This window comes from Sinohyriopsis cumingii, chromosome 18, assembly GCF_028554795.1.
Source record: "Sinohyriopsis cumingii isolate HCF-2022 chromosome 18, ASM2855479v2, whole genome shotgun sequence".
NCBI classification, from domain to species: domain Eukaryota; kingdom Metazoa; phylum Mollusca; class Bivalvia; order Unionida; family Unionidae; genus Sinohyriopsis; species Sinohyriopsis cumingii.
Window position 1 is genome coordinate 94737890 of NC_142978.1, and position 72089 is coordinate 94809978.

The window sequence follows — 72089 nt, forward strand, 5'->3', positions numbered from 1 at the left end:
TTGGATGGTATTTTTATATCATACATCGATGAATGTGATGAATTCTTTTGCGACTGTCGGAAAGACCATCGGAGGTAATCGTAGTGAAACTTTCCAGATTAGTAAGTTGTTAATTCTAATACTCATTAACGTTTCATCCATCAATGAAATACCTACACTTTTATATTGTGATGTTATTCCGGCCACGGTTTTATAGAATAATAAAAAATGGCTAGATTAGACTGAAGCTATTAGTGGTGACACGTCATATATTTGTTGTGATGTCAATACTGTTATTATTACGAAATAAATCCGATTGGTAATAAAGGACTGATTTTTAAATTTTTACACGTTCGTAAATTTTAGGTTCCTATTCGGTTTACAATGTAATTTAGATCGAACTTTATCTGCACCCATCTCAGAATGACACATACTTGACAGGACGACCTCAGAGCAATGAAATTACTTCAACTGAAACGTCATTTATTTATTTATTTTACAATGATAGAAAAACAAACTCAAGGTTGATTACAATGATTACAATGATTGAAAAACAAGTTCAAGGTTGGTTTAGGTGATGCTTCGATTTTCGTATACGTTTTTGGGGAAGGAAACTTGGTGACCCCGAGGTAACCTTTAACTTTTATTGGTTGAACACACACTTTAGCATAAGCCTCGAGCTTTCAGGACACACGGTACTAATTGTACGGAAGAACTGTGAACCAGTCTAGAAATGGGTGAAGAAATAATATAGTTTTTATGGGTTTGGTGGTCCATAATTGTTTTATAATGAAAATTAAAAGTTTAGTAAAAATATCTTTTGAGGGCTTATCCTATATGTATTTAAAAAATATAGACAAATTTCTACTGATGCAAATTTAGCATTTTTACAGGCTTGACTCAGGGATACTCAATAATGAAAGTAGCACCTGATTCATTTGGTGCAGAATCAATAACATGTGTTTCATGCACATCTATGTAAACAAAATGCCGCGGCTCATATGGTGTTCTCCACACATAAGCTTGCACCAAGGTTAGATGTGCATGAAAAATTATAGGTCTCATCATCAGCACCCAGAAATTTTAAGTTACTGAATTTTGAATATGTTTACTATTGGAGTTGAATTAGTACCGTAAGTCCTTCAAGGCCTAGAATACTCCATTCCTTCCTCTCCAACACTTTAAGTGTCTCTGGAAAAATAAAAGTTAAATGCTGTATTAATTCTATCTTATCTGGAATGGCAAGCAATAGCGTAAAATTAATGCGATTTTTTTTTTTCTTCTTTCTATTAGCACGCATTTTACACTCTGGACAAAGCCTTCCACCATTATAAGAATTGTGTCCCTGAACAAAACCGAAACCCAACCATACACAGCAGCGTATTCGGCTTCAAAGCACTGACGCATTTTGATCCTCCCCAGCCATTTCTCAGAAGAGAGACGAAAATACTCACAAGCGATGGTCCATAGGGAGCATGCAATAGGAAATGTCGAATACATTTTGACTTGGTTTCAAAACTGACGCCAGGTTGAACACTCATTAAATTAAGTATGGAACCAAAATGTATCACAAAAGGGATATAATATACATCTTTTGACGCAGTCTTTTGCACTGAAAAGGGGAAAAGTGGATTGCCGTTAATTTGAATACTAAGTGATTGGTCACTCTATCTTGGCTAGATCAGGCATTGTCGTAAATGTAGCAGGTGTGTAATTAGACAACGGCATCGCTAGGCCACCCCCTAAAGGCATAACGGTATTGAAATACATATATTTTACACAAAATGATATAATTTATTACATATGTTTGAATATTAAACTGTGTCACATCCACGAGTTTGTGGTCCACAACCCCTTCTTAGTCGTCATTTACATTTTTCTGAACCAAATGCATTTAAATTTATGTCCATGCAATCACTAAACGAGATATTTTTCGGTCGATCTAGTTGACTGACATACACCTAAAATGTGTGTCTTCTCTGATAGCAATCTACTAGAATATTGCATTACCCCGTGGCATTTTAGACGTATTGTCCAGATCGCAGTTAACAATGACCCGGGTGAGAAGGATCGTACCAGGTTACAATTAATCTGTGATAAAGTAGACTCACCTCTCGGGTTTACTTATTTTATAAAGTGTAAGTGTTATCTTCTGAAAGTATATACATTTAGAGCGTACTACGGTAACAAGTATTCACCCTGAACGCCATGCATCGCTTTTATTACGGTAACAAACATTTTCCTTGAACGCCAGCCATCGCTTTTACTGCGGTGGCAAACGTTCACCCTGAACGCCAGACACCGCTTTGGCTACGGTAACAATCATTCGCCCTGAACGCCAGACATCGCTTTTCTACGGTAAGAAACATTCACCCTGAACGCCAGACATCGCTTTTCTACGGTAAGAAACATTCACCCTGAACTGCAGACATCGCCTTTACTACGGTAACACATATTTACAATGAACGCCACACATCGCTTTTCTACGGTAACAAACATTCACTTTGAACGACAGACATCGCAACATAATTTACAATAACGCCAGATCTCACTTTTGCTATGAAAACAAACATTCGCCCTGAACGCCACACATCGCTTTTCTAAGGTAACAGACATTCACTACGAACGAAAGACATCGCATTTGCTACGGTAACAAACATTCACCTTGAACGATAGACATATCTTCAGCATGTGGTATAAATCAGTCAAAATTGTTTACATTCCCAATATTGTCCTGATTGAAATAACCCTTTTATGACCTTCCACTATGACACCCAATTGTTATTGTTATTGTTGTTGTAGGTCTTATATTTGGTAAACAGATCTCAATTATTTGTGACTGAACCCAAAATACTAAACCCTATCCCTTCTCCGGAATTTACATTCAGTGAAGGCCACTTACCTTGCAGATTACTCCATTGTTTCTCACTAGTTTAATATTTTATCTAATGCAAAGATAATTATATAGAGGAATAAACCATTGCCTTGGTTGTCTCGTCAAGTTCAATTCTGCATTATCATGTTGGTACGCAACATAAATCTTCAAAAACATTTAAGAACTTAATGACTCCAATCAGCGGTAAATACTCGTCTTAATCAACTTGTCACAAACTTTCTGAACAAACCTAAGTGCTGTATTCATTTCAGCTGCAATAAAATGTATGTTCTTTTCAGTGTAGAGTCAGAATACTAGCAACTATTGGAATTACATCTCAATAATTAGTGTATATGACACATAGTTGTAGGAGCTACTATTGTGGACACACAGTTGTAGGAGCTACACTTGGAATAATATATCAAGTATTAGTGTATAGGACACATAGTTCTAGGACTACAATTGGAATTATATCTCAAATATTTGTGTATAGGACACACAGTTATAGGAGCTACTACTGGAATTATATCCCAAATATTAGTGCTTCGTCCATACACGGTAGCATGAGCTACTGTCTAAGGTGGGGGCATGTGATCCCCACTTCTTATGGTGCCTTTGTTATCGTTATCTAGGAGATGATCGACCACGGTGTTAATGCCCGGATCGAGTAATTAATACTATAAAATTTGAAAAAAATGGATGGAATAACACAGATATTAGCAGAGATAAAGAACAGAACAACACGAGCTCACGCATGTAAAATACAACAATTATCAATTACTTCGATAAAACAAATTTCATCAAATAATCGAGTGAATGATGAAACTAAAATTGCCGGCATGGAAGAATCACCTGGCTGCTTCTGAATCTGTTTCAAATCACTGTTGGTGATAGGTCGGCGTTGCCGTATTTCTTTTCCTTTTCTCTTTTGTTCTAGCCTCTTCGGATCATCAACCGTCTTGTCTGTAGGCTGCGCTCTTATTTACTGTGCGGTACAGGTATGGAGCTATTTTTTCTTGTGTTTTATTAAGACCCCTCTTACTGTGCAGCGGAATCTCTCTTTTCGTGTCCTCAACGTTCCGATACACATGCCTTCGACAGTCTAACGAAAAATTTTGTTATTTCCTGTAGCTAAAATTCGGGCTCCCTTAAGAAATTTGACTCACTAATTTCGCGAGGAAGATTAAACTTTGAATTTCATCTTGGAACACATAAACTTTTGTTCAGCTTAGCCTATCAGGATCACATTATCTTATAGCCAAACCATTTTAACAATCCCGTCGAATTCAGATTTACTTTCTCTATACCGCCTTTATTAATAAACATTCTGGAAAATATCATTTTATGACATCTGTTTCAAACTGGCCAAGATTTCCCAAAAATTGTAGTTCTAGTTTGTCTTTGCTTTGTTATTTCCGGCTACATGACCGTATGTTAAAAAACTGAACGGAATCTAATTAAAATTCATTATGCCGTCAAATAAGAGAGTTTAACTATTACAAGCTGGCAAGTTATTGTGAGCCTAACCCATGCATCAATATTGATCGTTACGTGTCATGCTGACCACGACCAAATGTACTATGAAATTATCTACAAAAGATTGCACCAGTTTAGCTACTATTAGGAACAAGTCTTAAATATTAGTTCATACTAAGATTTCAGTGGTATGAATAACCATTGTAATTATATCTTGAATATTAAGGTAATCTTAAGGCCCATTAGTAAGAACTACTATAAAAATTATATCTCGAATATTTTAGCATTTTCAAGACACATACCATGTGCTCCTATTGGAATTATATGTAAACTATTGGTGAATATTTAAGACAGATTAGTATGTGCTATTATTGGAATCATATCTAAAATATTAGTGTTTATTCATGATACGGTATTATCACATAATCTGAACACTTTGCATGTAGTCTGTGCATTATAATATGTTTGATGTTAAACACATTAAAATATCACTTTATGTAATTCTGTTTGGTCCAAGTAGCCCATGAAATTCTTGCGCAGTCTTCCCTTTTAGTGATCGGCTGCGATCGTGGGAAAATTTTCATGATTGGGAGAAAAATGTCACGTCTTTCTGAATGTGGTTAATTTACGCCCATTGTGGCTAATTTATACCCACAAGGGCTAGTTAATCTTTGTATGGCATATGTTGCTTTGAAAAACAGCGTAAAACCACAAGAAAAGAATACCAAGTGAAACTAAGGGTATTGTTGAATCGATAGCGGATGTAGGAGTACGTTGTATAACTGTAACATAGAGTCCTCCCTATTTATAAGCGTGGTTTAAATATTAACTTATAGAAGTAGATAAACTCACCTCTGTTCACAAAAGGATGTGGACAGAAATCGGTCTCCGTACTGACATACCGTTATCCAAACACAACATATTTACACGGCAAATATGTAATGCAATTCAGATTTAAAATGAAACTGAAATTTGTTTATGTCTTCTGCAATCTATGTTCAAATAAAATAGTGCAAATATATGTTCATCAATACATCAGATCAAACATGGGAACTTCTGCATTAACTAGTCACCTTTTCTCATGAATATCGCAACAATGTAAGATTTACTTGTGAAAGTGGAACTTTAGGGTAAAAGTGGATCGTTTGCACTCTAACCAGTACTGTATGAAACTATGTGACATCACACTCATTTGACGTTCTGTGTTGAAAACTAATTGTGTCTGTGTAATTTTTTTTGTTGAAAGACAGTTGTTCTTTGATTTATAATTTGTAAAAAGAAGTATAATTTACTCTTAAACGTTAATACTTGTTTAGCTTCGTTTGGGACTATGTTGTTCTCAGAACAAATAAATGGTAAACCTCTCAGTCAGAACGAAAGAAATTATTAGTTATTCTTTCTGTCTAAATTATATCCATTGAAATAAAAACTTTTGATTAAAATAATCTCAGATAAGTAATGATTTCATATTAAATTTATGAAACACATTGAACAATGTCCAGCTTTTGGGAGTCTTGGTGTATTTTCAAGACACAGTAGTATGCGCTAATATAGGAATTACATCTACAATATCAGTATATTTTCAAGAAACAGTACTATGAACTACTATAGGAATTATCTCTAAAATCATCGGTATATTTTCAAGACACAATAGTATGAGTTACTTTAGGAATTATACTTTAATTATTAGTCTATAACACATAGTTGTTAGATCTACTATTAGCATTATATCTCAAATATTAGTGAACATCCAATACATAAGAAAAAGAGAAAACAAAGTATTATTGGTCATCGCTCCTGATCATAATCTTTGCAATTTGCTCCTGGAAGACAAAAGTATTGGTCACTGTCTAGTCGAATCATATACATTGTTACTGCCAGCAAAGTAACACCTTTTTGGGAAATTACATTTACGATTGCAGTGTTTACGTATCAGGCCACCAACTAGAAACTTGTTTTTGAACCATATCCGTCTCACGCATTTATAAATTTTTTTAAGTCCTGTCTTGAGTAGTTGCATTTTTTTGGCCGTGGTTTCTTGCTTCTTTCCTGAATAATTCTTACCTACACGTCCATTGGTTTCTTGCTTCTTTCCTGAATAATTCTTACATACACGTCCATTGGTTTGTCTCATCAACATCAAGTTCTTTCATTCTTTCTTTCTTTTGGCTCGTTTGTGCGACATGTAGCTATCAAATTCTACGAAATTAAATCTTGAACTTTTAGCAGACATTGCGTTCACTGCCCCTCCCCCTCCTTAGTACGCCACTGCATCAGTGATAATACATATGATTCTATTTATATGTGACAACCCATCATCGGGGACAACATTTATGATTCTATCTATATTTGTCAACCTTTCACTATGGATATAACATATGATTATATCTAAATGTGTCAATCCATCACCACGGACACCACATATTCTATTTCTATGTACCAACCCATAACCAGGGATACCGCATATGATATTTCTCTGTGCCAACCTATAAACAGGGAAAATATATTATTCTATTTCTATGTATCAACCATAACCACTGATACCACATATGATTCTTTTTCTATGTACCAACCCATAACCAGGGATACCGCATGTGTTATTTCTCTGTGCCAACCTATCAACAGGGAAATATATTATTCTATTTCTATGTATCAACCCATCACCAGGGATAACACATTAGCTTTTATTCGAATTAGTGATGTTAGTATCCAAAGTCATTTGAGTTTACTCATAATCTGACTTCATTTACATTTTAGTCATTGTGTTCATCTTATTTTTCCAGGCACGTGAAATATGTACATGTATGTCATTCATCCGTCCTGTTGTTTTATTACAAGTATGATACTACTAAATCCGAAAGGCATGAAATATAGATACCGCCAACATCTCTAGGTCAAATGAAGGCATGAAGTATAGATACCACCAAACATCTCTAGGTCAAATAAAGGCATGAAGTATATATATCACCAACATCTCTAGGTCAAATAAAGGCATGGAGTATAGATACCACCAAACATCTCTAGGTCAAATAAAGGCATGAAGTATAGGTACCACCAACATCTCTAGGTCAAATAAAGGCAAAAGCAAATATGAAACTGATTAAATGTTCTTACGTTAAATCGCTCAGTAAACACTAACTACTTACCTGCATGCTAAAATGCCCGTTTCATTGCGTGATCACCACCAACATGTGTACCCACGAAACTTCAGTCTTTGCTCTTAAAACGTTTCTGTCTGTACCTGTCTGCCGCCTATGTACCATATACCCACCTGATCTCTCTCTCTCTCTCTCTCTCTCTCTCTCTCTCTCTGTTAAGATAAGCGGAATCAGCCTAATTTATTTTCAGGCAATTGTTTTACAGTTAACATTAAAGTCGATGTGATTTATGAAAAATACCATCTCTATAATGTTAAATTGTTCACACCCAGAGCGGTCAATGCAGGCCCCACCGATGTCCTAATTCAGTTTATCCCAAAATCCCACAACATACCCATAAAGACACCTTGTTGTGATTTTCAGTTTTCTTTTCTACCATAAGGAACCTTATTATGGCAAATTATTCGCAAATTTTTTGTCAATTTAGACATATTTCATTAATCATCTTTTGACCGTAAAATTAGTGACTGTGACAAATATGATCGAATCTACTTCACTGAGATAGGTCAATGCCTTCTATATCTCATGACTCGGACAATTTTACACTCCAAAAGACGCGAGTGCATGTGATATGGCTAACATTTAGGCCGTACAAATAATTTTAACGCTTGCGGGAACGATTTTTGAAAAAAGTCCACTTGCGTAGAACTGCTGATATTTTTGGAGAAGCATAATTATTAAATTCGTTTGAAGTAAAATTACTACGCAGTTTGATCGTGTAAACGATTTTCAAAGCACAAGCTGCCGGTCAGGCATTCTTAGTAATTGTGACTGTACTTCATATGTACAGATTCGTTTTCTGTGCGACTTAAAAAGCTACAGGAATAGTATTGCAGATCGATATTATACCTGAGATAAAATAGTATTTTAGTACTGTCTTCGTGTAACTATATTTATATTGACTGTTATATATATATATATATATATATATATATATATATATATATATATATATATATATATATATATATATGTATTGTATACGTTTTCAAATACATCCGATGCCTCTTGTTTATCTAATTGACCTTCCATTGATCAAGGTTATGTGAATTAGCGTGAATAACCTTTGCATGATATTGCGAAAGAAACAAATTATTGATATTGATCATCCAGTGTAGATAACTGAGTAGTGAACATGGTAATGACAGTTAAGACCATTACGGATCAATTACTGAAGAGATGCAGTCGGCATTATAATATATGGAATCAACTGTTACACATTTGCAGCATGATACAATATCATTAAGACGAACATTATAAGCGATGGTCTCATTGTTACGGACAGATATTCACATACAAACATACGGAAACTATGGAACCAATATGCAGGTAGTGCAAGACATTTAATGTCACTGGATGTCACTGTACAAGCGGTGTTCTTTTACGAATTGGTATAGTAGTACATTGTACTCAGCGTGTAGTGATTCTGACCAATTACTGAATTTAAGAAATTAGTATTCAATCAATAAAATTAGTTTGACTGAAAACCGCGGTAAAAAAAAAAAAAATTTGTGTTCAAGTCACTGCACAGTGTTTGGAATTACTATTACAGGTGAAAAGTATTTTTTGATCGAATGACCTACAGTCAAATATTATTCATTGCGAATAATTCTGTAGCCATATATATATATATATATATATATATATATATATATATATATATATATATATATATATATATATATATATATACACTGGTCAACAGTGAAATCATTACTGATTTGAAAAGGCCCTAATCTGTAGTATTTTGGTGTGCCGAACACGAATATAACCGTGAAAAATTTGTATTGGCTCTCGTTTTGAAGATATTCATATACCTCATTTTCTATGTTTCACTGTGTAAATTTCTCCAGTAGGACTGCAGCAACATCCGGAATAATGATGTAACATTGCATAATACCATCATGCTCACATCATCCACAGTTGATTGCATCATTTTCTGATGCAATGCAATACTAATGCCATGCGGCTGCTGAAGTAAGTTGACGTCAGCAGTGTACTATACATGTGTAGGCCTATTATACTAATGCCAGGCGGCTGCTGAAGCTGACGTAAGCAGTGTACTATATAAAGCCCAATCAGATAGGTTCAGCATTTAAAATATTTTAGACATTGTGCGAGACAGTTCAAGCTACTGTTACATAAAACTTATTATTTTATCCATTTACGTACAATAAAGAACAGTAATGCCTCGAAAGTGTGTTAATACCGTGGACAATTTTTGCTATATTTGTGGGGAAGTGACATTTGCCAACCAGAAGAAAAGTATCAATTCTCAAGTGAAGAAGGCATATCATCTTTACTTCGGATGCAAGGTTGGTGACCAAGACAAGCCTTGGGCTCCGCATATATGCTGTGCTACATGTACAACACAGCTTTCACAGTGGTTGAATTGCAAAAGGTCATCAATGCCGTTTGCAGTCCCAATGGTGTGGAGAGAGCCAAGCAACCACCTAAATGACTGTTACTTCTGCTTGGTTCCTCCTCTTTCCGGCGGAATAACGAAGCGAAAGAAGTCGAGAATAGTCTACCCAAACATTCCGTCTGCATTGAGACCAGTTCCACATGGTGAGGGACTTCCTATTCCAGAACCTCCAGCAGAATATTCTCTTGATTCATCTGACGAAGACAAAAGTGAGTCGACCTGTTCTTCTCCTGGTCCATCAGCATGCAGTGATCCAGATTTTCACTGTGGTGCATCATCAACCCCACACAGAATAACACAGGAAGAACTAAATGACCTGATTCGTGATTTGGACTTACCAAAGAACATGGCAGAATTGCTAGGATCAAGACTCCAACAATGGAATCTTCTAGAAGAAGATGTCACAATTACTGCATATCGAAAGCGCCACCAGCAAGTGGAGCCTTTCTTCAGAAAGGAAAGTAATCTGATATTCTGTTCCGATATTGAGGGCCTCATGAATGCTTTAAAAATCCCTCATGACCCACAAGAATGGAGACTATTTGTGGACTCTTCGAAACTGAGTCTCAAGGCTGTGCTTTTGCACAATGGAAACATTCTTCCATCTATTCCAGTAGCGTATGCTGTCCACATGAAAGAGACATACAATAACTTAAGGCAGCTACTGAATTCCATTGAGTATAACAAGTACAGCTGGCACCTCTGTGGTGATTTGAAGGTAGTTGCCCTTTTAATGGGACTGCAGCAAGGATATACAAAATACATGTGTTTCTTATGCGAGTGGGATAGCCGAGCAAGGGAAATGCACTACATGAGGAAGGAATGGACTCACAGGCAGAATGTAGCCATTGGAGAGAAGAATATCCAACACCCAGCTCTGGTTGAGGCTCAGAAAATCTTGCTACCACCCCTTCACATCAAACTAGGTTTGATGAAGAACTTCGTGAAAGCCATTGACCGGACTTTGCCAGCATTCCGATACCTGCATGAAAAATTCCCTCGCCTCAGCGAAGCAAAGATTAAAGAGGGAGTTTTTGTGGGTCCTCAGATTCGAGAGCTTTTCAAAGATGACCGGTTCAACAACTTGCTGGAAGGTGACGCGAAACAAGCATGGAATGCTTTTCGCCTAGTTTCTACAAACTTCCTCGGAAATGTTAGGGCAGAAAACTATAAGGAACTAGTAGAAGACATGTTGATGAAGTATAAGAAACTTGGCTGCAATATGTCTCTAAAGATTCACTTCCTTCATTCCCATTTGGATTTCTTTCCTAGCAACTGTGGTATTGTTAGTGATGAACACGGCGAACGTTTTCATCAAGATATCGCAACAATGGAACAAAGATACCAGGGAAAATGGTCCACTACAATGCTGGCTGACTACTGCTGGACACTCCTCAGAGATGCTCCCGAACAGCTGTACAAGAGACAGGCGAAGAAATCTAAGATGTAGTCAATGACTTGATTTTTTATAGGTAGGCTATTACAGTTGACCTTTTACTATTGGAATGCATTTCGTTATGTAAACATTAATTTCTTGCAGATTACAAAAAAACTAGAGCCAATTTTGCAATTTGACTGTCATATTCGTGTTCAGCACATAAAAATTGATAAGAATTGACTAATTTTATTTCAGTAACATGACTTTTGTAAAAATTTGTTGTCCAGTGTATATATATATATATATATATATATATATATATATATATATATATATATATATATATATATATATTCGTAAGGGTACATGAGCTGAGATTACGTACATGAGCTGAGATTACGTACATTATCAATCAACCACCCAATAAACTTGTTGAGAATTGCATGAATTTGAAGTTATTCGAAATATCAATCAAGATCATAAATGATTATTACTATTAGAGAATACAATTGGCAAATATGCAAGATGATCAATAGCGTTAGGATGAAGTCCTTACAGAGGTTGATTGCTTTGCAAAGTATCAACTTTGCGGCGGAGCATGCCATTAGGAAAACTGTAAATCACATTTGCTCGCGTTAACCTAGGTTAAATGTATCGGACTAAGTCACATATTTTGCCGACCTTGCGGACCTGTTCGCGGATAGATAGATAGATAGATAGATAGATAGATAGAAGAAGAACCCAACTAATCAAACACTGGTAAGGAAAAACGATACATAGATAAATGTATCAATGGTCAGGATTAAAGCGGGTTGCAACAGCAGCACGATTGAATATCAAAGTTCCTCGAGAAACCAAGCGTGCAGAAATTGCATATAAAGGCAAAGATGAGCAAAACCGCCGACGCATTGCAGCCATTATTGTCGCTGAGACATTCGAATATGCTCGTCAACAAGCCCTAGATCCGAAGTTTAAATTACATTTTATTAACGTGATGGTGATTATGAAGATTAACATGCGATTAATCTGAACGCGTACGAGTCAAACAAAGAGCCTAAATAACTTATATTAAAGATGCGTCCAAAGAACGTGTCGACGTTACGACGCTCTGTTACCTCCAGAGTTACGGCAGATGTTGTTCTTGGTGTACTTTTGGCTATGCGTGGAAGTTTAACTGCATATATCCCCAAACATACCATTCCGCTGATCGAGCTATATAGACCATTCTTAATGAGATCCTCATGAATATTAATGTATCGCGAAAACGAGGCTACGGTAGGCAGACTGAGAAAAAAATATGGCGTCTTACTGTACATCGAGTAACGATCTGAGCTGTTTGCCAGATATTTCTTTTACATTCGTTGAGAATTTCATTACGGGTGTCTCCAGCAGTTCAGGGAATGAACAGATGACAAAAGGATTCAAGTATTACAGTGAGGGATATGTCCATTCTCTTAAACGTAAGTTGATTTACGTCCTATCTTGACTGTACTTTTTCTCTACTGCACACAAAATACAAGTTAACGATATAGAAATGAAACTATTTAAAAGATAATTTTTTTTTCTGAGTGGGTCTGGTTTAAATGTACAGCTGTCAGTCAATACTGTGGTCAAAGCACGCGGTCAAAATAAAACATTTACAAAACGTGCATAGTGACACAAACTGCCCTTTTAACCAACCACGCCCCCTTTCTCACCAGTAGAGACTTTGTGGTGCGTTTTAAATAGTTTTGGGTACATACCTTGCATTTTAATATGTATCAAAAGTACACAACCTGACATTTTTATATTTACCCACAAAACAGCAGGATTATTTGTTCAAAGCTGTATATATATATATATATATATATATATATATATATATATATATATATATATATATAGTATCAAAGACCACCCTGCCCCCAAACACACAAATTGGTCCCTTATTTATGTGAACTTCTTCATTGTTCATTGATTATAATTATTATTAGTTTTGTGGTGTTGGTAGATGGATGAATTTTAACACCCAGTATGTAACTGCACACATTAGATCAAGTAAACATAATAGGGAATAATCGTGTCTAAACAATATAACATTTTGTCATTTTATGTATGGGATATTATGTTAATCTGTTTATTAAACTGAGTTTCTCTTTTATTTTCAGTTTATAGAGATGGAAATGAATGCCTTGTCAAGGGACGGTGTTTTAGATCACAAAAGAAGAACGAGTCACCACATGTTGTTGAGGTAAACCTGTCATTTTCATTTATATTTATATTATAAATTATTAAAATTATATTCAACATGCATTTTCATTTATATTTATATTATAAATTATTAAAATTATATTCAGCATGCACAGATATTTTTAATATTTCAACACTTAAAATATTATTGAAATTCAGATCTTGCATAAATGCTGTCTACGATACAATTTGGCCATATCATATTTCTTCAAATAAACTTTCCAGGGCTGTCTATTTTCCTAAATTAGGATTGCTTTTGGAATACAAAATGAGTATGCTGTAAAGAAAAGAAGAAAAGAAAATTATCCGATTTGTATCCTTTTTAAAAGAAATTTCAACAACAAAAATTTGTAAAACCTGCTTAAGAAATCAAGGAAAATAATTTGTATTGCATAAATGACACCCCAGTGTGTAGGAACATTTTATTTGAATAAGAAACAAAACCACCTTTTAAATTATTGCGATTTATGATTTTGGTTTGTTTTTATATAAATAAAATAACTTGTTTCTTCTAGAGAATAAATGACAATGTCAATCTGTACCCAAGTGGCATAATTGTGAGCCCATTTTGTCATTGGCTTGCTGCAACTCCTGATCGTAAAGTCTACAACCCCAACAGGACCCCCCCCCCCCATGGTTTGTTGGAGATTAAATGTCCAGTTGCAGACACTTTACTATCTCTGAAGTACCTTGCGGTCTCTAATGATGCCTTGAAATTGAAGACAAACCACAACTACTACTACCAAGTTCAAATGCAGTTGGCAGTTGCAGGACTGGAATGGTGTGATTTTTGTGTGTGGTTGGAAAATGACTTTCATGTTGAGACTATTCTGTTTGACAGGGAATTTTGGCAAGCTGTCAAGGACAAGCTTGATCTCTTCTGTTATAGATTCTACCTCAATTAGTACGTTCTCCTGTTTGTATATATGCATATGAATGTTTTGTAAGATATATTAAAATGAATTTTCTATGCCTTTACATTATTAAATCATTCTGACAACTCCAAGCAAAATGGCTGCAAGTCATTTGCCAATGTGGACTTTGTTGCACTGCTTTTAAAATCTACTTACATAAATTGTCAATTTTAAATTCAGCGTAGCTGGTTTTACTTACTATATATGTATATAGGCCGGAACAGTCACCCATAGATGCATTATAGAATTGTGTATCATTTTCACATGAACCCTTTGAGTAATTGTATATATATATATATATATATATATATATATATATATATATATATATATATATATCGACACACACACACATCTTACCAAAGGTATTTGCATGAAATTCAAGATGTCATTGAAATATTACACGATGTTACTAAAGGTGTTTTAAAAAAACTTGTATTTTACTGAAATGTTAATAAAATAGATTCACACATCTAAAAGGTATTTGCATGACAAGATGCCAATGAAATGTGGCATGATTTTAATGTCTAAAAGTAAACTACTGAAATGTCAATAAAATGAACCTTATGTGGTACTTTCATAATGTCTCAGTATCTTTGTTTTCATTCACAAGTTCTACATGATACTTCCATGTCACAAAATGTTATTTCTTTTGTTTAATTAGTGGTCGTTTGAACAAAGTCAGTACATTTGCTACTGTCCACAACTGATTTATTGACCCAGAAATTGTCAAAGGCACCACAGACTGTAATAACTTTGTATTCTTTCACCCTCGTAATGTGTCTTTACACATGTATCCTCAGGCTTGCAATTTTTTGATTGGTTTCCACCTGGGAAGCTGTGAACTGCCCATCATTACACCGAAAGTGTGGTGTTGCAATGGAAACACCAGTACCTTCTAAAACTTTATGTAAAACAAAACCTTTATCTGCCATGATTTGGTCCCCTGGTTCTAACAAATCTATAAGCCCTGACAGCTTTGTGATATCCACATCACTCATGCATCCCGAGTACAAGGAAGACACACATGTGATTGCACCGTGTAGGGCTATCCCTACCAAACCTTTTCAGGTGTTGTGAGTTTTGTAGTTTGAATAAGTCTTTGATGCAAGCACTAGAGATGAGGGTCTTTCTGTAAATATTTCTGTGCAGTCAATAATAATTCTAGTTCCTGGGTAGGACAGTTGAAAATCGAGAGGCATATTTGCTTGAACCTGCTCGCGACTTGGCCAAATATTTATACTTCCCAGTAAGAAATACAAATAATTTGTCCACATGATTATTTCCGACTTACAGAAGACCTGTGAATATTAAATCGAACAGACATATCTTCAATCGGAAATCCACATCTCAATCTACACAAAAGCATGAAATGTTCATCCACTGGGTCCATTGCCTTTTGCCGTCCCCTGATGTTGATGTCATTCCCTGTGCTGTAATTTAAGCTCTTCATTCTAATTGCAGTAGGTTTGATGCTATTGAAGAAGGTTATAAAAACCTCATATGTGGGAAAACCAGTGTAAAATTCTATCGTTTCATCATCATCTGTAAATCTGTTCAATCCAAATTTCTCCATGTTTATTTTTTTATTCAAATCTTGCAGTTGCCTTTCCTTCTCTTCCAATTCTGTTACTGCTTTCCTCAGTCTCTTCTCCAGCTCTGTAATTTTACTTTCGTATGCTATATGCAACTCACGGGATCTGAAGAAGATAAAATAATAATGTAGATTTTCATCAACATTTGTTAACTATAATGGAGACCAAAAAATATAACTAGCAAAGTTACCAGCTTCACTATAATTTAAAATTATACAAGAGTTTTAACAGAGGCTGCTTTCCACTGATTGTCTGCTCTCTCTCTCTCTCTCTCTCTCTCTCTCTCATACACATAAACACACTGTGTCATGCACACACACACCATGCACACACTATGAAATAAATGTGTAAAACAAAAGTTACAAAGCTATGGTTTGATCACATATCAGTGCCATCTGGAGAAGAACAGCAAGCAAAATAAGCCCAACATAAATCAGGTCTTTTCAGAGTAAATAAGAGAAATTATGCGGTGATGTTTTATCAACAGCTTCATTAATTCTTATCCACTCTCTCTCTCTCTCTCGTAATTTCATTCAACTTGTACTCTCATCATTTTCATTGTACTGGTGCTATCTCTCTTCTCTATCGTGGTCATTTACATTTTACTTGTTTTTTTAATGAGGTAATAACGTTTACTTTTTCTGTACTTACTACTCTTACGTAAATTCATAATTTCTTATAAAAATGCGCTTCTTGGAGGTACGCCCAGTTTTCGATGACCCCGTTATGTGGAATGGGACTAGGGGTAACATTTTTAGAAACCTGTTATTATAAAACACACATACATACAATCATTTACTTCATCGACAGAATCTATTTTGCGTTTGGATTTCTTATTCTTACATCATTCAGTTGCAAGAAAATATAAACACACCAACAATCATCCAGTTTCTTACCTTAAAATTCAGCCCCTCATCACGACGTATTGCAACAATCCATTTTCTACGAAGCTCCATCTTCTTCACTGATGGGATACGGTGGAAGCTTAAATCTATGTGAATTCTAGCATTCCCATTGCACAACGGAACACAACAATAATTGTCACGATTTTTTCTGTTGCCGGTATCAACTGTAGCAGTTGCGAGGCAAAATGAAGCTGGTGCCTATATTAGCCTCGTTTTGGATTCGCTGACCCAGGGTCACATGAATATATGAATACATTCTAAGAATGGTCTATACCATCGCTAAAGCAGCCGCGGCCATGTTAGTTGTGAGAGTGCATAAGTACGTTTAAGTGCATCTGCTGTTGAACTTTTGGACGTCAGCGGCTCCACTCTTTTACAACTGCTGCGACATCTACAATGGTTAACGTATAAGTATATGTCTCTCCTCATGTGTGATCATGCAGAAGAAACAAAAAAGATCAGCTGATGAATTCCATTGTCGTCACATTAAGCCAAACTCGGAAAATCTTCATTGGGTGTGGACTGATAAATTTTCACAACGCGTGTGTGGCCAACACTGGTCGAGTAATTCCGTGAGTGACTTATGCCGCGCTTTTAATTTTTCAACAGCTGCTTTACCCTTCCAGTAATCGCAGGGACTCTTGTATTGTGCGGATTAAGTCCGCTGAAGCTACTCTTTTTTTATTAGTGTCTGTTTGTTGATTAAGCGGCAACCAAGAGCAGATCATAAAATCCGTACGAGGCTTTGCCGAGTGGACTTTGTCCAACGAGTGCTATCTTAGCCTTCACACATCATGTGATAATCCATCTGGCAATTTGGTCCCCATGTGGAAGAATAATCGCATTCAAGCCAACGATGCGATCTACATCAACACTCGAATATCACTTGATGTTTAGCACACAAGTTCATGTCGGTAACACGTAGCATCAGCACACGATATGCGTGCTTCTCCAGACACATTTTGGTTGTTAGAATCAAGTTGTATATTCATTTATATTACAGTCTCACATAAATTGTATCCATGGGTGTGCTATTCTCCAGGATATTTACTACGTGGTGTTCCGGTTAGCTTCTATAAAGCAGAAGCGACGTCATCATTTGCGACATTACAAAATCCTCGAATTTCGTTGCTCCACACCATAAACAAATTCCAACCATCACAGCTCTATCATTGCTTGTTGTAACTCGAGTTTAATTTGAGGAACGAGTTTTCATGGGGCATCCCACACACACATTAAATCATGAATATATTATACAAGTGGCATTAAACATGTCAGAGATTACCAACCGGTTTGCTGCTGACGTTAATCCGGGCGAGCATAAGAGTTTCCAAGATAAAACTGAAACAATTAAAACATCTAATGTGAACATTTAAAATGTTGTTATATGTTCAATGAATCTTTCAGTGTATACGATACTCAGAACTTCATACAAATCTTACAATTTTTGTTTTACTCAGAGCTTCAGTCATTCTTATAGTGTAATCAGAACTTAGTACTTAAATCTGATTTGGATCTGATTACGTTGGCATTGATAATGCTGTGTTCACCTGAATGCATCCATCCACTATGAAATTAATTATATGCAACAGAGAAATTTGTAAGTCCTCATGTTTTCGCGAGTATATAGTCTTGAAAAGTCATCTAAATACACGTAAATTTGAACAAATTGTAATTCTGGTCACATACGAAAATCATCTCCCAACCCCTTTCCTTTCAGAAATGGATCATACAACTTTATAAGTCATATCCAGGACCGCTGACAGAGTAGGACAAATTCATCGGGACCACAACGGTCAGGGGGTTCACCATTGTTTCAATCTGTGATTCACTGGGGCTTACTGGATAATTTTTCCTAGGGCCCACAAATCCTGTACAAAGCCCTGGTCCTCTCCGATGCTTTTTGTGCTCATATCTACTGTTCTGTTTTAGACAGATTATTGAACTATTTACTCATGAATTTTAAACTCACTATTTCTGTGAAGGGTGTACAGATGTCAAACATTAAACATTTGTTTGAAACGTTCTTCACGAACATACACTATGTTAATGACAATCGCTTAAAAGTTGCACTACGTTGATTGCTCTTGCGTTAAATATTGGAGTGGAAAACTCCATATTCGACTTCCTGAAAAAGGTCTATACGGTACCCAGAACTTCGAATGAGTCTGTTTGATGCGGTATTTCACTATACACATTGTGCAATAAAGAAACATTGTTCTTATCATATACCGTATACAAGACAGAACACTTGATGTGATGGTCATGTTTACATACGTCTGTATTTAATAATTCTTCTAACGACTCTAACAAACATGCTCACAATAAAATATTAACCAAAGCGTCCCAATTACAGAAATTTGATATGACAATTTTAAATCAAACGTTAAACATCGTTGAAAAGAAAAGGTCACATGCCAAATGGGCTAAATAGATATGTTGCACTTTCTTTTGAAGAAGAAAGTTTAACATTTGTAAAGAATTATTTTTGGAATAGATGTTTCTATCTACAAGAGATAACAATAACATTAAAAGTCGTTTGGTCAAAAAAATGCACATTGGTCTATATTTCGAAAATTCAGAATGTTTGTTAAGCGGAGCATTGATTGAAAAGAAAAGTGATCTCGCATCATTAAATAAATGGTAGGTAAACAAAGTTGGTAATGCCATATGATATCAATCGTAGGACAATCAAGGTGATACTACCACATCATATGACTCGTAGGACAACGAAATTGATATTGCAACATATGCACCATAGGACATTGAATGTGATATTATCACATTATATGAATCGTGCGACAATCAATGTGATATTGCCACATGATAAGACTGGTAGGGTCATTAAGGTGATATTGCCACATGATAAGAATGTTAGGATAATCAAGGTGATATTGCCAAATTATATGAATTGTGGGAAAATCAATGTGATATTACCACATGATAAGACTGGTAGGACAATCAAGGTGATATTGCCACATTATATGAATCGTGGGACAATCAAGGTGATATTACCACATGATAAGACTGGTAAGACAATCAAGGTGATAATACCACATTATATGAATCCTGGGACAATCAATGTGATATTACCACATGATAAGACTGGTAGGACAATCAAGGTGATATTGCCACATTATATGAATCGTGGGACAATCAAGGTGATATTACCACATGATAAGACTGGTAAGACAATCAAGGTGATAATACCACATTATATGAATTGTGGGGCTATCAAGGAGATATTGCCACATGCTAAGACTCGTAAGACAATCAATGTGATATTGCCAAATTATATGGATCGTGGGACAATCAAGCTGATATTACAGCATGATAAGAATGGAAAGGACAATCTAGGTGATATTACCACATTATATGAATCGTGGGACAATCAAGGTGATATTACCACATGATAAGACTGGTAGGACAATCAAGGTGATATTGCCACATAATATGAATCAAGGGACAATCAGGGTTATATTACCACATGATAAGACTGGTAGGACAATCAAGGTGATAAGACCACATTGTATGAATCGTCGGGCTATCAACGTGACCTTGCCACATGATAAGACTGGTAAGACAATGAAGATGATATTGCCACATTATATGAATCACAGACACTTAAGGTGAAATAGCCACATTAAATGAATCGTGGGATAATCGAGGTGATATTACCACATGTTAAGACTGGTTGGACAATCAAGGATATGTTGCCACATTATATGAACCGTAGGACAATGAAGTGATATTGCCACATTATATGAATCATAGGACAATCATATGATATTGCCACATGAAAAGACTGGTAGGACAATCAAGGTGATATTGCCACATTATATGAATCATAGGACAATCATGTGATATTGCCACATGATAGGACTGGTAGGACAATCAACTTGGTATTGCCTAATTATATGAATCGTAGGACAATCAGTGTGATATTGCCACATTATATGAATCATAGGACAATCAAGGTGATATTAACAAATGATAAGACTGGTTGGACAATCAAGGATATATTGCCACTTTATATGAACCGTAGGACAATGAAGTGATATTGCCACATTATATAAATCGTAAGACAATCAAGGTGATATTGCCACATTATATGAATCGTGGGACAATCAAGGTGATATTAACCCATGATAAGACTGGTTGGAAAATCAAGGTGATATTGCCACATTATACGAATCATATGACAATCATGTGATATTGCCACATCATAAGATTGATAGGACAATCAACGTGATATTGCCAAATTATATGAGTCGTAGGAAAATCAATGTGATATTCCATATCATAAGACTGGTAAGACAATGAAGGTGATATTGTCTCGTCTTATGAATCACAGGACAATTAAGGTGAAATAGCCACATTAGATGAATCGTGGGACAATCAAAGTTATATTACAACATGATAAGACTGGTAGGACAATCAAGGTGATTATTACCACATTATATGAATCGTTGGGCTATCAATGTGATCTTGCCACATGATAACACTGGTAGGACAATCATAGTGATTATTACCACATTATGCGAATTGTAGGACAATAAAGGTGATATTGCCACATTATAGGAATCATAGGACAATCAAGGTGATATTACCACATGTAACACAGGTAGGACAACCAAGGTGATATTGCCAAATTATATGAACCGTATGATAATCAATGTGATATTGCCACATTATATGAATCATAGGACAATCAAGGTGATATTACCACATGATAAGACTGGTAGGACAATCAATGATATATTGCCACGTTATATGAACCGTAGGCCAATGAAGTGATATTGCCACATTATATGAATCATAGGACAATCAATGTGATACTACAACATGATAAAACTGGTAGGCCAATCAACGTGTTATTGCCACATTATATGAATCGTAGGATAATCAATGGGATATTCCATATCATAAGACTGGTAAGACAATGAAGGTGATATTGTCTCCTCTTATGAATCATAGGAAAATCAAGGTGATATTACAACATGATAAGATTGGTAAGACAATCAAGGTGATAATACCACATTATATGAATCGTAGGGCTATCAATATGATCTTGCCACATGATCAAACTGGTAGGACAATCAGGGTGATATTACCACATTATACGAATTGTAGGACAATTAAGGTGATATTGACATATTGTATGAATCATAGAACAATCAAGGTGATGTTACCACATGATAACACAGGTAGGACAATCAAGGTGATATTGCCACATTATATGAATTATAGGACAATCAATGTGATATTACCACATGATAAGACTGGTTGGACAATTAAGGTGATATTGCCACATTATATAAATCGCAGGCACGCAAAGTGAATTAGCCTCATTAGAGGAATCGTGGGACAATCAAGGTGTTATTACCACATGATAAGACTGGTAGGACAATCAAGGTGATATTGCCACATTATACGAATCATAGAACAATCATGTGATATTCTATATCATAAGACTGGTAAGACAATGAAGGTGATATTGCCACATCTTATGAATCACAGGACAATTAAGATGAAATAGCCACATTAGATGAATCGAGTGACATTCATGGTGATATTACCACATACACGAATCATAGGACAAGCATGTGATATTGCCACATTATATGAATCATAGAACAATCTAGGTGATATTATCACATGATAAGACTGGTAGGACTATCAACGTCATATTGCCAAATTATATGAATCGTAGGACAATCAATGTGATATTGCCACATTATATGAATCATAGAACAATCAAGGTGATATTACCACATGATAAGACTGGTAGGAAAATCAAGGTGATAATACCACATGATACGAATCGTGGGATAATCAAGGTGATATCACCACACGATAAGACTAGTAGTAAGACAATGAAGGTGATATTGCTACATTATATGAATCGCAGACACTTAAGGTGAATCAGCCACATTAGATGAATCGTTGGACAATCATTGATATTACCACACGATAAGACTGGTAGGGCAATCAAGGTGATATTGCCACATTATATGAACCGTAGGACAATGAAGTGATATTGCCATATTATATGAATCATAGGACAATCCATGTGATATTGCCACATGATAAGACATGTAGGACAATCAATGTAATATTTCCATATCATGAGACTGGTAAGACTATGAAGGTGATGTTGCCACATCATATGAATCGCAGGACAGTTAAGGTGAAGTAGCCACATTAGATGAATCGTGGGGCAATCAAGGTGATATTGCCACATTATATGAATCGCAGACACTTAAGGTGAATCAGCCACATTAGATGAATCGTTGGACAATCATTGATATTACCACACGATAAGACTGGTAGGGCAATCAAGGTGATATTGCCACATTATATGAACCGTAGGACAATGAAGTGATATTGCCATATTATATGAATCATAGGACAATCCATGTGATATTGCCACATGATAAGACATGTAGGACAATCAATGTAATATTTCCATATCATGAGACTGGTAAGACTATGAAGGTGATGTTGCCACATCATATGAATCGCAGGACAGTTAAGGTGAAGTAGCCACATTAGATGAATCGTGGGGCAATCAAGGTGATATTACCACATGATAAGACTGGTATAACAATTAAGGCGATATTGCCACATTATACGAATCAAAGGACAATCATGTGATATTGCCACATGATAAGACTGGTAGGACAATCAACGTGATATTACCAAATTATATGAATTGTAGGACAATTAATGTGATATTGCCACATTATATGAATCGTGGGACAATCAAGATGATATTACCACATGATAAGATTTGTATGACAATCAAGGCGATATTGTCACATTATATGAATCGTGGGACAATCAAGGTGATATTACCACATGATAAGATTTGTATGACAATCAAGGCGATATTGTCACATTATATGAATCGTAGGACAATCAAGGTGATATGGTGATATTGCCACATGATATAAATCGTTGCAATATATATGAGACGCTCAAAGATAATTCTGTTTTCTTAATTGAAGTCATAGGGAAAACACTTAATCGGACTGAAAATACATTTATATTTTTTCATATAAAAATGAATATTTGAAATGTATGCATTAGCATTAAAACCGTAATTTCACTTGAGTATTTACTACAACTCCTTGCCCGTATCCTCAAAAGAGAAGTTTCGTCTTCGACATGTCCAGTACTGATGCCCCAAAAATTTCTAAACGTTTTGTACAGCTTAGTTCAAAGAGACTGTAAACAGTACTGTAATGTGCGCCTGTCTGTTTTGGGAATCCTTGCGTATTATTAGCCCTTAAGGGTTGTCGCAGATAACTTTATTTATGCATTTATATTGTTTGTTTGTTTGTACTGTGGTATAAAGGGTTGTGTCCAATCCACGTGTCAGGCAGATATCAAGTAACAAAATCGTTTAAAGCAATGGGTTATGGGCAGGGTGAGTTGAAATAAAAGCCATTAAAGCAATGGATATGGGGAAGGGAGAGTTCAAACAAAAGCTATTAAAGCAATGAATATTGGTCAGGGTGAGTTGAAATAAAAAAGCCATTAAAATAATGGATAAGGGGATGAATTAAACATATTGGGAAATGAGAAGAATAGTATTCAACTATCTGTATGTACTCAAACGGTATGATGGACCTAAGGACGAAGGTCACTCTTGACTCCATACTTCTGGTGTTCTCTGCAAACGTAGATAACTTACTGGACAATATCAGAAGATAGCCTCTCTCTCTCTTATAATATATCGGCTAGAAATCTTTAAACGTTCCCGGCTGCAATAAAAATTATAAACTGAGGAATGGAAAAATGCATATATATTTATTTTGGTGGACTGTATATGCAAAAATGTTCGCATAACGCTTGAAATGAGCGAACAATATTTAAAAAAAGTCAATGGAAAGAGTGTGTTCTCTATTGGAATATCCTTTAAAAACAGGACACCAAACCAAAAGGTTCACTAACAATAAAGTAATATTAGAAGAAGTATTGTCAATAGATAAAATGTAGATATTCCAGATTGCTATTTCCAGAGAACGCTCTGTCTTCACTGCTCAGCAGATGTATATTCCAAATACCCGGCAAAGTCGCTGGTGCGCGAAAATATGAACCACAGTGAGTTAATTTGCCTGTGATTCTCAACACCATCCATGATAATAATAGTAAGAAAGAACTTCATCTGCATTCGGCAGACTGGCCATCAGCAAGTATATATATATATTTACATTGTTAAGAACAACGATTGTGACACATTTTATAGATAATGAAAAACAAACCCATTGAATTTACAAACATTCAGTAAATAGTAAAGATATATACTTACGTATATATACTTACGTACTTACGTATATATACCCATATTCTCAGGCAAACTCATACATGCATATATACATGTGTACTTTATATATGTATATGCAAATATCCAAACACAAGTTTACATAGACCCACATATATATACGCACTGCGATAGTGATATAGGCATACAAACGCATATATACAGCAGTACGTTTTGGTGTATGATACGAATTAAAAATACGATACGATAATTTGAGTAAAATACTACCGAACATGTTCGGTGACTTACATTTGTGAGCTTCAATACAAGCTCCTCCAGGAATATACACCAATAGTTTCATCAGCAAGTAAGCCGTATTCAACATGCTATACTTAATAGTATCATTTACGACAGAGTAACGTGTTGCTTACTTTCACTATGTTTATGACATTTTCATATATTCAATATACAATAATAACTATTTTGCTTCCTAATTTATGTAATTTATACTCTAAAATATCCCTTATAACATAATCAAACGTTTTATCAAAACCAACAAAAGCACAGAACAATATTTTTCCCAATTAATATAATGATTTTTCACACCATGCAGTGTGAAATGTTATTCATTGTGGACATATTTATCCTAACACCAGTCTGAGCTTCATGAAGTACTGTTGATCCGCCCGGCTAACAAGTTTGGTATTCAAGACCCTGGTAAACACGTTACCCATGAGGTTCGATGTATGTGATGATCGGACATGGAGTCGTCTGGTAACAATATACATGTAATACTGTTATGGTCTGCTACACAGTCAGACATTGTGTTAGTACTGGCATTCAAGTAAGCGCATAATAAACGACATCAATTGCATTTCGTTAAGCTATCAATATGCATTACGTGATCATTCAGTCCTTGAAGGATACTAATATTAAATGAATTCCTGAAGTAAAAGAGTACTCCTGCAGAATCCGTCTTCGCTAAGTCTTTTATATGAAATCGATGCAATGCAAATAAATTAAAATGTGCAACAGGCACTTATAAAACGTCATTTGTCCAAGCCTCTGTAAATACCATTGTTTTCTAAGCAATAGTTAAAATTCGTCTAGTTCTAATTTACTACCGATTTCCTTGCAAGTCATTGTAAGTTCAACAGAACCATTCGTACTCTGTCTTCTCCCATGTTTCCAAATGTAATTATTTTTGTGATGTCAGTCCTCTTGTAGCCTTCCGTGAAGCCTCGTTGCTTTACCCGTGTTATGTCTCTCATTAATGGTATTGTGGTTGTTTGGTGCACTATGACTAGGTACAACTCAGTTCTCGTCAATGGCAACATAGGAGATTGGTTCAGGACCAAAGACTGAGTCAGACAGGGGTGACTTCTCTCACCCACTGTCTTCAACGTATACCTGGAAAGAATCGTGGCAGATGCTTTGGAAGACCGTGAGAGCAATGTCAATATTGGAGGCAGAACAATGACAAGCCTGCGCTTTGCTCATGATATTGATGGCTTAGCAGGAAATAAACAAGAACTGAAAAACTTAGACGACCGTCTCAACAAGCATCACTAAGGTATAGGATGGAGATCAGCGCTGAAATGACCATGCTAATGACAAACAATCCAAGAGACATCCAAAAGGTAATACGTGTGAATGGACATAAGCTGAATACGGGCAAGCTTCAAGCATAGAGGTACTATAACCTCTAAGATTTAAATTCTGAGACTCTTTCCAGGATTGAAAGGACAACAACTACACTGGTTAGGCTGAAGCCTTTTTGGAAACACAGCAGCTCTACGTTGGGTCTAATGTCAGACTTATGTGATACCTCGTCATGTCCATTTATGCATGTATGTGTATCATAGACACTAACAGAAGAACTAGAGAGAAGAATCCATGACGAGATGATATCGAAGGAGCCCCAAATCTTATTTTTAGACCACGTTTCAATGAGGAGTCCATTAGAATCCAATGAACAATTTAACCACATGAAGGTCTGCTCACTACTTTAGAAAACGCAAACTAGCGCGGTATGGTTACTTCTCACGCTCATTTCGGCCTGTCAAAATCAATCCAAGAGGGCGCATTGAGAAAACAAGACAGACAGAAGAACAGATGGGAAGATAACAACAAAACGTGGAGTGATGAACAAAGAACATGGCAAAATGGCAAGAGATCATCGCAAACTCATAAGTTGTGCCCATAAAACCAGCCAGGTTGCGAGAAGAAATAAAAAAAGGGGAACAATTACTAGGTAACTCCTGTAACGACATAAGAGTATTTGAAAGATGTGCTCTTGATTGTCACTGAACCGAATTGTCATTGAACCTAATGTTCTGGTCCTGATTATAGTCTTGTCCAATCACATTATTCTTTACATATATTTGTCGTTTTTGTCTATAGAAAATCACTGTCAAAGGCGCAGAGTTACTAGTGCTGACTGATTTCTGCTGACTGATTTCTGCTGAGCTCTTTGAGGCTTTGATAAAGCAGGCCATTCTAAATCATTGAGTCTGAGAATCTGTTGACTTCTCATTGTCCATCTCCTGGTATTATCCAATAGATGTGTCGCAATCATGATCCAACGCAGCATGCATGACTTCTAAGAATATAGAGTTCTTCATTTATGAGTAAGGTCAACTGAATCATAGACCATTGCTGAGGTATCTTGGTGAATATCTTGTTGTAGCGAGTGTCAAACACTCTCTTTCCTCTTCGATATCGTTAGTCTCACCACGAGATAAAAACCGTTCAAAAACACAGCGACTACCCGTCCTCATTTTATTGAAGTGTGGGAACATTTAGTATTATAGTTTTCCATTAACAATAAGTTTAGCTTGGAATCTAACAGAGGTAAGTTTACCTTTTCGCATAGGCACCTTATATCTTTGCCATAATATTTACCTCATTTCAATTATCTCCTTGGGATAAAACATATGAATGTGTATTGACTTGCTGAGCAGATCCTTATCGATTCGGTGTCTTGACAATCCCTGAACGCAGCAATCATTTGATGATGGAATGAATCCCTAATCGTCATAAGTAGAACCACGAAGCATGTAACCCCCTTCCGACACGAAGTGCGTTTATATATTAATCTCCTCCGGGTCAAGGTCAAACTGAGAACCTTGAAAATCGTTTACTATGTCAATACAATATTCCCCTGATTTATCATGTATCCCGCTAAATAAAAGATTCACTTTCCTGCTTCTCATTTCCAGATCTATTGACTTGTATTCCAGCAACTTTACCTTTCTGTTGATTGTTACGCTCTGCGCATGCACCTCGCCAAGCAGGCGTTTATTAGGATATACAGTCCCAATAATTGAATGTCATCACCGCACATGCAACAGTGGCAGAGAAGCGACCTATATACAAAATAAAGTATTGACTCGACGCCTCTGACGAAGACGATGCCGCTGAAACAAGAGAACCTAAAGTTAGCCAATGCTAAGTTGATGATAAAAAAGAAACAGTATTCGTACCTACACATAACGAATCGAATTTCCAGTGACAGCAATGAAAGAAGATACCAACTTCATGAATCTCCGTAATTATTAAAACTCGGGTGAATTCTGATTAAGTATGGTTACGGCATGCTCCATAAGGCCTTATCTGAAATGTGCAAAACAGAAGTTGCTTTATTAAGCATAATGAAAATTCACATTTAAAAAACAATTGTCAAACTCAACAATTTACTTCCAACGTTCTACGGTATTGATACAGAAATTTCGCGACAGCTTTGTTGTTTCCAAGTTTAGGTGTAAAGCACTTATTCGTCTCTTACAACTTGCATCCAGATTAGTCTAGATTGAAGAGTGTCCGATTCGTAATTTGAATGTCGCGGACTTCATAATCACCCGGGCCAGTTCCAAGTCAGCTGCTTTTACGTGTCCTTGGAAAAGACACATGATTCCCGTTTCTTCGGCGTGATATTGCCAACACTATTAAAGACAACTAAATCAGTGCAAAAGTAGATGTGTTGTTTCTTAAGACGGTTCTGCATGTCTGTATAAACGTACCTTACCCGTCTTTGCAAGGTTGGACTACTTTAATCTATATTAATTTAACTGTATTTCAACCAATCAAGCTGGAATTATGTGTAAAAGAAGATGAACATTATTAAATAAATACAAACGAAAGACAATTCTGTAGATACATGACATGCTTTGTATATCTCAGCTCTGTCCGAAATGAGCATGACCTTAATTAAGTCTATGATTTAAAGAGCTGTGTGAGATGACCCTAATTAAGTCTATGATTTAAGAGCACTGTATGAGTGACCCTAATTAAGTCTGGGATCTGAAGGCGTGGCTTTGAGTTTCAACACCGGTAATACTTCTTTACAAAATTCCTAACATCGAACAGAGGCAACTGCACTCATGACAGGCTGATCCCATATTATAAAGCTGAAGAACAAAACACAATTTTTCAATTTAGCATATAAAGAAATTTTGAAACACTTATACTAATAAACGCCAGATGCAATAGGTTTGTTTTGAGTAAATATTTAATGATCTGCTTCATTCTAATTTCGTGATTATGATAAATCCGATTAAATAGATTTAAAGGCATCGACAAAAACATAACGAACTTAGCGCTGTCGAAACACTCGGTTTTAATATTGCATGCGACAGTGGTCTAACTCGTGAACTAGTGCATTTTCTTATATGTCATAAAGTAAATAAATTATGATATGGTATATAGGCTCCGTGGTATAAAAAGCTTGAAGACTCATGAAAAGTTTCAGGTAAGGCGCCTGAAAACCACTGTACCGAACTGCTTGGTTTGTCAACTTGAATAATTAAATTGAACAATGCAGAATTTACTACTGAAAAAGAGAAAAGCTGTTTTTTTTTTAAACAAGAACTTGCAATATTAATGAACGTTATAGTTTTTGGACTGAAATCAAATCAGGATAAATCAGACTTGAATCTGCATCGTCAGAACTTAATCATTCGGACACTAGCAGACGATACGTTTTCTCTCTTTTATAATGAATCGTATTTAAATCTACAAAACGTCTCAATTAAATAAGACGATTAGCTAATCCTGTCCTTACCAGTTTCCTTCAGTACAAATTTACCTAGTCTTCTTTGTTCAGGGTATGGAAGTATTTAACTGCCACGGTTATAACGAGATATTTTTTAAGTAGGCCTACACGTGATCAAGACAACGCCCTCTACCTCAATCAGACGAGTTACTGATTGCACTGTGATATCATGTATATGCAGTTATGACAACATCTTTGCATAATTAGACTGCAATTCCTTGACAACATGTCAGTAAGAAAAAGCAAACTATATCAATTTTATAATCGTGATTACATAATCTTCTCAATAAGACCAAACATATATTATCAACTTTGTCACTATGCCACATATTCATGTCACTACGACAAAACATATATTATGAATTTATTTTTTATTATGTCTAAATAATTATGTCAGTACGACCAAACATATATGTCCGTTTTGTCAACATATTCATGTCAGTACGACCAAACACAGTTTTGTCACAATTTGTACTCAAAATTATTTCATGGCATCGCAGCTGGTAAGTCGTCATTTAAAAGCAAACAATACCATCTTGACCACGTATGCAGTACAAATATCGCGTTATGACAACGGCAACTTCACACTTCCGTTAAGAAACGGATACATTCACATTTTAATTAGGCAAAGCATTTTCTAGACAGAACATAACAAAACTTATACTCATCATCGTCTCTTTTTTAAAATCTTTTTTTATATTGTTGTTTCGGAGTGATAGTTAAACGACAATAAATTCATTGAAAAATTAAAGCAACTGAATATTTTAGACAATAGATTTAAAAAATAGTATATGTGATGCAACGCGGACAAAACCGTAATCACCCTAGGCCGTACCGACTCGGGGTGTGTCAGCTCTAACCTCATAATCTGCTTTCTAAGCTTTTGTGGGGGCGAATCCTTAACAAATAAAAACTGCAGTGAGAATAATATTTTCGGTCATGGTTGGCCGCCCAGGTAAAGTAATTGCAATGATAATTGGGTTCTGGCGGAGTGCGGCGGTGTATTATGTTTATGACATTCTACCCAGAACCGGTTTGACTGACATTCATGTAGATGGCGATATAGCTACTGAAACAAGAATACTACAGAGCTAGGATTTCGATTATAGGTAAGGTTTTATATTTATTGATAAAACTCCATATATACGTTAAAATTGTCTTTAAGCTCATTATAATCCAAAATTATGCTGAAAGTTGATTATAAAGTAAGTTTTTCCAATGTCGAGTATACACTATGGCTTTATGACTTAGCAACGGCCACTTTTCTGCAGAATCAATGTTGTTAAATTTGTTGCTTTTTAAAGGGAGGGGTTTGTTTATCTGAAAGTCTGGTCAGGTTAGGATTGTGTCGTCATACGGTTTCTACATTACGGCCATACTCCCGTAACTATTCATTTCCATGAGTGATGCTCTGTATTACTTCCTTACCTGTCTAAAATATTTTACCAGGGTATGTATATCAACATGTGGTGAAAACGATATGTACGTGTATCTTTCATGTATAATACGCCATTCCACTTTTACGTATACTGGTCACCTGTTTTACAGCCGTTTCAATGGGGGGATTACGTCTGGAAAACTGCCGTAATTATCTCTCTTGACCTGGTCGATTAATACGCGATACGATTAACAAGCAATATCCGTCTCACTGATAATGAGATTTTAGAGAAATAAAGTCCGCCTGATTACGCATTGCGCCACACACCCGCAATAAATTATGTCAAGAGAATTTTTATATCGAAATGATGCATCCTCTTTCCTTCTCAACTAAATATAGTCCAGTTTCGAAAACAACTGTCCCATACCAGTAATGACATTTGTTCAATCCAAATGCATCAGATATGAGAATCTTCACACGTACGAGGACTAACCCAAAGGTGCAACGAGAGAATGTAACTGGGCAAAGACGAATAGTACGTTATTCACGAATTTTTTTATACTTTATTTTGAGGACGAAATCCTCACTGAGTTTCAGGCTCATATAATGACGAAATTCGACAACTAACTACAATCCAAATCAAGTAAGATACATAATAGAACTGATGGGATCTTCCATATTTGGGTTTTTAAAATGATTCGGAGATTTGAGATTAAATCATAGGCTTCATACTTACAAAGGTTTAAATATTACTAGGCTTTATGACCTTGGACATGCCACTCGGCAAACTTTCTAAGTCGCGATGGTAGCACACCTGTTTTTAAAACACGCTCTAATAGCCTACACTTGTTTTGTTGTGTTATTATTTATATCAATGTCTCAAGGTGACCGTACATTTGTTCACCACAAATTAAGATTAAAATAACAACACAAAGATCTTGAATATAAGGGATTGTTATAACTAGACCATGATATATATATATATATATATATATATATATATATATATATATATATATATATGAATGAATTTGGGTTGACTCTTAGTTTTACCGTATTGATGACCAGGACTGGTGATTCATGTTATACTGTATTGATGACCCTCAAAACAGACCTAATATACTCTTTGTTCTCACGCATTGATGATGCTCAAAACAGGCTTAGTGCTCCCTGTTCTCAAGCATTGATGGCCATCAAAACAGGCTTAGTACTCCTTGTTCTCACGCATTGATGGCCATCAAAATAGGACTAGTACTCCTTGTTCTCACGCATTGATGGCCATCAAAATAGGACTAGTACTCCTTGTTCTCACGCATTGATGGCCATCAAAATAGGACAATACTGTTATGCTCATATATGAGCATTATAACTTCATTTTTCTGTATGTAAATACAGTTTACCTGAAGTTTTAAACATATTTTATATTTTTACTTTTAAGGACTGTAAATGAGGTTCAAAATGAATATTATTATTCCATAAAGCACATCCATGTTCGCCTTTTTAATTAGTAAATTGTGGCCCCAGCTGACCGAATGGTCTAAGGCGCTTGTCTTTACGGTGTGGGTTTGTCTCTCGGCTCGGCTAGCGTGGGTATATGAGCAAGATTCCAGTATCAAGTCGGGTCAGTGTTCTTTCTAGGTTATTCGTCCAACAAATATACCTGCTGGCATGTATAGCCAACCTTATGCTGAAAATGGCGTTAAACCCACAAACAAGAAGCCATGATCTAGTAGGTGTGTATAAATGTACAATTGTTAACTGAATTAATTATTTGTCAAGTTCACTTGACTGACTACATCTCACGATTCACGACCTACGAGGTTCTTAACTATACACTGATCCACCCATTATGTACCGTACGTTAAAAATAGTATATAATCAAATATGGTCGCATATAGAAAACTACCCACGCTACGGTCTACTTCTTTGATGTCACGTTAAAGGAGTGAAATAAAATTTTCCTTATATAAAAGCCTTATTATGCATCAGAGCAATTTCTCTACAAAAAATACAGTTTACTCAAGGATGCAGACCCAAATGACTAGTTCCATGCTGAAAAGACAGTTTACTCAAGGATGTAAATCCAAAATAACTAGTTCCGAGCTGAAAAGACAAAGTTTACTCAAGGATGCAAATCCAAATGACTAGTTCCATGTTGAAAAGACACAGTTTATTCAAGGATGCAAATCCAAAATGACTTGTTCCATGCTGGGAAAACACAGTTTACTCAAGGATGCAATTCCAAAATGACTAGTTCCATGCTGTGAAGACACAGTTTACTCAAGGATGCAAATCCAAAATGACTAGTTCCATGTTGGGAAAACACAGTTTACCCAAGGATGCAATTCCAAAATGACTAGTTCCATGCTGTGAAGACACAGTTTACTCAAGGATGCAAATCCAAAATGAATAGTTCGATGCTGGGAAAACACAGTTTACTCAAGGATGCAATTCCAAAATGACTAGTTCCATGCTGAAAAGACACAGTTTACTCTAGGATGCAAATCCAAAATGACTAGTTCCATGCTGTGAAGACACAGTTTACTCAAGGATGCAAATCCAAAATGACTAGTTCCATGCTGTGAAGACACAGTTTACTCTAGGATGCAAATCCAAAATGACTAGTTCCATGCTGAGTAAACACAGTTTACTCAAGGATGCAATTCCAAAATGACTAGTTCCATGCTGGGAAAATACAGTTTACTGAAGGATGCAATTCCAAAATGACTAGTTCCATGCTGAAAAGACAGTTTACTGAAGGATGCAATTCCAAAATGACTAGTTCCATGCTGGGAAAACAATGTACTCAAGGATGCAAATCCAAAATGACTAGTTCCATGCTGAGTAAACACAGTTTACTCAAGGATGCAATTCCAAAATGACTAGTTCCATGCTGGGAAAATACAGTTTACTGAAGGATGCAATTCCAAAATGACTAGTTCCATGCTGAAAAGACAGTTTACTGAAGGATGCAATTCCAAAATGACTAGTTCCATGCTGGGAAAACAGTTTACTCAAGGATGCAAATCCAAAATGACTAGTTCCATGCTGTGAAGACACAGTTTACTCAAGGATGCAAATCAAAAATGTCTAGTTCCATGCTGTGCAGACAGTTTACTCAAGGATGCAAATCCAAAATGACTAGTTCCATGCTTTGAAGACACAGTTTACTCAAAGATGCAAATAAAAAATGATTCGTTCCATGCTGTGAAGCCACAGTTTACTCAAGGATGCAAATCCAAAATGACCAATTCCATGCTGTGAAGACACAATTTACTCAAAGATTCAAATCCATAATGACTAGTTCCATGCTGTGAAGACACAGTTTACTCAAAGATGCAAATCAAAAATGATTAGTTCCATGCTGAAAAGACACAGTTTACTCAAGGATGCAAATCGAAAAGTACTAGTTCCATGCTGTGAAGACACAGGTTACTCAAGGATGCAAATCCATAATGACTAGTTCCATGATGAGAAGACACAGTTTACTCAAGGATGCAATTCCAAAATGACTAGTTCCATGCTGTGAAGACACAGGTTACTCAAGGAGGCAAATCCGAAATGACTTGTTCCATGCGGTAAAGACACAGTTTACTCAAAGATGCAAATCCAAAATGATTCGTTCCATGCATGAAACCACAGTTTACTCAAGGATACAAATCCAAAATGACCAGTTCCATGCTGTGAAGACACAGTTTACTCAAAGATGCAAATACAAAATGATTAGTTCCATGCTGTGAAGACACCGTTTACTCAAGGATGCAAATCCAAAATTGCTAGTTCCATGTTGAGAAACACAGAATACTCAAGGATGCAAATCCGAAATTACTAGTTCCATGCTGTGAAGACACAGTTTACTCAAGGATGCAAATCCAAAATGACTAGTTCCATGGTGGGAAAACACAATTTACTCAAGGATGCAAATCCAAAATGACTAGTTCCATGCTGAAAAGACACTGTTTACTCTAGGATGCAAATCCAAAATGACTAGTTCCATGCTGTGAAGACACAGTTTACTCAAGGATGCAAATCCAAAATGACTAGTTCCATGCTGAAAAGACACTGTTTACTCTAGGATGCAAATCCAAAATTCTAGTTCCATGCTGTGAAGACACAGTTTACTCTAGGATGCAAATCCAAAATGACTAGTTCCATGCTGTGAAGACACAGTTTACTCAAGGATGCAAATCCAAAATGACTAGTTCCATGCTGAAAAGACACTGTTTACTCTAGGATGCAAATCCAAAATTCTAGTTCCATGCTGTGAAGACACAGTTTACTCTAGGATGCAAATCCAAAATGACTAGTTCCATGCTTGGAAGACAGTTTACTCAAGGATCTAAATCCAAAATGACTAGTTCCATGCTTTGAAGACACAGATTAATCAAGGATGCAAATCCAAAATTACTAGTTCCATGCGGATAAGACACAGTTTTCTCAACGATCCAAATCCAAAATGGCTAGTTCCATGCTTTGAAGACATAGATTAATCAAGGATGCAAATCCAAAATTACTAGTTCCATGCGGATAAGACGCAGTTTTCTCAAAGATGCAAATCGAAAAGTACTAGTTCCATGCATGAAACCACAGTTTACTCAAGGATCTAAATCCAAAATGACTAGTTCCATGCTGTGAAGACACAGGATGCTCAAGGATGCAAATCCAAAATAACTAGTTCCATGCTGAAAAGACACAGTTTACTCAAGGATGCAAATCCAAAATGACTAGTTCCATGCTGTGAAGACACAGTTTACTCAAGGATGCAAATCCAAAATGACTAGTTCCATGCTGTGAAGACACAGTTTACTCTAGGATGCAAATCCAAAATGACTAGTTCCTTGCTTGGAAGACAGTTTACTCAAAGATCCAAATCCAAAATGACTAGTTCCATGCTTTGAAGACACAGATTAATCAAGGATGCAAATCCAAAATTACTAGTTCCATGCGGATAAGACACAGTTTTCTCAAGGATGCAAATCCGAAAAAGACTAGCTCTATGCTGAGAAGACACAGTTTACTCAAGGATGCAGTGGCGTCACTAGAGGCGGGGGTGGCACCATCAGACGGGGGAGGGGGGTGACACCAAAATTACAACACTATGGATTATGTTTGGTCTATTACGGAAGGAGGTCCATGGGGTGACACCATGTGTTACCGCACTGGATGACACCAACCCTATCGACACCACTGCAATGATGCAGTATGTATGTCATCGTGTAGTGAATCATAGGACTGGTTTTAATATACTGTGTATAGGAGAATGTATTGTTTTGTGGAGTGTGCTTAGTCTTGAGGTTATGTGTATCACAGTTTAATTCTGCCTAGTATTGTCAAGCATTCTCCTGTAGATTCCTGGGATAGCACTTCCGTTCTGTTTGGTGTATACTTCTAATCCTCAATAATTAATTTTGTATATCTTGATTACTGGTGTCGGAAACTGGAATTGCTGTAAATTTAGATGACAAATAACATGCAAGTGTGTCTACTACACACTAGTGTATATACCACCGACGATGTAAGATCAGTGTGTTTGTATCTGTGTTTTTGTAACAGTTTTGGTCACATCGCTACGATGTCTGCAGTGTGGCAGTTTATAGTGATGTCTAGTACTGGGGCATCCCTACATGAGTGTTTAACTAGAGTGGGTCGCTAAGAAAGTAGGTTAGTATACTTGAATGTTTAGTTGTGGCGCCATCTTTAATCTTTTTTAATGACACAGCTCCTTAATGTTAAATAAATATATCAGTTGTTTAGAAAACAAAATGTTAGGACGGATGTATGCAGATTAGAACAGTTTGAAAACCCATCACAAGTAAATAGACTAGAATTTGTTTGATCGTAAAATTTGCTGAAAATTTAGATAGAAGTAGATACACTCATGAAAACGTAACTCTTTACGTGTTTTTTAACGTAAACTTTGCAGGTAAGTGTCTACCCACAAATGAAGCATGCACTTGTGATGGGTATACACTTTTAAATAGCATGGTGTTCATAGGCTCATGGCACACATGTATACATTTTTAAGTAAAATTGTGTTCGCAGGCCCTAATTATGAGTTTTTCCATAACGTGGTGTTCTTAAGCCCTTAGCACCATGCTTATTGGATAATACGGCCCTGACTGGTGGTATAAACAAGAAGTTCGATGATCCGTTAATTATGAAAAGACCCGAAGCTCAGATGTTTGAAAACATCACATAAATGCTATTTTACGTCATCATAGACGTGTATGTATAGGACGTCTTAGGAATAGTTGCTTAAAACAAGTGACGTTAGGTGTACGTTTCAAACCTACACAATGCAGAGGAAGAAAATAAACTTAGCAACATACATTGTTCAAGGATATTATCGACTGGGTTTTTTTCTTCTTTTCTTCCAGGTTTGCCTTCACTCACCTGCTCCTGCGTATCTTGTCTTGATCCGAAGGGAAAAAGAAGAAAAAGTTTAAAGCTGGAATCATCACACCAAAATGCCAGACAGCTTGGAAAAAAAGGTGGAGTATATTGGAACATGGGCAGTTGAAGATGTGTCAGATAATGTCTTTAATGCACTAGTAGACCAAATACCAACGAATAAATCCTTTAAAGCTAAGCTTGCACTGGGAACAGAAGGTGTTCACATCAAAAAACGCAAGTTCTTCCATGGAAGCGTGCTGCACGACTTCATTCCTATGCAGAAACTAGTAAATTTTAATATTGTTCCTCGTGTTTCAACAGTTTTGTTAATCGCATCAAATGGCAATATCACCAACTACCAGATCACGGCCGTCCAATGTTATAGTGCGGAAGATGCCGAGAGCTTCGTTCGTTTTCACAGATCCTTGGTGGAATCAACTAATTCAGAAGAAGGATCCAAGACATCAGATGAATCGGAAGTCAAACTTCGGGAGGAAATTGAGACCTTGACAAGAGATATGAAAGGAGACGATGTCAACGATGAACCAGATGCTAATCATGTTTCGGAACCTATTGTTGAAAATTACAGAAGGAGCGAAAATATTTTTGCCTGGACAGAAAAAGGATCTGTACCTAGGCATGACGTACCATACAACTTAAGAGTTGGGGGAGTTGAATGGATCAGTCAACCGAATGGATTCATAAGTATGACGAGAAGAAGTACTCCGATCGCGGTCAGTATAGTTCGACCTCTCAGTGGTATGGCTTCTCAGCGCGTCGCTGTGGTTAAACCGCAGCTGGTGCAGATCGTAAGACCAATTACAAGTCCAGCTCCCGTCAAGTTTGTGCCTCAGACCACAGTGACAACCGTTAGACACCCTGCGCCTCCTCAACGTACAATTATTGAGCGACGAAACATAATTGTCCATGCCCCTCCACCGCCTCCGCCTCCTCCCAAGAAGATCATCCGTTACCAAAGGATTGTTGTCCATCAACCTCCTCCGCCTCAGAGGACAATTGTACAGACTATACCTATTTATATCAAGGGTCCTAATCAACCGCCACCTCCACCAAAAATAGTTACCAGGAACGTGCCGGTAGTTGTGCCTCAACCTCCGCCTCCAAGAGAGGTAATCGTAGAAGAAAAAACAGTGTATGTGAGAGGTCCCACTCCACCTCCACCGCCTCCAAAAGTGGTTGTGAAAGAAAAGCGAGTAGTAGTCACTCCATCCCCACCTCCACAAGAAGTGATTGTTGAAGAAAAACCAGTATACGTAAGAGGCCCCACTCCACCACCGCCGCCTCCAAAAGTTATTGTGAAAGAAAAGCGAGTAGTAGTCACTCCATCCCCACCTCCACAAGAAGTGATTGTTGAAGAAAGACCAGTATATGTAAGAGGCCCCACTCCATCTCCGCCTCCTCCAAAAGTGATTGTGAAAGATAAAGAAGTGATAGTCACTCCACCCACCCCTCCGCAAGAAGTGATTGTTCAAGAAAGACCAGTATATGTTCGTGGACGCACGCCAACTCCGCCTCCACCAAAAATAGTTGTGAAGGAGAAAAGAATCGTTGTGACGCCTCCACCACCACCACAAGAGGTGATTTATCAAGAGAAGCCTGTTTACGTCAGAGGGAAAACCCCTCCTCCTCCTCCACCAAAAGTAATCGTCAAAGAGAAGAGAATTGTTGTAACACCACCGCCGCCACCACAGGAAGTCATTGTTGAGGAAAAGCCGGTGTACGTGAGAGGGCGCACTCCATCACCTCCTCCTCCTAAACATATCGTAAAAGAGAAACGAATCGTAGTCACACCAAGTCCACCTCCCCAAGAAGTGATCGTTGAGGAGAGACCTGTATATATTCGAGGTCGAACACCAACTCCACCTCCAGTAAAAAGGATTGTCAAGGAAACTGCTGTGGTTGTCAAACCACCTACTCCTCCTAACGAAGTCATTGTAGAGGAAAGACCAACATTCTTTCGGGCAGGTCCGCCGACTCCTCCGCTGGTTCGTGTCAGCAGAAGGCCCGCCTTTGAAATAAGACACAGCAGGAGGTCCCCAATTGAAATAAGACACAGCAGGAGGTCCCCTTTTGAAATCAGACACAGCAGGAGGTCCCCCGTTGAAATAATACGCAGCAGGAGGTCCCCCGTTGAAATAAGACACAGCAGGAGGTCTCCCATTGAAATGAGACATAGCAGGAGGTCCCCCGTTGAAATAATACACAGCAGAAGGTCCCCTGTTGAAATAAGACACAGCAGGAGGTCTCCCATTGAAATGAGACATAGCATGATTTCACCTGTGGAAATTAGATACAGCAGTAGATCTCCAGCTGAAATAAGGCACAGCAGATTATCTCCACATGACATTATGGTTACATCTCCAAGATACTGGGCAAGCAGAAGGTCTCCACCTTTGATAGGTGTTAGCAGGCGGGACACAGATATTTACAAACCCATACCTGTCCGTGCTAGTGTCGCAAAGTAGTTTAAGAACTAAGTATTATCGATGTTGGCAAACTCTCACAGATAATATAATCGTATCAGCTCAAGTTCGTAGGTTTGATATGGAAATATGGTTTGCATACTATTTTGAACAGTAATACTGTTGCATCTAAGATGAGTCATTATGCAACCTGTCGATTTCAAGTTGTGTTTATCTCTTTTATCTTCGTCCCAATCATTGCCGCTGTCGTCGGTTTCGTGGGTGTCATCCCGGTTTTCTTTGTCTTTAACAATCTGAAGCACACAGTGAACCCATTCACCTGATCTCGAGAAATGTGAAACGGTTGAGTATAATGTATGTTTTTAGTGAAAGTACGTATCGAAATAATAATAATAATAATAATAATAATACCAATAATTAATCGTCATCATCATCATCATCATCATCATCATCATCGACATGTTAAGGAACACACATATGCATAGCATTACATACCTTCAGTGTATTGTCCGTGTTATATTGTAAAATTACATACACAAGATTTATCTCATACGTACTCGGTGTTATAACATAAATATTTCACTCCAAATGTGTACAATTGTTCTTTGAGCATGAAGGGGGTGAATGGATGAATTATTAAGATTTTAAACGTTAGTTTTAATTATGCATCTAACTCTGTGACACTTTTGTCATCGTATTTCAATGCACTAATATTTGGAACGATATCCAACTATTTTGTACGCCTTCATATTTGTAGCTCACATGGCACTGATGTTTTCTTTTGAGATTTTTGTTTCTTTGTTGCACAGTAAAATTCAACTATATATGTGGTAACTTACTAATAACATTTTACAAATTAGACTAATTGTACTTATGTGGGCATGCACACGACCCGGTTTGATTAAAATCATATTTTCATAGTCCTACGTGGAGATCCGACAGACACCGATAAATGATCATTTCTTGCTGACGTTTGAAATTCCAGCTCACTTGTATTAGCCTATCAGATCAAGCACTGACAATTAATATTACGGAAACTCATCGGTAGTAACGGTTTGTTCCGAATGACGCGTGTCTCTACGAGATTTGCAGTTTGTGATTTGATTCGTGATCTAGAAGGTCAAGACAACATGGCCTCTTACTGGTGCAGGACTGTGATGATCTTTTTAAAGCCGATTGCTTTTCCGTTTCAAGACGATGTTTTTATCATGACACTTCATTTCCTTTCATGGTTATTATGATGGCATTTGAATTTGTCTGGGAATGTTAAAATCAAAATGGAATTTAGAATTGAAGCCCACACATCCTTAGTAAAACTTAAGATTGTTGTTCGTATTCTATAATCGGAAATACTTTTCATATTCCTGATATGTCATTTAAAAAATATTATATATCTAGGTTTTCTGCGATGCTGGAAATATATTTTCATAACTTAATGACAGAGTAAAAGATACTGTTAAGTTCACGATTAGCAGCCTTTGGTATTAATTACTGCTCTTTCACCGCTGTTCCTCAGCTCAGTGTGCGTAAGCATGGTTTGAAGAATAATATATACCTGGGTTGCTATTTGAAATTCAGATATTATACCTTCTAATTCTGTCTTACTAACGTGCGATTTGTGTATCTTAATATTAAGATAGTGCAAAAATATTTTTTGTGCAGCTGCAAATGGAAAAAAAAATCTTTGGTTAATTTTAACCTAAACTTTACTACTGTCATGTCGAAAAAGATGTCTTTAGAGTTTACTATTCCTTCCTTCTGTAGAGTGACGTCTATAGAGTTTATCATTCCTTCCTTCTGTAGAGTGACGTCTATAGAGTTTACCATTCCTTCCTTCTGTAGAGTGATGTCTTTAGAGTTTACCATTCCTTCCTTCTGTAGAGTGACGTCTATAGAGTTTACCATTCATTACTTCTGTAGAGTGACGTCTATAGTGTTTACCATTCCTTCCTTCTGTAGAGTGACGTCTATAGAGTTTACCATTCCTTCCTTCTGTAGAGTGACGTCTATAGAGTTTACCATCCATTACTTCTGTAGAGTAACGTCTATAGAGTTTATCATTCATTCCTTCTGTAGAGTGACGTCTATAGGGTTTATCATTCATTCCTTCTGTAGAGTGAAGTCTATAGAGTTATCATTCATTCCTTCTGTAGAGTGACGTCTTTAGAGTTTACCATTCATTACTTCTGTAGAGTGACGTCTATAGAGTTTACCATTCATTACTTCTGTAGAGTGACGTCTATAGAGTTTATCATTCATTCCTTCTGTAGAGTTACGTCTATCGGGTTTATCATTCATTCCTTCTGTAGAGTGACGTCGTTAGAGTTTACCATTCATTACTTCTGTAGAGTGACGTCTATAGCGTTTGCCACTAATTCCTTTTCTAGAGTGATATCAGGTAACATGATATAAAATAAATATTTATTGACCCATAATGCATTTCCATCAAATGTTTATGGCCATGTTATGGTCAAAATATGAGTTAGTAAGCAAGAATGTTACAACAATACATCAAGAAAATGAAATATTATTCAGGACGTCGTTTTTTACTGGAGTTATAGTGCTAAGTTATGAAATAGATCTTTAACATGTTTAGGCAATACACATTTCCAAAACTTTGTACGAAAATTTGTGTATGGAAGCACATCTCTCTCTCTCTCTCTCTCACACACACACACACACACACACACACACACACACACACACACGCTCGAGAGTACATACATCAGATCTCAAAAGACTGTATCGCTAATTCATCCAAACCTTTACTTACAGTGACTTTTGTCACCAAAATCACAAATGTTGTTTAGAATATTATACAATGTATACTTTGTTACTTTAAATTCTTTGCTACACAAAAGTTTAGTCTTAAAATAAATGTATGGTTATTATTTGTTATGTATCTTTGCTGATTGTCCTTCACATAGACATACCAGGGATGGGCCCCTGTATTCACTTCTTTACATACAAACACGAAGGGCTGGGACCGTGTATTCCTCACTTTACATAAGGAAGTGACTTAGTTTTGGCGCTGGGTTCACCTTTTCAGAAAGAGGTGAAAGGTTTGGTGTCGTGAATTCGCTTCCTTACCTACATAGGTGATCTAGCTGGGACCATGAATTCACCTCTTTGCATACGGATATGCCAGGGTTGCAGCCCTGAATTCACCTCTTTACATACGGATATGCCATGGTTGCAGCCCTGGATTAACCTCTTTACATACGGATATGCCAGACAAGAAAGAGATATGAACAGAACACATTCTGCATAATTAAGAGTGAAACGAACAGAAGTGGAGGACTTACAACTCCTTCAATTGCCCTCCTATTAAAAAAAAAGACGGAAAAAAGATATAATCATTAAACATGTATCTTGTATTCATGATTCAGGGCTTTAATACAGAGAGAGAGAGAGAGAGCACAATTAATTTTTGTTATAAAATCATACCAATTTTACATACTATATTGATCATATATTTTATGGAAACAACTCGCTCTACTGAAGCACATAATACAAGGCCTCCATTTATTCAGAAACGTTTTACCTTTACAAATAAAACGCCCCGTATTTGTTTATATACGAAAAACCTCTAATTCCTGTTTAAAGAATTATCTGAGGGTCTGAATTGCAAATATAAATCTTCGCATGCATTCAAACGGAATTCTTCATTTTCTATCTGTTACCTAACTGTCTCCCTGTTTTTCTGTCTGCATGCATGCATGCAAGTAATGTATGTATGTATGTATGTATGTATGTATGTATGTATGTATGTATGTATGTATGTATGTATGTATGTCAAAAATACTTTCTTTAAATAAGTATTGGTACTTTTCTGAACTACGCTGCATTCCAAAGAATTGCGATCAGTGGATTCAGAAAAAAACAAAAGGAATATATTTTTTATTATTGAACCAATTTTAGGATTTTACTTTGCAGTCATAATTGTGTATATAATATTATCTGAAACCACATGTGAACACTCTGTCAGGCTGTACATACGAGAGACAATAATTTGCCAGTCATTATCACTTAATTGGATAAATTCGCTAGGCTACTTGAATCTTGATAAATGTCTGGCAAATACGTTTTCAAACACCTTTGTCTACTAAAATATAAAGTAATTTCTAATAAATTCTAGGATCCAAGATGTGGGTTTCTTTTTTCTTCTCTTTGGTTTTTTTTTTGATCTGTTTATCCAACGTCGACTCTTGTTGTATAATCAAATTTCATAGCACTAAAGAGTGACTTGGAAAGGAACGGAAGCAACCAGGTTATCCTGACAAGCCGGCAATTTGAATTCGATCATTCTCTCGATTAGATGATGAGATTCGTTTTATCAGTATGACGGAACAGCTAACTGCATTTCTTATGCATTTGGTGATTTTTGTTTTAAGAAAAAATGTAATGTTTAATTTTATTTTGTTTATTTAATTGCTTAAATTGTTCTATTTTACATACAGGGGCTCGTGTTGTTCTATTCTACATCAATGCTCGAATCTACGCTAATCCATCTATCCATTTCATAGTTATTTTAGTATTTACTCTCTCCAGACAATAACACTATGGTAGATCATCCTAAATATAACGATCACGGACTAAAATCAAACCAAATAACAGCCGTATAACAAGTGGCGTAACACTAACGAAGATGTGTTTAAATAATTGTGCGTGCATATTACGATTCCATTAATAAATATAATTAGAAGTCGAAGGCATTCTGCATATGCATTCGAAAATGTACACATATCAGTTTCAACTAAATATATTAGTATACATTATGGCTGGGAAACATATCTGTAGTCAGACCAATACAAGCATATATTAACTTTCCAAACATCTCAAAGGCTTCGCTATATTTAATATATTGTTTAGTTAGGAAAGACGACAATTTAAATTTGTTTTACATTTTAGTAGTTGTAGACGCCGATTGGGAAACGTATCATATTTGTAATGTTAATATAGCAGAGGAAGAAATGTGGACAGTTTATTGGAACAAACCGGAATGATAATGTTAAAATGGTGAAGCGGAAAAGGGTAGACAGTGCATAGGGACAAGAGGAAATGTAATGTTAAATTTTTTATCAACAATTCAGCACAGCAGATATACAATCCAGCAACCTCATTTTCATTATTATCCTATCACACGCCTCTACCATGTAAATACGCCCAAATACCATCCAGCCAAAATGTAGTAAGTGTGGATATATACACTTTCAGATACACAACATATTACCACACGAGAGGGTTGGATGTAAAAGAAGGTGGATGAGTTGAAATACACACACATTTACATAAATATACCATCACACACAAGGAAGGGTAAGGTAGTGTTTGTAGAGACACTGCTAGCCCTTACTTAAAAACCTACTATCTTACAGAATAGAGAAGGTGTAAATAGGTTTAAAGCTTCAGTTGTCAACAACAACGTACATACATACATGCATACAAACATACATACATACATACATACATACATACATACATACATACATACATACATACATACATTTAGTATCCCATTCGAGCTGATGGCCTCCATGACAAGATTAGTGAACGTTCCACCAAACATGCCTGGACGTGATGGAAGCTATCCATCACGCAAAATACAACCAACACATAGAATGTCAATGAAAACGAAATCGCGCGGAGCGATCATGAGTAGTGAATGGGGTCACTTTAGCGACAATGGGAACTAGCATTAAAAACCACCCGGGTCACTTTGGCGGCAATGGAAATTTAACATTACGAAAACCCCTGGGTCACTTTAGCGACAATGGGAAATTAACATGGGAATATATTTTGGGTCTGTTGAGCGACAAGGGAAATTAACATGGGGGAATAAATCGTGGGCCTGTTGAGCGACAAGGGAAATTTAACATGGGAGAAAGAAAAACAATTCTAGGGACAAGGGGAATTTGAACATGGGATTTTTTTATTTTTTTTTAAAAAAAATAAAAATAAGGGGTATGCAATTGAAAGTCTATCTCTTTTCAAGAGATGTGGGTGGCCATGAAAAGGGCCTTTGGGTTTCTTCTTCTAATTTCTTCTATTTCTCCACCAGCTTCTTATTTTCTGTCCTACACTTTTTCTATTCTTTTCTTTCTTTTCTTCCTCCTTTTCTTCTTTTTCTCTTCTTTCTGCTTCTCCTCCTCTTCTTTCTTCCTCTTCTCATTTTCTTCTTCTTTTTCAATTTTTTTCATTCGATGCTCTCATCCTTATCCTTTCCTCTTCATCCTCCTTCTCCTCCTTTATTTCTTTCAACAGATCACTGATGATTTCCTTTAGTTTTCGTAAGTTGTTAATCTCCATCTTCACTCGATGGGGACTATAAGAATAGTGATCCTCGTTTAGCGTAACTAACATTTGCTCCATCATGCCCAAATTGTCCAGGACGTCTTGCAATTTTTCATTTTATCAAGGTGGTTCGAAGCCATCTTCTTTTTTATCTTTGCAGAATGGTGTGAATAACGAACTTTGTGGGTTCTTATAGTTAAAGCGCGGACGTGAAGGAAAACATCCCCGTAAGTCCCAAAACCTATATTACCTAGATTATCACTTAAAACGCGCGGACGTGAAGGAAAACATCCCCCTACTTTTCTCATTTCATATTATCTACTATCCACATACGCAAACCAGCAATAAATTAACCCAAAATCTACCATTCACACACGCAAAGCATTAAAATCAAACCCAAATCTACTATCCACACAAACCAACTTAAGCTCTTACAAAACCCAATAATCTACTATCCACACAAACGTACGTAAGCGCTTACAAACACAAACACATACACTCACACTAGGAAAAAAAGAGTCAGTGTTTATATTCACACTACTCTACATACACACATTGGCAAATGGATTACTATTTCTTTTCTAAAGGTTTGGGTAGCCCTGAAAAGGGCTGTTTGTTTTGAACTCCATGGCACCTGGTTAATGATGGCACCTTCCAGGCCTGGCACCACACACACATCTCCTACTCCAATCTCCTTTCACTCTTTTTTTGGGGGAGAGCAGAGGCGGAATAAGTGACGTCAGAATCCCAATCTTCTGTCTCTGGGATTCTGGTATTTCCTTCTTGTGGCTGTGGTACAGCCATTCCTCTCTCCTTTTCCTCTTCTTCTTTTTTTCTTCTCTCCTCCTCTTCTTTGTTTCTTCTCTCCTCCTCTTTCATCCTTCCCTCTTCGACGATGGACTCCGCGGCCAGTTCATTTAATATGACATATTCCAGGTGCACATGAAGTTCCAACAGTTTCGCTAGCCTTCTGCTCATTCTCTAGGGTAGCTAGACTGCTGAGCTGAGCGATTTTCAATTTATAGTTAAAGCGCGGACGTGAAGGAAAACATCCCCCTAAGACCCAAAACTTATATTACCTAGATCATGACCAAACAACGCGCGGACTTAAAAGAAACACTCACTCACTCACTTTTTTTACTCCCCATTACTATTTTAAAAATTTTCATTAAAAACTAATATACTATCCACATACGCGAAGCAGCAATAAACAAACCCCAAATCTACTATTCCCACACGTCAAACATCAAAAAAAATTATCATTATCTACTATCCACACAAACGTACGTGAGTGCTTACAAACACAAACACATACAATCACACCAGAAAAGAGTCAGTGTTTATATCCACACTTCTCTACATACACACATTGGCAAATCGATTGTTATTTCTTTTCTAGAGATTGGGGTAGCCCTGAAAAGGACTTTTTTTGTTGTTTGCGAAGTTGAAGCTAGGGCGATCTTTTATATTCTAAGAATGCGACGTTCTCTGACGATAGACTTTCTGACGATAGGTCTGCTTCTTCGGAAAGAGAAGAAGAACTCTTTGGTGTCGATACAAGAATCGACAAAGCCTCTGTCAGGTTCACGTTGCTGCTGATGCTGCTGCTGTTGTTGCTGTTGCTGCTCTCTCTCTCTCTGCTGTTTCTGAAGTCTGTACTTCTCTGTCCATTCTTCTTTCTCCCTGTTCACTTCTTCTCTGAAGTGCTTTTCTATCAGGTCTTCAGTGACTTTTAACATTCTCACATTCTCTATCTCTTCTGGCTTCGGTATCAGACTGTGTCTGACCCTATGCAAATTCACGTAGGCTTCGTTTAGCTTAGCTAGTTTGGAGCACATCTTCGTAGGAGGATGAGTCGACAATGGATGGTTAGACTGGAGGCTACCCCAGCTTTAAAGTCAAAGCGCGGACGTGAAGGAAAACATCCCTCTACGGTTTTCGAGCCGCAATGTTCAATGAGTGTCATGAGAGGGATAGTAAGAAGTCAAAGAGCATGAATCAACATTCCTATAGCAAAACAAAAAACAAAGACATTTTTTCAAAACACAACATTTTTTTATATTTTATCACTTAACACTAATAAACAACTCTAACATTCTTTTTAACAATAATCCAACAATATAACATCAAACATTTTTTTTCAAATGACAAACCTTTTTTTTCAACTAACACATTATTTTGGACAGGGCTGACAACGTTGTGAATGAAATTGTGATTTCCATTGTTGGGAGTCATTAGGCCATTGATGAACGCTACGTTTCCTAGCTTGAGACAAAAGATAAGCATAATGGTCACAAAGCCATTGATCTACTTTCACATCGTTTCTAGAAGAAGAACGAGGATCAAAATGAGTCACTAAATGTTCTAAGGAATAGCCCAGGCTGCGATGATGCAGAAAATACACACAATATTGTCCACACACCAAGGAATCTGTGCCTTGTAATTTCACATTATTGAATCGGGTGGGCTGAGCATTTCTTCCCATAAAGTTGATGATGCTGTCTTCCAAAGGAGGCAATCCATACGAATCGAAATATTCCACACATCCTTCTTGAGGAAAGTAGACGGCTACCCAGTGGGTTCCTGGGAGATGACTGTCGTCCGTGTTGATCACATAAGCTTGATGGTCTTGAGGTTTGCGATGAGGGAGTTCATCTTTTGCACAGACGACAGGATTCCAAGAAGCCGTGTACGAACTGTGGTTAAAAAGGTAATAAAGTTCCCAGGTATCCATTGATTTGTGTGTGTTTTTTTTTTTCTTTTTCTTCTTCTCAGGTAATAATAAGTGATCAATTCGATCCTGACTTTTTGCTTGAAAATGTCTGACAAATAACCGTTTCTTCGCTTCGTCTCCCCACTCTGATTCAGGAGAGCTTCGATACGATGGATCTCTTGAGTAGTTAATGGTGGACAAGAATGTTCACGCAAGTCTTTATACCACTGATGCAACACGACTTCGTCCGAGATGAGACTCCAAGCTTCGTCCAGATACTCGTTCCAATTTTTCTTCTTGACTCAACATCAGGCATTTGTCGTGTTGAATTTGACTAGGATGATCGTTTTGACATCCATAGCAATCTTTCTTGATCAATTCCGTAATTTTTTCGACCAAGTGTTTGGCAAAACAGGAGACCAAATGGGCTTCTTGTTCTGGCCATCTCGACTTCATCATGATAACTTCTTCTTCCACGGTCTCCTCACATTCCATGTCTAAAGTTTCTCCACTTTGTAAAGAGGGATAACAGTCTTCCATGGTTTCTAATAATCTAGAATGACTTCTCTCAAACTGTTGATTTCTATGGGATTATCGAATTCTGCATACAGGATGACGTTCAGCGTTACAGCAGGGGCTGGGTTTGCAAACTGAATTTCCACTCGAATCTGGCCGGATTTTATAGGATGGAAATCTCCCTCGTCGCTGCCCTGGTCAGGAGTGAAATCAAAAGCCCACAAAGCATAGCCTCCTGCATAATCTTTGTACATAATACCGTGACTGGTGTTGGTTCCTAACTGTCCCGTGGCTTCGTACAGGGACAAGAACGATCTCAAGTAATTCTTCTTGTCAACGTCAGGTTCGAAAGGTCGGGTACACAAGGTCTTGCCATCGCGACTGACTTCGATCTTGGACACTTTAAAGTGTTGAAAGTGGAAAGGATTTTTAGCGATAGCTCCGTTGAAGGCTTCATTCTCGACCATACCAACGATTAAACGTTTGGGTAGCTGCCCTTGGAACAGATGATCTTCGATCATGGATCGCTGTCCCTTGGGAATGGTGAAGGTTTTCACTTCCATGCGTCGTATGGGATACTTGGCGGTCGTTCTGCTCAACGTGTGACTGATGTCGCTACCCACTTTAGGTAACACTTTCACACGTCGTACATAGACCCTGGCTTCCTCGATGACAGTATTGCAAGTGGCAGCAGCAGCATTACCCATCAAATGGAAAGCGGTACTACTACGACTCAGTCTCATGCGGACATTCAGCCCGTTCAGGAAATACTTTTTTTTGCAAACACATGTCCAAATGCAAACGATCCGTCAGTTCTAAACTTTTGTTGGCTCCCATGATTCTATCTCTTCGTTCTACAAATCCCGCATTGTGTGCATTCTTTGGATTAGTTTCGAATTCTTCAAACTGGTCTGCATCGTCAGCTTCCCATACCGTACAGGCATTGAGATGAGTGTTCTTGGCGTCTATTCCGTACGTCAAGAGATTTTCCAGGTAAGCTCGATAAGGGTAAGTATCCATGCCGCTACTGACTAGTTTGTTATTCAAGTACAAGTCCACTCCACTGAACAAGGAATGCATGAAATTGTTGACGGGAGCTATTACCTCTTCACCTTCTAGGGACGAATTGTCGTCGCCATCGACAACTTTGACTTTCAGGTACATGTAACTGCTATTCAGATCGATGTAATCTTCGGGCTGTCCTATGATTTCAAACTCGATGGGAGCTGAGGATGTCAAAGAGGAGACGGGGTGAAATTCCACCCACTGGGATTCTTGCATGGTCATCATGGTGGGGGACATGGCAAACATATCCAGTTCCGACTTGGAACAAGCGCAAGACTCTCGGTGAATCATTTTTTTTTCTCTTTCTCAATAATCGAAAACGTCTAAGTCTCGAACGATTCTTCTTTTCTTTGTCTTTCTAGCTTTAGACGTGTGAAGTCTGGTGAAAGGGTCTTTTCTTCTTCGTCTCTTTCTGCTTTGTCCTTGCTGTGGCTTCAAGGAAGTAGGAATGCCTGAGTCGGTAGCGTGCAGGGCATTTATTGGTGTTTCTCGTCGGCCCAAAAGGTCTTTACCCGTTTGCAGCAAGACATTTTTGCCTGCCCTCATGAAAGCTTTTTTGGGGTTTTGTTTGTCGATGATGACATTTTGGAGAAATTCTTTGCCTTGCGTCAGTGCGGCATCTTTCAAGGCGTGCAATTCGCGTGTCACCATCGGTTTCAAGACTGGGGCCACCGAACGAAAGGCCGATTTTAACATATCTCCTAAACCGTGTCCTCGCTGTCGAGCAACCCCTCCGTACACTGGATACATGACTTACAACTCGTGAGAGAACCGTTTTCGAAAATGGAGTTTCACCGTGACTTTTCCTTTGGTGAATGGAATATTTTGTCCCAGATCTTCTTTTATAGCAATGTTGACCGTGTCCAAATACGACTTGCTGACAGGTCATTGGTTGTGGCACTATCCACTTTGAAAGGAATGACACGCAGTAACGGTACGGAGGTGTGTCCCACCACGTTGTACTCCACCACATCGGAGTACACAAAGATCAAATTCAGTCATTGGTTCAGTTCTACAGGGAATCGAAAAAACTTTAAAATTTGGAGCCATTTTTGTGTCTTCACCTAAAATATCAAACAAGTCACGATTACAACTGATGGACAACGTTTGGGAATCCTGAAATTTCATCAGTAAGCGACGAGCCACTTTATGGTACTCCAGGGTGACACTTTCTTTTATTTTGTTCAGGGCTTTGCCAAAGGCTAACTCGAACCTGGAAGCAATGGTATCCACCAAATGTTGACCACTAAAATAAAACCCTGACGGAATTTTCAAGGTGTAGATACTAGAGGGTGAATTGTCGGCTGGTCTTAAGTCGCCTGAAAACCCGATGTCATTCATGGCTTGTTGCAATTGTTCGTTCATGATTTCCACCTGAAAAGTGTTTTGTTTTTCGGTGATGTTTTGGATTTGTGTAGGGTGAATCATTTCCACTAAAGCCACTTCCCAATGGGCTTCGTGATCTAATTGGATGGTCTGAGGTAATTTGGCCGTGTAACAGCACAACGTGTTGTTGGGAAACACCTCCATGGAACTGTCACTGGGTAAGGTTAAGTAAAATTGGTTGTTATTGTTCATAATTCCAGAGTTCTGTGGCTCTCCGAGGGGTTATTGCACGTCAGAGGAGTGTCTCCGCCCAAAATAGGGTTGTTGTTGTGGTTGTTGTTGTTGGAGTGGTGACTGACACTAGTACTGGACACAAGGTTCCCGTTGTTCGCGTTCGAGGAGACTTTCAGGGAGGGATTGGGAAGCAGGTAACCGATGCAACTGCTTAATAAAATGGTCCACAATTGTTTGTCTCCTTGTTGCAAACTCAAATTGGCAATGGCTGCCCCGATGACACAATACACCACGAAGATTTGGCAGAAAAAGACGATTTACGTTTTAGGCACAGGTTCTCCACACCACACCCACAAGGGTTGTTTCTGTAAATCTTGCACAGAAGAACTGGGTGAAGGAGTGGTAGCCGTAGTAGCTGCGTCTGTGTGAAAGGGCATGATGGTCACTTCTTTTTATAGTCGATGACTTGCGAAGCGTCGATCCAAGAATCAAAACTGGGTGGATATCCTTTCCAACGTACTTTGACTTCTTTGACACGTCGTTTGCACACTTTACGGGTTCTGCGTTCAAGAATGCTTTCGATGTCGTACACGTCTTCTTTTTTGGTGACACGTTGTAACTCGGGCAAATAAAACGTTCCTTTGAGTACTTCTCCGTTCATGTCTTCCAATTTATAGACGGCAGGATGACGGCCATGCACTCGTCCAGTGACGCGAAACAATTCGGTAGTCCAGTTAGGTAAGTAACCTTTGTCGTAAGTGCGTTTGGTTTTGCCAATGCGCACCCAATCTCCTACGGCCAACACTCCACTTTTCTTGGGGACAGCCCTCGTCGGGGACGTACCAAACAGGCGCTCAAACACCAGCACTTCGTTCTCGGGAGTCACCTCTTGCGGGGCACGTCCAGTGCTTCGATGGTAAGATTGGTTGTACGCTTGCACTAGCTGCGGTAAGATGTCGATGTACTTCAGAGTGTGATGATGCATAAAATATTTCCACATGAGTTCTTTCAAAGTGCGTTGAAAACGTTCCATGATGCTGGCTTTGGTTTCGGGATTCTCGGTGGTAAAAAAGTGAATGTCACGTTTCTTTAATTCTTTTTGGAAAGCTTGGTTCAGAAATTCGGTGCCTTTTTGTCCGCTTGCCATCGAAGAGGGTGACGACCGCTTTGTTTCAACACTCGTTGCAGGGCTCGCACTAACTCACTGCTCGATTTTGAAGTCAATGGTACGACCCAGGTAAATTTGGAAAAGACGTCGATGACACAAAACAAATATTTGTAGCCACGATTGTAGCTGGCTAAATGAGAGACATCGGCTAAATCGGCTTGCCATTGATGATCGATGCCTTCCACTCGGGTGCGACTTCTGGAAAACTTGCGTCGAATGGGTTTGTGTAAAGTGTAGGTAGCTTGTTCTTGTAACCATCGTTGCACTTGAGGTAAACGGAGACTTTTCAGTCGAGTTTTGGCAGCACCATACAATTTTTGAACTCCTGCGTAACCTGCAGGATGGGACGGATCGTAGTAGATGCTGGCTAACACTTTTTCCATTTCTTGTTTCTTAATAAGGCACCCACTCTTCGAGGATGCTACTTTGGGTGGGACGAAAGGCTGGTTTGGAAACGGATTTACGTGTCCGATGGGCTACGGAAGTAGAAGTCGAAGGTAGTGGTGGTGGAGGTGGCAATGAAATGGCTTTGGTCATCTTTTCTTTTTTCACTTCTGGTTTCCCTTCTTTCTTTTTCACTTCTGTCGAAGGAGGAGTGGACATCATCTTTTTAACCCAAGCTTTCATTTCTTCTCGTTGGGGTGTGGGGGACGGGGTCAATAAGGATGCTGCAGTCTTACTTGAAATGGAAGCTGCTGACGGTGTTTGAAACACTTCTCGTATCTCTTCTTCCTCAGGTCTTCGTGGGGTAGCATCTCTGGTGACCCCTGCTGGGGATGGTAGTAGTGGTGGTGGTGGTAGTGATGATGGTGCTGAACTTTTCATCAAGGTCTTAAAATCTATCAGAGTGGGTAGAGCTGTTTCGTCTAAAGCTTTCTGGTGAAAGAGTTGCAGTCATTGCAAGAGTTGACCGTACTTTTGCGATTTTTCTGTTTCGGACAAATCTTGGCGATCCATCAAGGACTGCAATTCGTGTTGTAACTGGGACATCTCGCTCAAATTGGAATTGGGAGGCAAATGCGGGGTGCGTTGTTCTTGCCAACGATGGTATTCCATCCATCGTTTGTAAGGTACTAAAGCTAGTTTTCGTCCTTCCATGGCATGCCAGGGGTCGATTCTGAGATCTTGGGACTTCAGAGAGCCTTTTTATCTTGCTCACACCAGTCCTCCCAACATGGTTCCCAAGACTCCTTTCAGCAATGGGCCTAACAAGAGAGGTAAAATTCCTCCACGTGGGACCAACATCTTCTTCTTTTGACGAATGGGGATTTTCTTTTGAACCATTTGGCGAAGAACGTGACGACGTTTGCCTAAGCGTTGTTTCTGGTGTTTGGGCAAAGGGATCGTGCCTTTCAAGACGTTCAAACAACATTCGCACACGGTATCGATGACCTCTTTGGAGGCTGATTGAATGAGTTTTTTTCGTAGGGGTGGAGAAGCTTTGGACAGGACAGATAACATGTCCCCATGTTTGACTAAACGAGGAGGCAGTCCTTTCCTTTTCTTTCCTTGGGGTTGTTTAGAGGAGGGATGTTTTTTGGAGGGTGACATCTTTGAGGGTTCAGGAGCACCAAAAACACTGATACCCCTACTTCGTCACAGGCCTTTTTTATACTGGAATGCGCCGCCACTGATTGTCTTTACGTCGTATCAGTTTGAGGACAGGCATGACACGTCGTGCAGGGGTACGTAACGGACAAAATCGAGCCAGTTCTTGCTTGGACAAATCCAGTAAACTTTGTAACATGCCCGATCTTTCTTGAACTTTGATTTTGGGAGAAGGTACTTTGTGAGTAGCGGCCACTGCCGCTAAATTGGAGGGACCTGCCACTGGAGAAGTTCTTGGGGTTATCAACGGAGAAGTTCTTGGTGTAATCAACATCTCCAAGTACTCTTCAGTTCTTGGTGTCATCAACAGAGAAGTGAATGAACCTGAGGCTACCGGAGACGCGGTTACCGCCGTTGCTGGTCGTGGTTTGCGAGTGTAAGGTTGGGTCATGGCCGAAGTGCCTCTCTTGCGACTAGTTTTCTTCTGTGGACTTTTCTTTTTCTGGGGACTTTTTGTCTGTTTCTTTTCCTGGGGGCTTCTTTTCTTTTTCCGGGGTGGTGACTGGTAAGAGGAGGGTCCCGCCACTTGAGAAGTTCTTGGAGACACGGGTCTCCTTGGGGACTTGGTCTTCACACCGTGGCTCTTTTTCCTCTTCTTGGAGCATCGTTTGACTTTTTTCTTGGGGAGAAGTTTGGGAGCATTAGGATCCCATCTTAAGAGAGAGCGAATGATGACCCCTCCTAGAGTACCGCTCCCTCCAGGTTTCAAAATTTCTTTTTTTCGTTTGAGTGTCAATGCGGGTTCGGCCAGTTGGGTCAAAGTGACTTTGTTTCGATCAAAAAAGCGTTTGGTTTGATGAGGAATCTGAATGATCCCTTGTAGTAATTGACGTGCTGTCACCGTGAACCATCGTAAGACTTCTTTGAGACTAGCTTCTAAGACACGAGCTCGTATTTGTGGAATTTTTTCTCGACTGATGCCATACAAGGCACGAATAAATTTGACGAGAAGATGCGACTGAAGGGACGTCATGTTCAAACTGTGTGAGACAGACGAAAAGTGTCTGAGGTTTTAATAGATTTTTTTGTTGAGTGAAGTTAAGTCGAGGACGGAGACGTGTACAGGACAGGCCCTCCGTCTTGGCACCAGTGGTGAAACAAGCGGGTACGAAATCGCAAATCATCGGGGGTCGTAGGTTTCAAATCGACGAGTAAATAGGCGTGTGGAGTTTGAGTGGCATCGTCGTACGCCTGAGTCAGCCAAGGCGTTCCTAACTGTTTGGCTAAGACTTGCACTTGCGATTTATCTCAAAGGCTTTTAAACAAGACCACGTAATGCGCATTGAGACTGATGGTGCGATGGGCTTTACTTTGTTGAAACAAATTTTGGGTGATGTAAACGACACTGGCATTACGGTGATGCCCTTTGCGCATAAACCACAGTTTAATTTCTTCTTCGTCTTCTCCTAACATGTCGTCGAAAATGACCAAATGGGTTAGACGGCAGTCAGAGACGATGCCGTCGTCTTCTTTAGGAATGCCTTCCACAAACACGATGGAATCGCCTTGACTTTCTCGCAAGAGGCTGTACGCCGATTGCCACTCTTTGTAACACCACACGATGCGTTGAGGTGGTCGATCGATCAAATGATGTTTATGTTCGATCAAACGTTTGACGAATTCGGTTTTGCCTGAACCGCTAGGTCCGGCAATGAGCATGCTAAAGGGATAGCGAAGATACAAAGCCTCCCAAATGGCACGATCTAAGTGTTCGTCGATGACTTTGACAGTGGAGGAAGAGGGAGCAGAGACAGCAGAAGTAGCCATAGTGTTAGGAATGTCACTTGTGACACGAAAACAGACAAGACAAGAGTTTATATACTTTTTCAGGACACGTTTATTGAATGTTTTAAACATGAACACGAAGACAAAAATACATAAAAGCCAAAGGCTTAAGTACAACGATAAAAGGCACATGATAACCATCAACGTGGAATAAAAACAAGTGTCTGTACAACATGTTTTGGGTAATGTTCTAACCAGTTCTATAGGGGGTAAGGTCACACAAGTGTCCTCCTAAAAGGGTCTTTCAGGCATGTCCACGACAGTCCTGTCCTGGGTGACGGGTTCTTCTTCTGGCACTGTCACTAACACAGGTTGAAAAGTAACGTTTTTCCTTGAACAAACTCTCGTGCATACTGGGCCACTTCTTGGGTCCAAGCCTCAAAACCCCCATTTTTCCAGTCACGGACATCTGTCCAATGGGGATGTAAGTCACAAGCTACACACACATCGTCATACACGTCTTCGGTAGCTAAAAGTTGACGAATCTTTTTTTCCCGTAGAGGTGGAGAAGTATCCAAATGAAAACGCAAGGCTTTGAGCAAAAGGAGTCTTTCGTGATCATTTAAGGACATTTGGGTGGTAAGTACTGTTCGTAAAGAGTGCACAAGGAATCGGCTGGCAAACGAAATCCCAGAAAACAAGTCACTAAGACACACACTATGCGTCGTCCCAAATTGAATGGATATAGTTCTTGTAATAATTGATGGTAATGATCCACGGTTTGAATATGGTCATTCAGTTCCTTCCACGGAATCTGTTCAATCACATGTGATAAAAGTCGTGTCATGAATTCCTGTTTTTATACTCTCTTTGTTTCGGAAGCAATACACGTACTTCCTAGCCGGAGATCTTCGTTCTCCAGTGGGAAATTTAAATGCTCCAAACTGTAACCTAAACTTCAGAGTTCGATTAGAAGTTTCCTCTTCCTCTAAGTAGATTCCACGTAAAATATGTTGGTAATCCTTTAACTTGTCTTCCTCAATGCGTTGCACTAGGTGAATCTCGAAGTAACCAAAATGATGAACATTTCGTTCATTCACTAACTGAAAGTGTTCAACAAGGTCTGACCACTGAAACAATTTCTGACGAATCAGTTCTTTTATACCATTCAGGTACCAGTGGTTAAACATTTGGTGACGTAACGGATGCAACTGTTCTTTACGTTTGACTTGTATTTTGACCAGCTCTTGGTAAATGCGTTCCCTCATCTCCACAGGCAAAGCACGAATGTTCTTGTAAAGTATCCATGAATACGTCATACTAAATTCTCTTTCTGACACAAGAAATGTACCGTTTGCACAGACATGGTTTTAATTCATTGTCGAATCTAAATCGTTTAATCACTAATCTACACATTAAAATTCGTTCAGAAGTTTCCTCTTTCACTATGTTGACATTGCGTAAAAGATGTTGGTAATTCATTAACTCTTCCTCTGGAATTGGATCCAGTAAGTTTACAATGTAGTAGATAGAATTATCAATACCAAACCAATTCTTTTTAAAACCAGGGGGTCGTTGATCAATGTCTGTCCAATGGAACACTTTCAACTCAATCAGTCCTTGTATAGCATTCAGGTACCAGTGTTTCAAACACCGGTGACGTAACGGATGCAACTGTTCTTTACGTTTCACTTGTATTTTGACCAGCTCTCGGTAAATGCGTTCTCTCAATTCCACAGGCAAAGCACGAATGTTCTCTTGTAAAGTATCCATGAATAGGTCAGTCCGTACAATTCACATCTTCTCCTAGAGCAAAAGTAATCCACATAGTGAGTAATTTCTGACCACTGCCATTCAGAGTAACGTCCAAGAATGTCACTGAACTCTTTTGATGTAAACGGTCTAGAGTAATATAATAGGACGAATGCACACTTGACCCAGAGAAATCTAACACTGTGATTGACTTTGTTCACTTTCCTCTTGTGAATTTCTCGGCACAAAAGTTCTACAGTCACCCATTGAGATTTCACTCTGGCAAACCACTGCCAAGCTTCCTTGTAAATCTTCTCGTGCAGTTCTTTAGGTAATGATTCAATATCGTTTTTGAAATGAAGTTTAAATACTGGTCTCGGTAATGTCCAAGATTTGACTCCTAACCAATCTGGTTTCTTCTTCAACGACATGGTAAGTTACTTCAATGTCACGGTCCCACTAAGGGTAAGTCATGACAATTCGGTGACCAACGAGCATGTTCTAGGTAGGCCGAATCTTGTGGTTCCCAGTGGTGAAGTGAGACATCGCAACTGAAGCACTTGACTTTATCCCCTTCGCCCAAGTAGAAAAATCCGGCTGTGGCTAATTCTTCAGGGGTCGGTCCTCCCAGATACTTAGGCCATTTTCCTTTGAACGATTGAAGACGATTTTCAAAGTCGCAGTATTCCGACAAACGCACAGGAAACGAATATTCGTCTTTCACAGGTTAGTTTCGATGAGGGTTTGGTGACATGGACAGGAGTTTGCCCAGGGCTGGATGACATCCGTAGGCAGGAAGACGTGAAGGTGGACATCCACCTTTAAAACGAAACCCAGTAAAGGGTCCAAGAGGACGAGCGGCATCGCTTTCGCACCCCTCAGGTTTGACACGCACAGCATCACTTTCCATGATAGGGGTAGTGACACTAAAGTTCCCATGATGCTTTACGGCATCGCTAAGGTCACAGCGTACACCATCGTTCCCATCGCAAGGTTCACAATCGCATTCCACTTTAGAAGCCCCAAACTTGAATTGTGCCTTTCTGAACTTGTTTTGTGTTTCTCTGAAAGTATTCATCTTGTTCGATTGGTCTTGGTAGTCACAATGAACTATCGATCTTGCCTAGGGTTCCTTTTTATATACAGACCAATACCGACTTGTCCATACGGTAAGGTGAAATGATTGGGAAATCGCACTCGCTTCTGGTACACGATTTGATAGACTTTTTCCAAGGGTCGACTGACGATGTGGTGAGTGGGTAAACGTACAATCTTGTTCGGTTGATAGGAGGTCACTTTAAAGTGTTCATCTTCTCTAGACTGCAAAGCCTCTTTCAATACGCCAAAGTTCACCACTCGACTGGTACGATAATTCAGAGTCAATCCTTACACTTTACACTTCGTGTGCACTTCTCCTTGTTTGTCCCGGTATTCGTAGCCGTACTTTTTAGGACCACCACTGACGAAACTTAGAATCTTGTCGTCGGGGTGCTTGTCTGTCCAGGCTCCTAAACGGTCTCCTTCGATGTCAGGGTGCTGTTGATTCGGGTGATCGATGTAAATGCAACTGTCCGTGTCAAAGTACAGGACATGTTCCCCTAACAGTTCTAAAGCTTCGTACAATTTTAAGCGAGCATGGGCTGTCACGTAAGCCGCAATGATGACATTTCCAAAAGGGTCGTCTTGTACAAAGTCCAGATCTTCTTCGTAATTGACCAAGATCAAATTCTCGCGAACGACGTCCACGTGTTTCATGAATTTGGTTTTGTCGTGAATCATCTGGAAGTAGCGGGAAGGTTCTGTCAAATACTCCGTCTTGGGTAAACACGGTCGTTGTGCCATTTTTCCCCACAAGCAATTTAACATCACTTTGGCAAACGATCGCCTGCTTTCGTTTTTCTCGATGTGATCTAAAGTGATGCCTTCTTGTTCGTAGTATTTCTCTTTGAATTTTATTTGGTCTTCGGGAGTGTGACACCAGGAAGGATAGCCACTGGCTCCTTGCTTCAGTTTCAAAAAGGCATCCACGTAATCTGCGAAAATGCCTTTCTGAGTGGGTCACCCTTGTGGTATTGTTGTGTCTTGGGAAAGTGGCAAATTTCGTACACTTCTAACAGTTGGTATCCCATGTCCAGAGCTTTGAACAATTCTACGCTGATCCACGTCCCCGTCAAGGCCCGTTCTTCCTGGGTGTGATGATAAGACTGATCTTGGTTGCACGTTTCGGCACAAGTACGGCACAAAGGAAACATCAGTTTGCCTTGGCAATGGTGAAGTAAGACGGGATGGTATAGGTTCGTGGGAGGCAAAACTTTGCACTTGAACAAACCTTCGTATTGTCGAATGTTTTTCAGGTCGATGTGTTCCGTCAACAATTGTGGGTGCCCTGCAGGAAAGCGACAATATTTGCACACGTAGGGATACAGCGAACACACGTCCAAGTATTTGATTTCTTCTCCTTTCTCTTCGTCAGCTTGGTACAGCAAACAGGTGGCATTGGTCCTTCCTCCGTACAAACTATCCCTCGGTTTCAGGGGGTCCATGAACTGGTAACTTTCCACGAGGCGTTTAAACTCGGGATCGGTTTTCATACGGTGATCGTACTCGTGTTCCCACATTTCCACCACTTGGTATCCTTTCTGTTCTAACTTTAGGCGTCGCTGACAAGTGGCCTGGTACAAGTCTTCCATGGTTCGTTGTAAAAACTGATTTTTAGTGCCACGGTCAGGGTAACAGACGGGACATCCGTGAAATAAGCAACCGTTAAACTCGTACACGATCTTGGGGTTTTCTAAGTCCCAGCATTCGACCGAATGCGTTCCAATGGCTTTTCGCCTCCTCCGTTGCGGACATGCTGAATCCATTTGTCTTCCTTGTCGCACAAGTAATGTAACCAGAGTAGGGCTTTGACTGAGTATTGACGTTTGACATAGTTGGTCGTTTGAGGACCGATGACAGCCACAGTGTTTTCAGGCATGAATCGTTGGCGGTACACTAAGGAACACGCTTTGGCAATGGTGCAAGCTTCTTTCAAAGGATCGACCCCTCCGTGTTCCATAAACAGTTCTCGAAATTTTCCACAGCAACGTCGTAAAATGTCCACGTCGGAACGACAGTACTTTAGCATTTCTTCTTGAAAGTCGAAAGGGTCCGAGGCGTGAGCCTGGTACCAGGCGTAGAAAGCTTCTCGTTGTTCGGTACGCATGTTGTCAGGGTCGTAATAGTGAGCCTCAGGCAAATGGGGCAGAACGGTGTGTTGATTGGCTTCCGTATTGAAAAAGCGTGGAAAGTACCCTTTAGCCATTTCTGTCATTCCGAACGTTTTAGGCATTCGACTCAAAGGCATGGCTAAGTAGCTCATTGAATCTTTAAACTGCACTTGTCCCACTTGCATGAAAATGATTTTGGCTCCGTTCAAAGTGACTTTAGGACGCTCGGTACCTTGTTCCGTATAGTATCTCAAAAGAAACTGTCCATCATATCCGGAGAAATTGTGAGCCATCACCGTGGCATGACGATGACAATCTCCGTAACGTTCGATGTCCTCTTGGCTCCACGTCTTGTCGATGGGGTCTAAGACCCATTGTGCGAAATCGGCTAGCGTGTTCGGTCCCCGAAAGATGTTTTCACGTCCTCATGGAATCTTGCTGCAGTGAGGGCAATGACTCACGATAGGTTCTTGAATGCACTTCTCGCACGCTTAATGAGCCACGCAGAAATTAGGAATGTGAATGCCGGTCTCTTCCATGCATTCGAAATCGAAAAAGATGAAATTGCCTTTCTTCTTGTGACCGTCTTCTTTCTCTGGTTGGGGTTGGCATTTTTGCACGTAGCATTGGTGTTCCAAGTTCACGATGTGGTGACAAATGTGACATTTTTTCTTTCCTGAACATACGTGTGCCTTGGTACTATTGGTACGTAGACCTTGTCCACACGTATGGCACAATCTCAGCAGTTGACAAGCACATTTCTTCTGTGCACCTTGCATCTTCAAATGTTGTTGGTAACAAGCAGGGATGACAAACGTACGCAGACAAGCTGGACAATGCACTGGTTCTTGCCCTTCGTTCAGACAGGGTGGAGAGGCCAAACATCCTGAGCATTTCGATCCACAATGCTTGTGTTGTTCTCGATTGTTATAGCCATAGTCACATTTCTCACAGTAATAAACATATGCCTTGAATCCGGTGATACTGGTAATGGTATCGAAATGTTCATCGTGATGATAGACATGAATGTATTTTCCATCCTTAAAGTCTTGGCCTCGAAACAACAGAGGCCCACGCATTTCTTGAGGGTGCACTTTGAAGGTGTAGCGTGGAGCTAGGACATCTTGCAATGTTTGCATTTCAGGAATGCCACAGGGTGTGTCTTTGGACAGGCCGGCTTGTTGTAACAGGAGTTCTGCTTTACTTCGTTGTTTGGCTCGGTCCGATTTTTGAATAGTTTTCCAGGCTCTTTTCCATTCTGCCGTGTCGTTCTTGTTAGCATAGGTTCGTCCCACCACGATAGCCCTGGCTAAACAGATCTGGTCTTGAGGATTGTTAATTCGGACGAGACTCTTTTTGGTGCTGCGAAGGTCGTTCACCAATAAGACCTTTTTGCGGCCAGTCCCTTGAGGAGGAGAGACGTGGGTCATGTCCAGTGTGGCTTTTCCATCGATGATGTCAAACTGGGCATTGGATTGTTGCACGTGTCGAATTTTGTCCATGACTTTGGAAGCGGTCAATTCTGCAGGGGTACTAAACTCGATCCAAACAGGGGATTTCAAGCCGTCGTGTTGTATGGAAAGTCTCAAGCGATCGTCTTCTTTGGGTTGACATTGTCGCTTGAGTGTGGTGAGCAAAGAATCCCACATCTCGGTGATGAACCCTTCTGCTTTCTCTAACGGTACTTCGGACTTGAAATCTTTAAACTTCACCGTGTATTTGTAAGCCATGGTTCTAAATTTTCTAGAGGGACGCTTTTCCGTCTCTTGAATGGAATAGTACTTTTCAGGGTTGACTAAGGATGGTGAACTTCGTTTAGAGGGTTTGGATTCTGGTTCACTCATGTCCTTTTCAAAATCACTGGCATGAATTTGTGCCAAGACTTCAGCTCTGGTACGAGGCGATAGATCACGTTTCTGCCTCTTACTTTCTTCTTCTTTCTTCTCAAATGAATTGGATCGTTTCATCTTGAGTGCAAAACGTCAAATGACTAAAGTTTAAACACCATGGACTAATTTATAGTCATGGCAGACCAGCGTATATAAAAGGGTGTGTGTCTTGTCCTTTCACTATTCATTTCACTCTCAAGCCGAGCACAACGATGGAAGAGGCTACACAAATCGAACGTTTCATCAGAGCTTTGCGAGGGGTCATTAGAAAATTCTCTTCAGACCAGCCGACGGACTACTCTCCTTCCTTGCGAGATAAAAGTCAAGATACTTGCTATATCTGTCAGAAGAAAGGGCATTGGTCTTCAAAGTGTCCAGACCGTCAAGAAAGACAAAAAGGGGTTAGAAAAGACAAAAGTCAAGATACCTGTTATTTTTGTCAAGAAAAAGGAGATTGGTCTCCAGATTGTCCAAAAAAGAAACAAAAGGAGTCAGAAGAAGAGAGGGATTCTTCAGAGGAAGAAGAAGAGGCGGAAGAAAGCAGACAGGTGAAGAAAAAGAAACAGGAGAAGAAAAGGAGAAGGGAAGAAAGTGAAGAGGAAGAGGAGGAAAAGACTGTGACGGTGAAGAAATTCAAACAAAAAGAGAGACTAAACAATGAGACAGAAGAAGTCTATGAACTTTTTAAAGTGCCCTGTTGTGAATTGTGAATTGGATTGTAAATATTTATAAAAGAATAAATTAGGTATTAAAAGGTAAGTGTCTTTGGGTTTTGATTTTAAAATAAGAACGTACACCCACACATTCATACACACGTACTATAGGGGTAAAATGGGTTGTTTTTTCTTGAGCTTGAATGGATGTTGGCAATTGAAAGTCTATCTCTTTTCGAGAGAAGTGGGTGGCCCTGAAAAGGGCCTTTTTTGGTGTAGGGGTGAGTTTAAGCAATCAACTTTAACTGTTTTAAGCCTTTGCCACGGCCAAGGCCTACTTCTGGACTGCGTACTGTTGATGATGATGATGATGATTTGGTTGAAATCACTAAGGGTTGCACGGTAGGCTTAGTCACAGGGTTGGAGTGTTTAGCTCGGGAAGGTCGTATTCTCTTCGGTCGTAATAAAGAAGTCTGATACATTTGTTTCAGACTTCTTAACTCCGCTAAAATGTCTAACAGTACCGTGACCGTTTGATTTTCACACCCTTGTTTCCTTGCTTCTTCTTCTTCTTGTTTTTTTTTCTTACCTCTTCTTCTTGCTGTTGTTGCTGTAGAAGAAAAGCTTGTTCCTCTTCCTTTTGCCGTTGAATAAATTTGTCCAGTTCTTCTTTCTGTCTCTGTCTAAAATTCTGCACGTGTGGTAATGAAGGAGAAGGTACCGGAACAAATTCTTGCGAGGTAAGAAAATCCACAAAATCCCAATACACCTCTTCTGAAAGTAAGTCCGGGTTCCCTTGGGTGGTCTCCACTGCTGGTACACCCCACTTTATCGTTTTCTGAGTTTCCGTCATGTTAAAAAGCTGTCGCATGAATTGACTGCGCACAGGCGCTAGCGAATCTATATAGACCACGTGACGTCACAGACTACTCTCTTCGGATTGGATGCGGGCTGACTGAATTTTGTAACCGTGTTTGGATTGGTCAACAAACTCAATCCGTTTCAAATCCTTTCTCTCCCTATAAATAAGCGCAGTTCACTGCGTTCCTTCACTTGTTCTCGGCAACTCAACAATGTGACAATATGTTTTATGCAGGGCAAGAAACAAAATATATTTATGGTGTCAAAATGGCGAGAACAAGAACAACATTAAGTCTCCGGTTTTATTCATGACTTGGCTGAAAGAATAAAAGGCCTCACCAGGGAACATTGTTATGGATGTCAAATCCATTTTCATTGAGAGAACACGACAAATATAGGAGGATGAATCAAAAAGAAAAGTTGGAAGAGTATCTGGAGGAGGCCCTGACTCTCATCCACGAAGAGAAAAGGCTATAAAGACTTGCTCATCATTCTGTACTTCCATGGACTCTGCTGGAGTCCAAACACAAGCTCTCTGGCAACAAAATGTGGAGTTTATTGACTTACTTGACATACATTTTCAAGGAAAAATGTCAGGTGCTTGCTTCGCTTTCTTGAATTTAAGTCGTTTTCAGCCCCTCTGCCATCTATGTCTAGTTATAAGTTGTATTCACCTGTATGCCTTTTTTATGGCCAGGAAACTGTAGAAAGGAACCCGAAAAGGGGTGTACCGTCGTGTCGGCTGGGTCCAGGGTTTGTAAATTTTGGTAGATGAACCGAAAGGTATACGGATTTGTCGTCGTGCATGTATTACTACATCTTTACTGATGGATATATTGGGTTTAAAGTGATTAGAAAGATAGAGTTTTTAAGGAGCGATATATTTTGGTATTGCGAACTCTATTTTTAGCAGCTATTGCAGATAATTAGTTACTGCGTTGTGCACGTGGCTTATGACCACCTCATATTTTCTAAGGTGTGTGGCGTATATTTGCTTTGGGGAGTTCTTTCCTTCCAATAACTGCCGCCTTGTGCAGCTGACTGATGGTCTTGGTTTATGACCATCTCATATGTGTAATAGGGTCTGGGTCAGTTATTAACATCTAAATCCAATATTGCCACCTTGTGCGGCCGGACTCGATGGTCTGGGCTTAGGATCACATAATATTTCATAAGTTTATATGGGTGTAGTTTAGCAGGTGGCCTACCTGGTTTCCAACTCTTTAGGTTACTTCTATTGTTATACGACTGTCCCGTCACCCAAATGTTGTTGCTGTTGTTGGGGTTAACGCCATTTTTCAGCACAAGATATGCTATATATGGCGGCCGGTATAAATGGTGGAGGACAAACCCTGGAAAACCCAAGAAAGAACCACCGACCTACGAGAAGCTGCTGGCAAGCTTTCTCACATACTCACAATAGCTGAATCCGAGACTCGAACCCACGCAGACAGAGGTGAGATGGCAATGATCCTGAACGGTGACCGCTTTAGACTACTCGCCCACTCGGGGCACCCCCTCACCAAAAGGTAATACAAGTGAAATAAAAGCAGTTTTAAGGAGTTTGTCCTTTGCCTTGATTTTTATTTTCACTTTTCTTCAATATCTGATAAATACCCCATGATATGGGATACATCGAGTTATTCAAGTACAGCGAGTATATATTAATACATGCTGTTTTTAAGACTTCTGGGTACTTACATGTGGCCTTTAGAGTTTTCAGCTTTTACTACAAATTGTTTCCTTCTATTCTATTTTTCCGGCATTCATTGAGTCAAGAGTTTCTTGGGTATGTACAGTTTAGGCAATTTATCTCTAGCTCTTTTATACCCGGTATTAATCCTCCAAGGCTGCTGGCTATGGGCGTTTTACGTTTTTCCAGATCAGGTGTGAACTGATTACTTATCATTAGCGTAATAAGTTGAAAACATGAATGGATGCCCGGTAACTTCATTACCTTCCGTCTCACAGTTCGTACGCAGCCTCTTAGAATCATGTGCTGTGTGCCTAAGATAAACTTCCTCATTGTAAACCTAACCAGGTTCAAGCCTATGTCATCATCGCTGAAGACGGTCGTCGACCTGGGACCCATTGGGTAGCTGTTTACTTTGTTAACGATCATAGTATAGACTATTTTGATTCCAATGGATTACCTCCTCTATAAGACGACATCATTGACTTTACGAGAAATGCTGTATCGACTCGAGTCAATAATGTGAGACTACAAGGATCAGATTCCATGGTGGTGTGGACAATATTGGGTGCATTTCCTTTATAAACGCAGTCTGGGGTTTTACTTAGAATATTGAGTAATTTGTTTTGATCATGAGTACTGGATTAATGACGATAAACAAAAAGTATGGTTTGTGGTCATTGTGAATATCTCTTGTCTTCATCTCAGAAACGTAGTCTACATCGATGACAAAATGGCGTTGACTTTGATCAATGGAAGTCATTTTCAACTCGACAAGGTTGTCAACCTTATAAATATGGTCATGTTTAATATTGGTTGTTTATTTTGTATTTGTGTTAGAGAAGATTCTTTCTATTATTATCTAAACTGTATATCGTTGATAAAAATGGCGTCATCTTGTTCCTTTTAAACAAAAAGATATGGATATGCTCTTCTAAATGTTTCCGTCTATATTGATGTTTTACTTTACGTCCGCTTGCCGAATCGGAGGTATGTTTCAATCATGTCCATGTCTTTTCCATTTAAACCGGTGCCTCCAAAACACAAATTAAGAACAGAAAAACTCGCAAAAATAGTTATGAACAAAACCAAACAAAGAGACCCCCCAAAAAAACAACCAACAATCACCTCCAAAAAAGAAACACAAAATATAGCAAAATGTTTTTTTTTAAAGAAAAAACCTACAAAACAAGTAAATATTCATCACCCACGAAGTCTGACAATCTTTATCAAAAGTCTTGATACCAATATTGACCAAAGTAGGAAATGTAACATAACAACTGAGATTCTTAAAAGATGGGGCGGGGAGAATTTAAAATTATCAATAAAAAACAGGACTGTTGGTTGCAATGTTGAAAAATATGTAGTAATTTAAGCCTGCATGAATCTTAAATCGGTGTCTTTTTGGCTACCTGGGCTACTACAGCAAAATGTCAACGTCCGAATGAAAAAGTCTTACGCTTAGACAATTTGGTGTTCTTTATCAAGTCTTACGCTTAGACAATTTGGTGTTCTTTATCATATGAATTTGGGTGTATTTACACCAATGCTTTAAATATCTTCCTGCAAGTCTTGAAGCCAAGCAAGAATGTTAGGACATTATATTTACTTGCTGGCCGATCTGGGATAGGGGATGCTGGAGATGAGTAGCAGGAGAGAAGAAAACAAAAGCATATGGTTGTTGTTGTTGTTCTCGGGTTTAACGCCATTTTTCAGCATAAGATAGGCTATACATGGCGGCCAGTATAACTGGTGGAGGAAGAACCCTGGAAAACCCAGGGAAGAATCACCGACCCAAGAGAAGCTACTGGCAGGCTTTCCCCACGTACCCACGCTAGCCGAACCATGGACTCGAACCCACGCAGGCAGAGGTGAAATGGCACTGATCCGGAACGGTGAGCGCTTTAGACCACTCGGCCACTCGGGGCCCCAAAGCATATGGTACTATTCTTGAGAACTAACTTAGAAAAGAGTATTGCTAATCTGCAAAAGCTTTAGAGGGTTTTCGTAGTATGCAGTTTGATTTGTAATCACATTACCTCACTCTTCGTATTAATTATTAAACTTTCTTAATGAACCTTTAATAAATGTTTCGACTTTATAGGTCTAGCTAAAAATACATGTAACAAACGTTTATAAATTTCACCCTGTGGTAGTATCATAAGTTCTATTTCTGGAATGGTGGACACTGACTTGACCTGGTAAAACTATGATGCAAGTTTTGTAAGGAGACTTTATCTCTCGTCGGTGCCCTATGTCCATCCTCGAAATTATTGTGGGACGGGTGATAACTCTGACAACCTAAAAGAACCCATTAGCAACAACCTGTTATCAAAATATTAAATATTTTTTAAAACTAAAATTCAACAATATATACATCATTTTGATAAAGTAAATAACGCTTCTAAGTAAACAAATAATAGACTGTAAGCAAGTAAAAGGATTTTACAAAGCATTTTCTCTAACAAACCTAAAAGGTGACACGGATGTAATGGGCATCACCCCTGAGAAATGAAAAATTCACAACGAATAGAATGATCGAACGAAAACGTAGCAAATACAAAAAACAACTCAGATTTAACACATGGTGTTACTAGTAGCAGGGAGGGTATTTAATATTTAAAATTAATTTTCTTGTCGATATCATTATGATAATCTATGTTATGCCGTCAGATTATACTTGTAAATGTGTGTGTGTGGAGGATGGGGGTGGGGTTAACGAAGCTTTATCAGTTTTAGTCATATCGCTCTAATGTCTGCAGTGTGCCAGTTTATAGTGATGTCTAGCACTGGGACATCATGTTGCTGAGTTTAATTATAGTGGCGTGCGCACAATTGTGCATGTGCCACTTTTTTCTGACTGCACCGCAGCCTGCTAGTTGTTCCTGCGGAAGGGAATGGTGCCACCTCCCCCAGGCTTTTATGGATTCAAGGAACCCTGATAGTTTGACCTCAATCTGTGGGTCCATAAAGGTCCCTTACAGTTGAATGGTTGGCTGTCATTAGTGGGAAGGAGAGCTCGGGAACGGTCCTGCTTGCTTTACATCGCTGGTTTCTTGTTGCATTTGCCTGGTGTTTCTTGCGATTTATTTTTTCGATTTTTTTTTCTTCTTCAAAACGTTCTAAAAAAAAGTGGGGGGGATGTTCTATGCTGTTTATAGAGGTTCATCAGGCATTGAACATGATGTCCCACACAGTCAAATTATCCCTATAATGCTGCAGGCATTCAACATGATGTCCCACACAGTCAAATTATCCTTATAATGCTGCAGGCATTCAACATGATGTCCCACACAGTCAAATTATCCTTATAATGCTGCAGGCATTTAACAAGATGTCCCACACAGTCAAACTATCCTTATAATGCTGCAGGCATTTAACAAGATGTCCCACACAGTCAAATTATCCTTATAATGCTGCAGGCATTTAACAAGATGTCCCACACAGTCAAATTATCCTTATAATGCTGCAGGCATTTAACATGATGTCCCACACAGTCAAATTATCCTTACACCAGGCCGACCAGTCCTAACACTAACCTCAATGCTGAGCGCCTAGCGAGACAGCTGTTAGTACCATTTTTGTAAGTCTTTGGTATGATTCGGCCGGGGTTAGAACCCACGAATTCCCGCAATAGAGACGGATGTTCTAACTACTAAAGCCACCAGAGTGGTAGATACTTGCAAATAACTATCTGTGGAAAGAAATACTTCAGAAAATCTTCGTTTTGTATCACAATATCTGCATACATTAATTGTCAAGCAATCGGATAAAATTACCATAGACGGGTATTCACAATGCGGAGTACAAGTGATTGCACGCAACGGCTTTATTTCTATTCACTGACTTCGAGATCCATTGATAAATGACTCTCGGTACCTAAAACGAGCACACTGTGACAAATGGAAATAAAGATATTAATCAAATAAAGCACAAGGTAAAATAATACCTATTGCAGTGTGTCATGGCTACCGAGTCCATTAAGATTCATGGAAACATACCAAACAACACCCACGTAAATCTCAATTTATAACAAAGGAATATTAAAACGTTTCTTCAAGCCACGCAACCGAGCACCCGTATACATTCCAGCGGATACTACACGTGGCAGGCAATTATATTAGTCTACATTTTACTGGCACACCATCAGTAAACTTGTGAACTTTATTTGTTTATTAAATTACATCCAGAGTCTACCATAGTGTAACCGCTCCGGTGGCCTAGTGGTTAGAGCGTCCGCCTCGGATGCGGGAGGTCGTGGGTTCGATCCCCGGCCAAGTCATACCAGAGACTTACAAAACTGGTACTTACAGCTACCTCGCTTGGCGTTCAGCATTAAGAGGTTAGTGTTAGGACTGGTCAGCCTGGTGTCAGGATAATGTGACTGCTAGACATCACTATAAACTGCTACACTGCAAACATCGTAGCGATATGACTGAAAATTTGTTAAAGCTACGTTAAAAATCAAAATCACACATTACACACACTACTATAGTGAATGTTATATACATTAACTTTCTAATGACTTCCACTGACTGCTAGTCATGAAAGGAGGTACATGTTATACGATGCAAGTTGTGTGCAGACTACTACTTTGCATCATTATTTATTGACATTTCTCTAGGTTTTATTTCTTATACTGCTTTAAAATTATGTAAAGAATTAATTAACAAGTTAATTTACATTTGATACCTAAAAAAAAAACGTTTAGTTTTTATTATTATGTTTTGGGGTTGAAATTTTCTGTAAGATTACACTGTCAATGAAAGAAAATAAACTTATAAATGTATGTTGCTGAGATAAAGTTTTACATGCAGATGATACAAAAGTGTTACAATATTTTTTTCTTACACAATATTTTCTAATCAGTTATTACAGATCGATCTATCCATCCGTCGATACATTTTTCTCT

At 38.6% G+C, this 72089-nt stretch overlaps 2 protein-coding genes across 2 annotated transcripts; both read left to right on the forward strand.

Moving 5' to 3' along the window:
- The first annotated feature begins 12518 nt into the window (after nt 1-12518).
- Nucleotides 12519-15017, forward strand: LOC149777528 (uncharacterized). Its single transcript, XM_089942115.1, has 3 exons — nt 12519-12751; nt 13439-13521; nt 14036-15017. Exons 1-3 carry the CDS (start codon nt 12589-12591, stop codon nt 14423-14425), a joined length of 636 nt encoding a protein of 211 aa, XP_089798241.1. The 5' UTR covers nt 12519-12588; the 3' UTR covers nt 14426-15017.
- Nucleotides 15018-31236: 16219 nt separating this feature from the next.
- Nucleotides 31237-43369, forward strand: LOC149777529 (uncharacterized). The gene is made up of 2 exons (XM_089942116.1): nt 31237-31365; nt 38012-43369. The coding sequence occupies exon 2, from the start codon at nt 38102-38104 to the stop codon at nt 40511-40513; it is 2412 nt and encodes an 803-aa protein (XP_089798242.1). The 5' UTR covers nt 31237-31365; nt 38012-38101; the 3' UTR covers nt 40514-43369.
- Nucleotides 43370-72089: the final 28720 nt, after the last annotated feature.

Coding starts and splice junctions, on each gene's coding strand:
- LOC149777528 (XM_089942115.1), top strand. CDS start 12,589: ATGGCGTCTTACTGTACATCGAGTAACGATCTGAGCTGTTTGCCAGAT. Junction 12,752..13,438: donor ATATGTCCATTCTCTTAAAC/GTAAGTTGATTT, acceptor TTTTATTTTCAG/TTTATAGAGATGGAAATGAA. Junction 13,522..14,035: donor AGTCACCACATGTTGTTGAG/GTAAACCTGTCA, acceptor TGTTTCTTCTAG/AGAATAAATGACAATGTCAA.
- LOC149777529 (XM_089942116.1), top strand. CDS start 38,102: ATGCCAGACAGCTTGGAAAAAAAGGTGGAGTATATTGGAACATGGGCA.